Here is a 72,089-nt window from a genome sequence, read left to right on the forward strand (position 1 = left end):
CGTTTGTTCTTCACGTTTGGCTGAGAAATCGACCGGGAAATGCGGTCACTACAACGCTGAACTTTTTTCCAAATTAGCTCCATAATATCGACAGAAACATGGCAAACTTTGTTTAGAATCAAGGTGTTTTTCACATATCTATTCGATAATATATCCGTCGTGACAATTGGTTTTTCATTTAGAAGCGATTGGAATAATGGCTATCTCAGTACTTTACGCAAGATTTTCTGCGGGAGCCATCATGTGACCACTTGCTCAATGTGGTCCCTTATGGCTATTCTTCAACATAAATGTGTAAAAAGACGTCACAATGCTGTAGACACCTTGGGGAATACGTAGAAAACGTAAGCTCATTCGTAGCCCATTCACAGCCATATAAGGAGACATTGGCATGCAGCGCTTTCAAATATGGGGCACTTCCTGATTGGATTTTTATCTGGGTTTCGCCTGTAACATCAGTTCTGTTGCACTCACAGACAATATATTTGCAGTTTTGGAAACGTGTGTTTTCTATCCAAAGCTGTCAATTATATGCATAGTTGAGCATCTTGTCGTGACAAAATATCTTGTTTAAAACGGTAACGTTTTTTATCCAAAAATGAAATACCGCCCCCAGAGTTTTAAGGTTTTAAGAACAAATTCTTATTTACAATGACGACCTAACCCGGATGAGCCAATTGTGCGCTGCCCTATGGGAGTCCCAATCACAGCCGGTTGTGACACAGACTGGAAACAAACCAGGGTCTGTAGTGATGCTTCTAGCACTGAGATGCTGTGCCTTAGACTCCTGCGCCACTCAGGAGCATGTCTTTTTTGTTGGTCCTGTCAATGTTGAGTGATCACACATACCTCAGCACACATAGGCTACTTTGCCTGCTTGCAAATGTGTGTTAAAATTAGGGATGTTTCATAGTATTTCTGATTATTTAACTCACCACCACCAAATAATTTAATTTTTCACAGATATCCACGGAACCACGACTGCAATATAGGCCTATACTCAGATAAAAAGGTGCTATTTCTAAACTAACAGGATTCCTCCGCTGTTCCCATAGGAGAACCCTTTTTGGTTCCAGGTAGAACCCCTTCTGTGTCTAGATAGAACCCTTCTGGGCTCCATTCCACGTGAACCAAAAATACTTCTACCTGGAACTAAAAAGTTTTCTCCTTTGGTGACAGCCAAAGAACCCTGTTGGAACCCCTTTCTCAGAGTGTACTCAACAAGTTTAGTCTGTTAAGTTTACACCATTTGATTCTGTACTCAAACATCTGCCTGGTATTCCTGTACATATACCCCTGTGCCCATCTCAGTGTAACATGATCCATCCAAGGCCTCAGCTGAATGCATAAAATGTGATAAATGTTAGCGAGATGCTATAGTATGTGTGTGTTTGTATGGATGGAGTTCTAGGTAAAGACTTGAGAAGATGGCAAAGGAGATAGTGATGAGAGTGAGAGCATACAGTATGAAATTAAAAACCACTTGTGGAGGGAGATCTGTGAGGGTGGTGGGTTGAGCACCTGCAGTGAAGCTGATTGGTTGCTCTGGCTCATAACACTGTGACTAAAAGAAAGAGATTTCGAAATTAGTTTGACATTGCCATAGTACAACAGCTGAAAAGCCATCATTAACATACTCCCAGAGATAGCAATATATTCAGAATTCACTGAATGAAGTAGCCTACCCATCCCCATTTACAATTGTATTCATCACTGACATAAATTATACTATAGCATATTCAATTACATTATTATTGTAGGCTATAGACTACTCCTGTATCTACCTTGTACAATAACGTAATCATTGAATTAAATAGCGTACCCATCCACATTTACAATTTAATTGATCAATTAGATAAATAATACCAGCACATACAGTTACATTGTTGTAGAATAGACTATTACTGTATCCACACCATATTAGGATACCGTTTTGTCAGGCATGATTTTACAGTTGAAGTCGGAAGTTTACATACACTTAGGTTGGAGTCATTAAAACTCGTTTTCAACCACTCCACAAATTTCTTGTAAACAAACTATAGTTTTGGCAAGTCGGAAAGGACATCTACTGTGTGCATGACACAAGTAATTTTTCCAACAATTGTTTACAGACAGATTATTTCACTTATAATTCACTGTTCCAGTGGGTCAAAAGTTTACATACACTAAGATGACTGTGCCTTTAAACAGCTTGGAAAATTCCAGAAAATTAAGTCATGGCTTTAGAAGCTTCTGATGGGCTAATTGACATAATTTGAGTCAGTTGGCGGTGTACCTGTGGATGTATTTCAAGGCCTACCTTCAAACTCAGTGCCTCTTTCCTTGACATCATGAGGAAATCAAAAGAAATTAGCCAAGACCTCAGAAAAAAAACTGTGAGCAATCCTTGGGAGCAATTCCCAAAAGCCTGAAGGTACTTCGTTCATCTGTACTAACAATATTACGCAAGTATAAACACCATGGGACTGTGAAGATGCTGGAGGAAACAGGTATAAAAGTATCTATATCCACAGTAAAACAAGTCCTATATCGACATAACCTGAAAGGCCGCTCAGCAAGGGAGAAGCCACTGCTCCAAAACTACCATAAAAAAGCCAGACTACGGTTTGCAACTGCACATGGAGACAAAGATCATACTTTTTAAAGAAATGTCCTCTGGTCTGATGAAACAAATATATAACTGTTTGGCCTTAATGACCATTGTTATGTTTGGAGGAAAAAGAGGAAGGCTTGCAAGCCGAAGAACACATCCCAACCATGAAGCATGGGGGTGGCAGCATCATGTTGTGGGGGTACTTTGCTGCTGGAGGGACTGGTGCACTTCACAAAATAGATGGCACCATGAGAAAGGAAAATTATGTGAGTTAAAGCTTGGTCGCAAATGGGTCTTCCAAATGGACAATGACCCCAAGTATACCTCCAAAGTTGTGGCAAAATGGCTTATGGACAACAAAGTCAAGGTATTGGAGTGGCCATCACAAAGCCCTGACCTCAATCCTATAGAGCATTTGTGGGCAGAACTGAAAAAGCATGTGCGAGCAAGGAGGCCTACAAACCTGACTCAGTTACACCAGCTCTGTCAGGAGGAATGGGCCAAAATTCCCCCACCTTATTTTGGGAAGCTTGTGGAAGGCTACCCGAATCCTTCGACCCAAGTTAAACAATTTAAAGTCAATGCTACCAAATACTAATTGAGTCTATGTAAACTTCTGACCCATTGGGAATGTGATGGCTGAAATAAATCATTCTCTCTACTATTATTCTGACATTTCACATTCTTAAAATAAAGTGGTGATCCTAACTGACCTAAAACAGGGAAATTTTACCTGGATTAAATGTCAGGAATTGTGAAACACTTTAGCCAAATACATTTAAACTCAGTTTACGTAAACTTCCGACTTCAACTGTAGGTCTTCCATCGAAGTTGCATGTTCTACCTCGTTTCCCTTCTTCAGTGAAAAGTAGTTGTTTCATTTATAATTGAATTAATCCATTAAATAAATACTAGGAACTCCCAATTGTTTTTTTAAATTAACCAAATTTGCCTTAACACAGTAGGACTAAATATTTCCTAACGATATCACAACTTAAATATAGCCTAATTACTACTCAATTGGATCAAGTACATCTTGGCAATTATTTTGTCTATAATGAAACTATCTGGGGTAGACACTCAAAAATCCCTTCTGCCGCTTGTTTAAAAAAATAATAATATGAATGTCTGTGTCGCTGCCGAGCTCTCAAATACCGGTGCCAGTCTCTCACTCTACGAATGGTCACTGCAATCCGGATTCCTTGGGACTTCCTTACCCTAAACTAACACTAAACTTAACCAATTTACATGTATACTTGATAGAGGTATGGACATCCCAAAGACCCTGAATAGCAACTATGAACTCCCCTGAAAGCCGTGAACACAACTCTTATTGGTTGTCTGATGTGGAAGTTGTAACAACACAGTTTGTGATTGGCTGAAAACATTTAGATCTGTATACAGCGAGATAAGATAACATAACATGAGGTGTTGAGGAAAGACAGACTATCTATAGATTAGGCATAATCTTTTCTAGGCCATTAGCCATAACAGGAAATACACAAGCCATAGGCTACACTATAGTTCAAGGTGGCTATGTTGGAATGTCTGCTTGCACAGAAACATTGTACGTTTCTAACATTTATGGTTGAGATTTAATTAATATAAATATAAACTATGCACATTATCACTTTCATTAAACGCGATGCGTTTTTTTTCTGTAAATCAGAAAACGAAACGCAGACTTAGTAAGGCTTTGGTATCATGTCATGTCAGGTGGAACGGTTGCCTAGGCTTATATATGTCCCTTATCACCCCCCATAACTGCCAGTGTTCAGTATCTCCAGCCAAACAACTTCACAGGGAGTGAGCTAAGCTTTTCCTGGGCCTTGATAATGACTCTGTTCCATTGCACATTGGACGAAGGCGTCTTCTCTGTATAGAGTAGTTTTGCAAATAGCCCTAGCTTGCGCTTGGTCTGAACATTAAAAAGCGTCACTTGCGGTATGGTTTTGGAAGCATAATGATCTCGTCGATTTATATATTTTTTAGCACTCCTTTGCGGGGTTAGTGCTCCCACACGGCCATTTAACCATGTTACAGCGCGTGTTTACGGAAAACAGTCGACTACCTGCGCTAATTAGCTATCTGAATCTCACCTGTGTGTAAATAGAAGATGGACGCCACAAACGTGTGTCACTGAAAAATACTATCAGCTGCAACTGTGTTTAAAAAATACGGTTAAAACAGTGTACAGTAAGTATGTATTTTGAATTCAAGAAATAGTTGTTGATGTGATATGAAAGTAGAGGAATTTGTTTCTAGAACTGTACCGCAATTAAGAATCAATCGAATTATCGTTTAGATGGCGTATTGGACTGTTTTGGCTTACAGAATATGTAAGGTCCTTGGACTATAAAGGAGGCTCATTTAGTCCATTATTTGTCCTTGATGGCGTGCCATCAAACTATCAGCTTTGTTTCATTGATAAACTAAAAACATAGTTGTGTCAGATCTAAATAGACGCCTGGAATAGGTGTATCGAATGTATCCGAGACTATGGCGAACGTGAAACGATAACTGCGGATAAAGTGTCTGGAAAATAGACAACCGCAACAAAATAATCAAAAGTTCTCTCAACTACCATGTTTACTTGTTGAATGTTATTGTGTGCACGAAGGCTACAAACTATATTCAGGGTAGTGCTGCGGATACAGGTAGGTAACAGCTGTAGGTTTTGTTTGGGCATGTTTTTAGCGATTGAGCTTGACAGACACGCATTAAACCATTGTTGATCTTTATATTAACTTGACAAAGAGCACGTTGTCTGTATTGCCATTATCATACAAAACAAATACGTAATTGCAATGTTGTGCATTGCCTTTGTAATGGAATTCTGTACGTGTTGTAGCATACTGCTGTGGAAATTCGTTCCGAGTTTCTCAACTGTATTTAACCTCCATGCAAGTGTTACATGGGGGTTACATTTGTAGCTATTGTCATAATAGTTTTAGAATGTTTAACATAATTCCTATGAACTCTACTAAATGTATGTCATTATAGTGTGTGCTACAACGGTTTGCCTGCAGTAGACTTCTGTGCATACATAGACACATTTGGACAAAGGATTAAGAAAGTAAAATGCTGAATGTGCCCTCCTTGCAATAACAAAGAGTAACTACTGCAATTCAATGTTGAACATGACTGTTCTATGCTACTGGACTCATTTGTCTTTATGTACCCTTCATTCCCCAGGGTCTGTCTGTACTCTGATCCGCCCTGAGGGCAATGAGGCCGTGACTGCCCTTCTCTAGCAGCCATGACAGAGCTGGAGATTGATCAGTCCCACCTGCCACGGGTCCAGGAAGGTATGTAGAGGACCAGACTCACTGGCCAGACCGTCATGTGTGTGTGTGTGTGTGTGTTTGGAAACATAGGTGTAACACATCATTTCATTTGAAAGGCCAGGCCACAGATGCCCTGACAGTCCACCACCCTCACTAAGACTTAAAAGAATGTGCGACTTCAAATTGCTGTGAAGATAAAAAAAAGCCAGACCCTCATTACATAGACCCTTGAGGGATTTGGTTAAGGAAGGAAGGCTGGCATTAGTTAGCTACCCAGCATCCTTGTTATGTGTTTCAGCAGAGGGTTACGTGTTGTTGCCATGTCCCTTTCCACCAGCGCGTTGCTTTGTTTTCATCTGGGATAAGAGGTGCTCATGCGATGTCGTAGCATGGCAGGCAGGACTGTACACTGTCAAAGCCCAGACTGGTCTGTAGCATGTGGCAGCAGATAAGAGCCTGTAGTCTGATGGCCATTCCAGATACACTCCCTCTCTGATTGCAGCTGAGGGTAGAAGTTGGTCCCACTGGAAAGGTACTCTGTGTGTGTGTGTGTGTGTGTGTGTGTGTGTGTGTGTGTGTGTGTTAAGGAAACTTGGCCTCTAACTTGGTACTTTTTTGTTGCCACTTGTTGCAGTACTTTGACACAAAGTTACTGATTTCTAACCATGGGTTCTAATTTTCTTACATTATGAAATTAGTAGGTTGTGGATTAGCTTTCTTTAGTATTTCTGCATACATGCTAACTCATGAGCAGGACAGCAATTGATTTCCAGATAATTTCCCTTTCTGCTCTTGTTTCCATAGACAATGAGCAGTGTGTAAGAGCATTTTCATGCTTCATTAAGCAGCCAGCAGTGGACTAACAAAGCCAGCTGTAGACTATGTTGGACCCCTATACTATTCACTAAAACAATAGCAGCATTCAAAGATGTCTGATCATGCTAAACTTTCCCTTAGAAATGTATTTTTACTGAAATGTTTTGTCAGTGTTCTCATTGTTTTGCACTGAACAAAAATAAATGCAACATGTAAACTGTTGATCCCATTTTTCATGAGCTGAAATAAATAATCCCACAAATTTTACATACTCACAAAAAGCTTGTTTCTCTCAGTTTGTGCACAAATTTGTTATCATCCCTGTTAGTGAGCCTTTCTCCTTTGCCAAGATAATCCATCCACTTGACTGGTGTGGCATGTCAAGAAGCTGATTAAACTGCATAATCAATACACCTTGTGCTGGGGACAATAAAAGGCCACTCTAAAATGTGCAGTTTTGTCACACAACACAATGCCACAGATATCTCAAGTTGAGGCAGTGTGCAATGGGCATGCTGACTGCAGGAATGTCCACCAGAGCTGTTGCCAGATCATTTGAATGTTAATTTATCTACCACAAGCTGCCACCAACGTCGATTTAGAGAATTTGGCAGTACCATGTGTAACCAAGCCAGCCCAGGACCTCCACATCCGGCTTCTTCACCAACGGGATTGTCTAAACCAGCCACCCGAACAGTTAATGAAACTGGGTTTGCACAACCAAAGATTTTCTTCACAAACTGTTTGAAACCGTCTCAGGGAAGCACATCTGTGTGCTTGTCATCCTCACCAGGGTCTTGACCTGACTGCAGTTCGGCGTCATAACCAACTTCAGTGGGCAAATGCTCACCTTCGATGGCCACTGGCACCCTGGAGAAGTGTGCTCTTCCCGATCAAGAGCCTGATCAACTCTATGTGAAGGAGATGTCGCACTTTGTGAGGCAAATGGGTGATCACGCCAGATACTGACTGGTTTTCTGATCCACGCCCCTAAGGTATCTGTGACAAACAGATGCATGTCTGTATTCCTAGTCATGTGAAATCCATAGCCTAATGAAGGCATGCGCGTTCGTCCATGTGCTCATGTTGATTTTTGTCCATCCACACCAGACGCGATCAGGACACGCAGGTTGAAATATCAAAATGAACTCTGAACCAATTATATTAGTTTAGGAATAGGTCAAATCACATTAAACATTCATGGCCATTTTAGCTAGCTAGCTTTCTGTTGCTAGCTCATTTGCCCTGGGATATAAACATTGGGTTGTTTTACTTGAAATGCACAAGGTCCTTTTTTTTTCTGGCTCTTTGTAGAATTTTGAGTCACACACAATCGTGTGTTCTCTGACAATTAATGCACAGATAAAAGGGGAAACATAGTGGTTTCTAGTAAACTCTCCTTCAGTCTTCTTATTCTTATGTGGGCTTTTATATGGCAGTTGGCAACCAACTTTAAGGTGCATTACCACCACCTATTGGACTGGAGTGTGGACCTCAGTTCATCTTTCAATCACCCACATGGGTATATGCTCCTAAATAAAACAATGGGGGGAAGAAGGGACATGCGTCAAGTGTAAAAATAATAATTATATATACACAAGGTGTATTTTAGCGCCTGGCTATGCATACGCATGTTAGCAGTTTGGATGAAAGGATTGTATGTGCACATTTATTTTGCAGGGCACGTAATGCGAGCGGTGTGGTCAGCATGTTATATGAACTGTAACTCAGTAAAATCTTTGAAATTGCATGTTCTGTTTTTAAATGTTTCTTCAATGTAGTTAACTTAACTCTTGAGTAAACCTAGCATCCTGTGGGTTGTATTTATGCATCAGTTTCCTGAAGTGTGGTGTTCTCAGTGTCCCACTTCTCCTTCCTCATCCTAGAATCTCAGCCAAGTCAACTTGCTTTGTTTTCACTCCCCTCTTATCTGTTCCTGTTTTATTTTATTTTCTATTCCTCTGGCTGGGTTCCTGATATATCCTGCCTCACAGGGGGAATGTAGCTCTCTAAGGAATGCCCAATCCCCATCCCAGTTACTCTTTCTCCCAGTGACTCTCTCCCAGTCCACACAGCCCACCCCTCTCTGTGACTGCTCTATCAGTGTCTGAGCACACAGGAGCTGATGGTCCCAACTCTTGTTAAAACAGTCCAACACAGAAAGAGAGGGATTGAGCGGAGTGCGATTTTAAGGTTTACAGAACAGGGTATAGCAGTAAAAACAGACTAGTGGGAAGGAGGGAAAGGAAGCAGTGAGGGGGTGCGTGGGTGATGGGGATTTGGCTTAAAATAGAACCCCTCGTCACTTTCTCCCACTCTCCCTCCTCCACTTCTTTTGTCTGCCAACCACTTTACATCATCCACTGGCCAAGTGGCTGGGTAGATAAAAGCAAAATGGCTGTGTTCCTTTTGGAAAACCAGTTGCTTCCTCTCACTGGAGGTTGGTTGGATAGATTTGCATTCTACTCACATTGTTTAAGTACCAGTCATTTTCCTAATGCATGATTGACATCCTCAGTGGGGGAAGATTAATGATAGGGGAAGGTGTTTTTACCCACAGGTCGCAAAGTTCATTGCTGCCTGCTTCTGGCTCTGCACTTTAACTTGAACCTTTTACAGTCCCTTTCCCTGGAGAGGTGACTGTCTGGAACCCTCATTAACCTCTTTCTGTATCGCTTTCAACCTTTCGGTCTATCAGAAACCCTGGCTGTACTCCCCCTGACTCCCTCACCATGACAATCTGATACCCTTCTAACCCCTACCCACCAATTCGTCCTTCATTCATTCGCCACTATCAATTCCTCTTGATATTTTACTCCCTATCCTCTTACGAAACAAGTCGGTGCCTTTGTAAAGAAGCTTAAAGTCCCCTCCCCTCTAAACTCACGTAAAGATCTCCTGGGTCGTTCCATGTCATTTCAGCAAGCCATGACCCCTATCATCTGAGATTGTTCTGAAATAATTTCTTTAGTTAGGCCCAGATAAGATAAGCATTCCTGCAACATTTATTTGATTGAAAGACTATTTGAACCTTGAAATTATCCACTGGCCAAGTGGCGAGTCTTATGGCGCTGCAGCTTGGATTGTTTCCTCATCTTACGCAATATATTCACAGTAAATTTTTCACCAAATTCATCTGTACAGAATCTTTTTTAGTAATTGAAGTTGTTAGGTTTATGTCCCATCCTACATCCTGATATTACCTGTTTCTGTCCACTAGAACCTGGTCATAAAAGAAAAAATCACATGGGGATAGTTCACCCAAATTACAAAATGACATATTGGTTTCCTTACCCTGTAAGCCAGGTGTTCCCAAACTTCTTCTTTTTTGTCCCTCGACCCCATGTTTATATAATAAAAATCGAGACCCTACCACGTAAAAACAGAAAAGAGACCAAGTTCACTAAGAATACGTTACATAGGAGGAAGAAACAATACTCCGAGCCGCAGATCCATACTGCTTGTCAGACATAGAGAACTGATACTATATACTCATTGTTGAGATGTGGCGGGTCCAAATCGGATGTTAGGTACTATATTTATATGAATCCTATAAATTGAAATGGCCAATTTGGGTGCAATTAAATATCATAATTACTCAGTCCAAATTATATTTCAACAAAATAATGTTGGGAATGCTAATATTTCTAACAAACAATTCAGAACAATCTTGAGGTGGTGGGTGTCAACCCTCTTTCTTGTGCTTTTTGAGGTGGCCACATAATTGTTCTGACTCTATCCTCCCCACCCTGAACATTTTTTCTTTTTGTTGTGGCCACTGAGTACTTCCTCCCAGCCCTGTCATGTAATACCTGTCTCTCCATTCTTCCCATCCACACCCTTGGATGTGTAACTTGAGCTTAGTTTTTAAATGGCTGACTGAGTTCCAGAAAACGAGTTAACCCACATGGCGGACACACCTACACAGCCTGTCAGTCACTTCCACTGCTCTAGGGCCTGAGTGAGTTGAGCAGTCTTTGTTTAACATGATATATTTTTTTTTTCAAGAAGTTTATGGCCCTACTTCATTTTTTTTCTTCTTCCTGGAGTTTGTCCCATCCATTTAGTTTCTCTTGGGTATGTTGAGGCATGGAGAAAGACTTAAACTCTTAAGCTGTTCTGGTTCAAAGCCCTATAGTCACATAATCTGTGCATTCTGTGAAGACTGGACACAAGGGCAGCTGGCTGATCCATTTTGTTGCATAATCTCTTTAGCCACACGGCAGGTAACTGTGATTGAATGGCGTGTCTGGATGAGGGTTAATGCTGGGGTTAAACCGTGAATGCTGGTTAGTCTCAGACTGACATTCATCCACAGTGATAGTGGAATTAAATGTATCTGGGTTTAGTGGTCAGGAAGTGTGGTTACCTTTTCACTTGCGGTATTGTTGAACAAGTTTGCATGTTGTTGACCTCTAAATTACCAAATTGACCAAAAAGAAACACCCTTCCTTCCCTGTTTTACAGAACAAGGCAAAGGGGAGACATCCTCAATTTCACTGGCTCTGTGAACTCCGGTTGCTTGTGTGAACCCTAGATGGAACATGGCATTGTTAGAGCAAGGTGTAGTGTAGCTACGGAGGCTTAAGTTTTATTTTTTTATTTCACCTTTATTTAACCAGGTAGGCTAGTTGAGAACACCTTTATTTAACCAGGTAGGCTAGTTGAGAACACCTTTATTTAACCAGGTAGGCTAGTTGAGAACAAGTTCTCATTTACAACTGCGACCTGGCCAAGATAAAGCATAGCAGTGTGAGCAGACAACAAAGAGTTACACATGGAGTAAACAATTAACAAGTCATTAACACAGTAGAAACCAAAGGGGGAGTCTATATACAATGTGTGCAAAAGGCATGAGGAGGTAGGCAAATAATTACAATTTTGCAGAATAACACTGGAGTGATGAATGATCAGATGGTCATGTACAGATAGAGATATTGGTGTGCAAAAGAGCAGAAAAGTAAATAAATAAAAACAGTATGGGGAAGAGGTAGGTGAGAAAGGGTGGGCTATATACCAATAGACTATGTACAGCTGCAGCGATCGGTTAGCTGCTCAGATAGCTGATGTTTGAAGTTGGTGAGGGAGATAAGTCTCCAACTTCAGCGATTTTTGCAATTCGTTCCAGTCACAGGCAGCAGAGTACTGGAACGAAAGGCGGCCAAATGAGGTGTTGGCTTTAGGGATGATTAGTGAGATACACCTGCTGGAGCGCGTGCTACGGATGGGTGTTGCCATCGTGACCAGTGAGCTGAGATAAGGCGGAGCTTTACCTAGCATGGACTTGTAGATGACCTGGAGCCAGTGGGTCTGGCGACGAATATGTAGCGAGGGCCAGCCGACTAGAGCATACAAGTCGCAGTGGTGGGTGGTATAAGGTGCTTTAGTGACGAAACGGATGGCACTGTGATAGACTGCATCCAGTTTGCTGAGTAGAGTGTTGGAAGCCATTTTGTAGATGACATCGCCGAAGTCGAGGATCGGTAGGATAGTCAGTTTTACTAGGGTAAGCTTGGCGGCGTGAGTGAAGGAGGCTTTGTTGCGGAATAGAAAGCCGACTCTTGATTTGATTTTCGATTGGAGATGTTTGATATGAGTCTGGAAGGAGAGTTTGCAGTCTAGCCAGACACCTAGGTACTTATAGACGTCCACATATTCTAGGTCGGAACCATCCAGGGTGGTGATGCTAGTCGGGCATGCGGGTGCAGGCAGCGACCGGTTGAAAAGCATGCATTTGGTTTTACTAGCGTTTAAGAGCAGTTGGAGGCCACGGAAGGAGTGTTGTATGGCATTGAAGCTTGTTTGGAGGTTAGATAGCACAGTGTCCAAAGACGGGCCGAAGGTATATAGAATGGTGTCGTCTGCGTAGAGGTGGATCAGGGAATCGCCCGCAGCAAGAGCAACATCATTGATATACACAGAGAAAAGAGTCGGCCCGAGAATTTAACCCTGTGGCACCCCCATAGAGACTGCCAGAGGACCAGACAGCATGCCCTCCGATTTGACGCACTGAACTCTGTCTGCAAAGTAATTGGTGAACCAGGCAAGGCAGTCATCCGAAAAACCGAGGCTCCTGAGTCTGCCGATAAGAATATGGTGACTGACAGAGTCGAAAGCCTTGGCAAGGTCGATGAAGACGGCTGCACAGTACTGTCTTTTATCGATGGCGGTTATGATATCGTTGAGTACCTTGAGTGTGGCTGAGGTGCACCCATGACCGGCTCGGAAACCAGATTGCACAGCGGAGAAGGTGCGGTGGGATTCGAGATGGTCAGTGACCTGTTTGTTGACTTGGCTTTCGAAGACCTTAGATAGGCAGGGCAGGATGGATATAGGTCTGTAACAGTTTGGGTCCAGGGTGTCTCCCCCTTTGAGGAGGGGGATGACTGCGGCAGCTTTCCAGTCCTTGGGGATCTCAGACGATATGAAAGAGAGGTTGAACAGGCTGGTAATAGGGGTTGCGACAATGGTGGCGGATAGTTTCAGAAATAGAGGGTCCAGATTGTCAAGCCCAGCTGATTTGTACGGGTCCAGGTTTTGCAGCTCTTTCAGAACATCTGCTATCTGGATTTGGGTGAAGGAGAACCTGGAGAGGCTTGGGCGAGGAGCTGCGGGGGGGGCGGAGCTGTTGGCCGAGGTTGAAGTAGCCAGGCGGAAGGCATGGCCAGCCGTTGAGAAATGCTTGTTGAAGTTTTCGATAATCATGGATTTATCAGTGGTGACCGTGTTACCTAGCCTCAGTGCAGTGGGCAGCTGGGAGGAGGTGCTCTTGTTCTCCATGGACTTCACAGTGTCCCAGAACTTTTTGGAGTTGGAGCTACAGGATGCAAACTTCTGCCTGAAGAAGCTGGCCTTAGCTTTCCTGACTGACTGCGTGTATTGGTTCCGGACTTCCCTGAACAGTTGCATATCACGGGGACTATTCGATGCTATTGCAGTCCGCCACAGGATGTTTTTGTGCTGGTCGAGGGCAGTCAGGTCTGGGGTGAACCAAGGGCTGTATCTGTTCTTAGTTCTGCATTTTTTGAACGGAGCATGCTTATCTAAAATGGTGAGGAAGTTACTTTTAAAGAATGACCAGGCATCCTCAACTGACGGGATGAGGTCAATGTCCTTCCAGGATACCCGGGCCAGGTCGATTAGAAAGTCTACTGGAACAATTTAGAACAGCGAGATGGAGTGGAAAGGAAGAGGAGGATAGAGACGGACAGTGAGAGGGAGAGCGACAGAGTGGTCATTCACTGTTAACATAGGCTCTGCTCTGCCAGTCCATGCTGAGAATCTTGTTTACACAGACATGGTCCAGTCTTATTTATAGGTTAAGCAGTGGAATTATGTGTGTTTAATTGTAATTGACATCTCCTGGCTTAGTGGCTTTCCCTGCAAGAGAAGACTGCTGCACAAACCATCCTCCTAGTGATATCACTTCTTGTTTACATGGGAGTTTCACTAAATCTTAAGCAAATCTGCTCAGAACATACATACATACATACATACATACATACATACATACATACATACATACATACATACATGCATACAGTTGAAGTCGGAAGTTTACATACACTTAGGTTGGCGTTATTAAATTGTTTTTCAAACACTCCACAAATTTCTTGTTAACGAACTATAGTTTTGGCAAGTCGGTTAGGACATCTAACATGACACAAGTAAGGAAATGACAAGTAATTTTTCCAACAATCCTTTACAGACAGATTATTTCACTTATAATTCACTGTTTACAAGTTTACATTAAGTTGACTGCCTTTAAACAGCTTGGAAAATTACAGTAAATGATGTCAAGGCTTTAGAAGCTTCTGATAGGCTAATTGACATAATTTGAGTCAATTGTAATGTACCTGTGAATGTATTTCAAGGCCTACCTTCAAACTCAGTGCCTCTTTGCTTGACATCATGGGATTTCAAAAGAAATCAGTCAAGACCTCGGAAAAAACATTGTAGACCTCCACAAGTCTGGCTCATCCTTGGAAGCAATTTCCAAACGCCTTAATAAGGTACCACGCCCGAGAATTGAACCCTGTGGCACCCCCATAGACTGCCAGAGGACCGAACAACAGGCCCTCTGATTTGACACGCAACCAAGGCTGTTGAGTCTGCCAATAAGAATACGGTGATTGACAGAGTCGAAAACCTTGGCCAGGTCTATGACTACAGCTGCACAGTATTGTCTTATCGATGGTGGTTATGATATCGTTTAGGACCCTTGACCAGCTCGGAAACCAGATTGCATAGTGGAGAAGGCCTTAGAAAGGCAGGGTAGGTCTTCGACTGAGGAGTGGCTTCCGTCTGGCCACTCTACCGTAAAGGCCTGATTGGTGGAGTGCTGCAGAGCTGGTTGTCCTTCTGGAAGGTTCTCCCATCTCCTCAGAAGTCATTCTGACAGAGCTCCAGAGTTCTATCAGGTTCTTGGTCACCTCCCTGACCAAGGCCCTTCTGCCCCGATTGCTCAGTTTGTCCGGGGCGGCCAGCTCTAGGAAGAGTCTTGGTGGTTCCAAACTTCTTGCATTTAAGAATGAGGCTACTGTGTTCTTGGGGATCTTCAATGCTGCTGACATTTTTTTGCTACTCTTACCCATATCTGTGCCTTGACACAATCCTGTCTCGGAGCTCTACAGACAATTCCTTCGACCTCGTGGCTTGGTTTTTGTGTGTGTGTATACAGTGGGGCAAAAAAAGTATTTAGTCAGCCACTAATTGTTCAAGTTCTCCCACTTAAAAAGATGAGGCCTGTAATTTTCATCATAGGTACACTTCAACTATGACAGAAACACATTGTAGGATTTTTAATGATTTTATTTGCAAATTTGGATGGAAAATGTGTATTTGGTCACCTACAAACAAGCAAGATTTCTTGCTCTCACAGACCTGTAACTTCTTCTTTAAGAGGCTCATCTGTCCTCCACACGTTACTTGTATTAATGGCACCTGTTTGAACATGTTATCAGTATAAAAGACAACTGTCCACAACCTCGAACAGTCACACTCCAAAGTCCACTATGGCCAAGACCAAAGAGTTGTCAAAGGACACCAGAAACAAAATTGTAGACCTGCACCAGGCTGGGAAGACTGAATGTTCAATAGGTAAGCAGCTTGGTTTGAAGAAATCAACTGTGGGAGCAAGACATACAAGACCACTGATAATCTCCCTCGATCTGGGGCTCCACGCAAGATCACACCCTGCGGGGTCAAAATGATCACAAGAACGGTGAGCAAAAATCCCATAACCACACGGGGGGACCTAGTGAATGACCTGCAGAGAACTGGGACCAAAGTAACAAAGCCTACCATCAGTAACACACTACGCCGCCAGGGACTCAAATCCTGCAGTGCCAGACGTGTGTCCCTGCTTAAGCCAGTACATGTCCAGGCCCGTCTGAAGTTTGCTAGAGAGCATTTGGATGATCCTGAAGAAGATTGGGAGAATGTCATATGGTCAGATGAAACCAAAATATAACTTTTTGGTGGTAACTCAACTCGTTGTGTTTGGAGGACAAAGAATGCTGAGTTTAATCAAAAGAACACCATACCTACTGTAAAGCATGGGGGTGGAAACATCATGCTTTGGGGCTGTTTTTCTGCAAAGGGACCAGGGCGACTGTTCCGTGTAAAGGAAATAATGAATGGGGCCATGTATCGTGAGAGTCTGAGTTGAACTGAGGAATAGGAGATTTTGACTGGGTGGAGCCTTTTGTTTATCAAGCATGTGGTGTATATTTAGTTTTATTCACCATGTCAGCCCCTGATTTTATTTTAATTTAATTTTTTAAAATCCACACTGCATGCAGAGAAGTTTAGACCCTCTCAGGCTGCTGTAAACCACTTAGATGAAACAACACACCCACTGGTCTCTTAACCTAGCTATTAAAACAAGTTCAGAGGACGGGAGCAATACAGTGGTCATTATTCTACCTGAAGTTTCAAGTGTTTTGCTCCACTTAAACCTTTAACAACCAGCCTCCTCATTGGCCAGTTAATATCCTGTTACTAACCATGAAGTGCGCCTCTACACATCAGGCATCACTTTCTCTCTGTGACCTACTCTCGTAATATCTCTCTCTGTCCCTCTATTTGACTTTCTGGTGGCTTAAGAACGGGGGGAGTGGTTAATGGTAGTGATGCACCGATATTACATTTTTGGCCGATACCGATTTACGGATATTTAACATTTTTTTGCAGCCTTTTAAGCATTCTAGTACAGTTAAATAGTTAACACACACTGGTCTAATGCACTGCATTTCAGTGCAAGAACAGTCCCTGGTTCGAATCCAGGCTGTATCACATCCAACCATGATTGGGAGTCCCATAGGACGGCGCACAATTGGCCCAGCGTCGTCCGGGTTTTTGGCGGGGTAGGCCATCATTGTAAATAAGAATTTGTTCTTAACTGACTTGCCTTGTTAAGTAAAAGGTTACACACACCACACTGACCAAAAAGTTATTTTGTTTGGTATTCACACATGTCCCCATTACCAGTAAAACATAATCAAAACCTATTTCTTTCACTTACTTGCTGTGCTGTTTCGTTGTTAATTCGTGCAGTCGTTTCATTCTCAACCAGAATTTCTATGGAACGCCGTTTGGGTCTTTGCGTGTCAAATAACACTTTGACCAATCAGGACCTGAAAATGACTGCACGTCACACAATTTAACGCGTTCATACATTTTTTTACATAGTGTAATCAATGTGTAATAACTTTCACTCGTATTTCATATGTCACAACGATTCATCAATACCTATGCTATGATGCTGGGAAAGTGGTCTCGCGCAGCTGCTGTGCTGGTCATAAAAAAAAAACGCTAGCTCATGGATGCAAACAATGTTCTTCCCTAAAAACATAGCAAAACGACATCTGTTTCAGTAGCGATATAGTTAGCTTGCTACCCGTGATTGGGAGTCCCACGGTTCATCTATGTGAAGCTAGCCACAATAGTGGACTTTGCGGTTAGCCTTCAAAAGAAAAGTATGGCATAATTCTACTATTTGTATTCGTTTGCATCACTGCCAATGACATACTTTTATGTTGAAGGCAGACCGCAAATTCCACTTGTGCCTAATCCTTATTGTGGCTAGCGTCATGCAACCCTGTCAGGTCGAGCCTCACTAGCCAGATGAAGCTAGATGGCTGCTTATAGCGTTAGCTTTGGGCAACAGGGTTAAATAGCTGGGTAGCTATTTATTTTCATGAACTGAAGTTCAATTTCAATAGGCGAACCACAAGTGGCAACCTAGATTATACTTACTCACAAGGATTCCTAAATCATTGCTAAGAATAATGAAAATGACTGCAGTTTCTACTGGTCATTTTTTTCAGGCTTGTTGTATTGGTGCTAGCTAGGTACCAAACTAAAGCTAGCTACCCCAGAAGATACGGTCAAATAAATTATGCTTTATTACCAACGCGGTATTAAAACACATCGTTCATGGCCGCTGTTTGCTTGTTTGCAGACTTTTTTTGTACAGCTTTGACAGTGCTACTGTATCTTTTTTGACACTCGGCGTTCCATAATATGACAGTATGTCGTGAAGCTAATAGCAGTGATGCTGTTGCTGTGTAAATCCGGTAGGGCATCGTCAGAAAAATAATGCACTTGGTTGTGTTAACCGGTGCTCGACCAGTCGCCGAAAGCCAACATCACCCACGACAGAGAACGGTTGATTGTCAAGGGCAATGAATTATATTATCTTGGCTTTAATGGATTTCACCTTTGAGTTCTCTCTGAAATTTCCTTACTCTTTCAAATTGCTCGACTTGACTGGTCGATCCACACAGCAGACATTGTGGGCTAGTTTAGGAATGCTGTGTTTACACGTAAGCGTAACATTTTACATGGCTTCATTACGTCATGTACCTTCATTATATAGGTATGCACGTCAGCTTGGACATTGGTTTTGCAAACATCGATATTCCGATATGTTCACCAATATATCGTGCGTCCCTTGTTAATGGTGTAGTAAACTGATCTGCGGTATCACCATGTTCGGCAGTTGGCCAGGCCTGTGATATCTCGGTCACTGTGGCTGTGTAACACAGTCAGACCATAATGCAGCAGGGTGATTTGATTTGGGGGTCAGGAGTCTTTAAACGCTGCTGTGGAATGTCTTGGGGCCCCTGTCGGCACCTGCAGGGCAAGGGAGTAGGTACTAAAGATATTTTCTACACCAACTGCTCTGTCCCCTGCAGGAAAGGGTCTCACGATCTGTTTAGAGACCTTTTTTTTTAATGCTTCTCCCACATAAAGACAAATATACCACGGAGTTCAAACATTACACTTTTTATTAATTAGAACATGTGACAAAAACAAAAAAGTAAATTCAATGAATTTCAATCTACACTAAATTCTCCCCTGTGTATTGCTGTTCGTGTAAGAGTGTGTAAAAAGGTTGCAATGCATAGGAGGCTGGTGGGAAGAGCAATAGGAGGATGAGCTCATTGGAATGAATGGAACAGTCAAATATGTGGTTTCCATATGTTTGACGTGTTTAATGCTGTTCCATCAATTCCATTCCAGTCTTTTACAATGAGCCCATCCTATAGCTCCTCACATCAGCCTCTGTTGCAATATAGTCTGTGGCTGTAGAGAGGAGTGACAGTAGAGGCACTGAAAGACCTTGGTGGGGCCCAGGCCTGGGCCAGCACCCGGTTAATAACAACGTCTGGTTTGGTGCACTGTTACACTGCAGCTGATGACAATTCCAGGCTGGGTGTTCCTCTGAGACTCACTGGGCTGCCCTCCAGCTCCAGCCACTTTGGTCATCACACTACAATAATAGATCTACCTGTCCCAAACATGCAGAGATGGCTTGTGTTGTGTGAATAGCTGCCTGTTTAGATGTAGGCTATTTAATGACCTGTATACCTTTCCATTGGCCCCTAGTGTGATTGGGACATCATGCAATGGATAACTTTTGTTGTGCTCCGAGGGGCACCAAGTGCTGTGCCAAAAACATCAACTGCCCACTACATTGTGTCTCTCTCTATTGATTGTCATAAAAGACAAGCGGTCATTTCTTTCCCAAGATATGGCCAGATTTTATGACATTGAAATATGAGTTTAAAATGTGTTGCTAAGGTGCATTTATGTCTATAATAAAGCCCTTTTTTGTAAAAAACAATAACTAAATAAACTAGTTCTGATTGGCTGGGTCTGGCTCCCCAGTAGACCCACCCATGGCTGCACACCTGCCCAGTCATGTGAAATCCATAGATTAGGGCCTAATTCGTTATTTTCAATTGACTGATTTCCTTATTAACTGTAACTTAGTAAAATCTTTGAAATTGTTGCATGTTGTGTTTTTTAACAGTATAGATTGCTAAAATGCCTTTTGAATAACGGTCATGTCCTCTCCTTCAGTGTGCCATGTTTTTGCTGTCCTGGAGGATGGAGCATTGGCACAAAACCTACAGGAACAGGAAAGTAAGTCCAACATCCCACACACCCCTCACAGTAGTCTGTCAGTTACTGTAGTAGGTGGTCCATGGCTGTGTTTGTGTAACCCTGTGTTCCCCCCTGTCCCAGTTGAGCAGTACTACACCACCAACATCCAGAAGAACCAGCTGGTGCAGAATGACATCCGCATCGCCAAGAGGCTGCAGGATGAGGAGGAGGAACAGAGAGCTCAGCACAGAGCCCTGAGCCAGGCGTCTAGACAACTGTAAGGGCACTGTGTTCATTTAAATAAACACTTTGCTCGCACGTAGGCACACACACATTTTTCACCTCACTTTCCATGTACCCTCTGTGTGTTTCTTTTATTGTACACTCTGTCACTATGTAAAAAAAACTATCTAGACTGTCTCCATAAACAATTCCTACATAATCTAAACGATGGGTGTACTTGTGGACCCCCTGGCAATATTGTACTTACTGTATATGATACACAGGGTGGTTTGGTCTCTGACAGTAATCATGCCACTCTCCCCTGTCCCTTCTGTGTACCCAGTGAGGAACAGGATTCGAAGTATGCCCGGATGATCCAGGAGGAGATCCAGAGATGTGCTGATGAGGCTCACAGGAGGGAGCAGGAGGATGAGGTAAGCTGCAGATGTCTTCTAATTTGATTTGAGGAGAAACTTGAGGTTCATAGTGGTTCTTTACAATACTGATAGTGTACTCACTACTCAAGTGGATTTCCACTAGCTTTCTGTAGATAATGGAATGTCATCATTTGAGTTTCGCCAGGGACCAAATGGCTCAAAATACAGTATAATGTGGCTCTGTATTGAATGAGGTCACAGTGGGGCTGAATGCTGCACTCTCTGGGCCAGGGTTTACACACTCAGATTTATCTACTCAACACTGGGAGACATCAATCTGAGCAGGCTCAAAGGCCACCAGAGACAACCTGTGATCTATTATTAATCTGAATGACAAGTTAAGCAATTTCCCTGATAATTGACTGTAGGTTATGCTCCATCCCTCCTGCTCTGTCTCACTGAAGGTTAGTGTGAGGAGAAACATGCTAGGTAGATGCAGAGGCTTTATCTCTACCACTTTGTACAATATCATGTCTAAAATGAGTGCATGTAAGTTTCCACTTTCATGTATCATCTAGTTGGTCAACTGTAGAAAAGTAGCATGAATTTTCAATCTACTGTGTTAGAAAGGAGGTATTTGACAAAGTGATCAGGGAGTTTCATGAAAAGGAGCTTCCTTTTATAGATGTAGCTTCTTTCCAGTAAGTTGTAGATAAACTGACCTCTGACCCAGACATAAGGAGAACACCCATCCATTACCTCTGCTTCTGCCATAGTAGTAAGGCCAGACCAGTCCCTACTATGCACACAGGAGCCAGGCCAGGCCTCACAATATACACAAGCTGGAGTAGACACAGAGAAGGAGTTGTGCATGTTTGAGCAAACATTCAGTGTGCCAGTATAGGACTGTTTAAAGCTAGACTCTTTAGTTGCTACATCAATATTTGGACTTCTAAATTAATTATATATATATATATATATATATATATGATTCTTGAAGAATAGGACTTATCCAGTGCTTTCAAGAAGTAGTCATACCCCTTGACTTTTTTTTTAACCTTTATTTAACTAGGCAAGTCGGTTAAGAACAAATTCTTATTTTCAATGACGGCCTAGGAACAGTGGGTTAACTGCGAGTTCAGGGGAAGAACGACAGATTTGTACCTTGTCAGCTCGTGGATTTGACTTATTCCACAAGTTGGCGTTACAGCCTGAATTCAAAATGGGTTAAATCGTTTTTTTTCTCACCAATCTACATACAATACCCCATAATGACAAAGTGAAAACACGTTTTAAGAAATGTTTGCAAATTTATTAAAAATGAAATACGCCAATCCTAATTTACATACGTAAGTATTCAAGCCCCTGAGTCATTAATTTGTAGAAGCACATTTGGCGACGACTATAGCTTTCAGTCATCTGGGGTATGTCTATCAGCTTTGCAAATCTGGTTTTGGGATTTTTCTTCCTTGTACATTTTCTCAAGCTCTGCTGTTCACCGCCTCTCCCCATCTAATTTAACAATCTTCCAAGTCTTTCCACAGATTTTCAATGAGATTCAAGTCTGGGCTTTGGCCATCAAGGGCTTTCACATTCTGGTTTCGATCCATTCCAGCGTTGCTTTGGCTGTATGCTTGGGGTCATTGTCCTGTTGGAATGTAAATCTTTGCCCCCAGACTAAGGTCATTTGCCATCTGAAGCAGGTTCTCATTAAGGATTTGCCTGTATTTGGCTCAATTCATTGTTCCCTTTATCCTGACCAGTCAGTCTCTCAGTCCCTGCTGCTGAAAAGCATCCCCAGAGCATGATGCTGTCACCATCATGCTTGACGGTAGAGATGGTGTTATACCGGTGATGAGCTGTGCCTGGTTTTCTCCAGAGATAGCACTTTGCATTCAGGCCAAATAGTTTAATTTGTCTCATCAGACCACAGAATCTTTTGGCCAACGATGTGAGTCTTTCACGTGCCTTTTTGCAAACCGCAGGCATGCTGTCATGTGCCTTGTTCTTAGGAGTGACTTCCGTTTGGCCGCACTCCCATAAAGCCCAGATTGGTGCAGAGTCTGGGTAGTTTCATATTTTTTTTCCTATTTCTCAGTAATGTAGACAACTGTGCTCTTGGAAACTTTCAACACTCTAGAAATGGATGTATACCCTTCCTCAGATATCCAGTGCATTTGGAAAGTATTCAGACCATTATCTTTTTCCACATTTTGTTACTTAACTGTTTATTCTAAAATGGATTCAATGTTTTTTTTCCCCTCGTCAATCTACAAACAATAACCCATAATGACAAAGCAAAAACAGGTCTTAGAAATTTTAGCAAATGTATTTAAGAAAACAAACAAGGGAAATGTCACATTTGCATAAGTATTCAGAATCTTTACTCAGTACTTTGTTGAAGCACCTTTGGTAGTGATTACAGCTTCGAGTCTTCTTGGGTATGACACGACAAGCTGGGCACCCTTGTATTTGGGGAGTTTCTCCCATTGTTCTCTACAGATCCCCTCAAGCTCTGTCAGGTTGCACAGCTATTTTCAGGTCTCCAGAGATGTTCGATCAGGTTCAAGTCCGGGCTCTGACTGGGCCATTCAAGGACGTTGATACTTGTCCCGAAGCCACTCCTGTGTTGTCTTGTTGGAAGATGAACTCGCCCCAGTCTGAGGCCCAGAGTGCTCTGGAGCAGGATTTCATCAAGGATTTCTCTGTACTTTGCTCCGTTCATCTTTCCCTTGATCCTGACTAGTCTCCCAGTCCCTGCTGCTGAAAATCATCCCCATAGCATGATGCTGCCACCACCATGCTTCACCATAGGGATGGTGCCAGGTTTCCTCCAGATGTGATGCTTGGCATTCAGGCCAAAGAGTTCATTCTTGGTTTCATCAGACTGAGAATCTTGTTTCTCATGATCTGAGTCTTTAGGTGCCTTTTGGCTTGCCCCACCACCACAGAAAGCACTGGGCTAGGCTGAAACACATTTTGGAGCTGCCTCACTCAAGAAAACAAAAGAGACCTTGTTTGTATGTGGCTTTTTTAACTCAATTATTTATATATATATATATATATATATATATATATATATATATTTTTTTTTTTTTTTTGGAGATATATATAGATAGATAGATAGATAGATAGATATAGCTCAAAAAAAATAAAGGGAACACTTAAACAACACAATGTAACTCCAAGTCAATCACACTTCTGTGAAATCAAACTGTCCACTTAGGAAGCAACACTGATTGACAATACATTTCACATGCTGTTGTGCAAATGGAATAGACAAACGGTGGAAATTATAGGCAATTAGCAAGACACCCCCAATAAAGGAGTGGTTCTGCAGGTGGTGACCACAGACCACTTCTCAGTTCCTATGCTTCCTGGCTGATGTTTTGGTCACTTGAATGCTGGCGGTGCTATCACTCTAGTGGTAGCATGAGACGGAGTCTACAACCCACACAAGTGGCTCAGGTAGTGCAGCTCATCCAGGATGGCACATCAATGCGAGCTGTGGCAAGAAGGTTTGCGGTGTCTGTCAGCGTAGTGTCCAGAGCAAGGAGGCGCTACCAGGAGACAGGCCAGTACATCAGGAGACGTGGAGGAGGCCGTAGGAGGGCAACAACCCAGCAGCAGGACCGCCGCCTTTGTGCATGGAGGAGAAGGAGGAGCATTTGCCAGTGCCCTGCAAAATGACCTCCAGCAGGCCACAAATGTGCATGTGTCTGCTCAAACGGTCAGAAACAGACTCCATGAGGGTGGTATGAGGGCCCGACGGGTGGGGGTTGTGCTTACAGCCCAACACCGTGCAGGACATTTAGCATTTGCCAGAGAACACCAAGATTGGCAAATTCGCTACTGGCGCCCTGTGCTCTTCACAGATGAAAGCAGGTTCACACTGGGCACATGTGACAGAGCCTGGAGACGCCGTGGAGAACGTTCTGCTGCCTGCAACATCCTCCAGCATGACCGGTTTGGCGGTGGGTCAGTCATGATGTGGGGTGGCATTTCTTTGGGGGCCGCACAGCCCTCCATGTGCCTGCCAGAGGTAGCCTGACTGCCATTAGGTACCGAGATGAGATCCTCAGACCCCTTGTGAGACCATATGCTGGTGCGGTTGGCCCTGGGTTCCTCCTAATGCAAGACAATGCTAGACCTCATGTGGCTGGAGTGTGTCAGCAGTTCCTACAAGAGGAAGGCATTGATGCTATGGACTGGCCTGCCCGTTCCCCAGACCTGAATCCAATTGAGCACATCTGGGACATCATGTCTCGCTCCATCCACCAACGCCACGTTGCACCACAGACTGTCCAGGAGTTGGCGGATGCTTTAGTCCAGGTCTGGGAGGAGATCCCTCAGGAGACCATCCGCCACCTCATCAGGAGCATGCCCAGGCGTTGTAGGGAGGTCATACAGGCACGTGGAGGCCACACACACTACTGAGCCTCATTTTGACTTGTTTTAAGGACATTACATCAAGTTGGATCAGCCTGTAGTGTGGTTTCCCACTTTAATTTTGAGTGTGACTCCAAATCCAGACCTCCATGGGTTGATAAATTTGATTTCCATTGATAAGATTTGTGATTTTGTTGTCAGCACATTCAACTATGTAAAGAAAGAAATATTTATATTTTTTACCTTTAACTAGGCAAGTCAGTTAAGAACAAAGTCTTGTTTTCAATGATGGCCTAGGAACAGTGGGTTAACTGCCTGCCTGTTCAGGGGCAGAACGACAGATTTGTACCTTGTCAGCTGGGGGGTTTGAACTAACCTTCCGGTTACTAGTCCAACGCTCTAACCACTAGGCTACCCTGCCGCCCCAAATTTAATAAGAATATTTTATTCATTCAGATCTAGGTTGTGTTATTTTAGTGTTCCCTTTATTTTTTGAGCAGTGCATGCATGCAGTTGAAGTCGGATGTTTACATACACCTTAGTCAAATACATTTAAACTCAGTTTTTCACAATTCCTGACATTTTTATCCTAGTAAGAATTCCCTGCCTTAGGTCTGTCATGATCACCACTTTATTTTAAGAATGTGACATGTCAGAAAAATAATAGAGAATTAGTTATTTCAGCTTTTATTTCTTTCATCACATTCCAAGTGGGTCAGAAGTTTACATACACTCAATTAGTATTTGGTAGCATTGGCTTTAAATTGTTTCACTTGGGTCAAAGGTTTCTGGTAGCCTTTCACAAGCTTCCCACAATAATTTGGGTGAATATTGGCCCATTCCTCCTGACAGAGCTGGTGTAACTGAGTCAGGTTTTTAGGCCTCCTTGCTCGCACACGCTTTTTCAGTTCTGCCCACACATTTTCTATAGGATTGAGGTCAGGGCTTTGTGATGGCCAATACCTTGACTTTGTTGTCCTTTAGCCATTTTGCCACAACTTTGGAAGTATGCTTGTGGTCATTGTCCATTTGGAAGACCTATTTGCGACCACGCTTTATCTTCCTGACTGTCTTGAAATGTTGCTTCAATTTTTACACATAATTGTCCTGCCTCATGATGCCATCTATTTTGTGAAGTGCACCAGTCCCTCCTGCAGCAAAGCACCCCCACAGCATGATGCTGCCACCCCCGTGCTTCATGGTTGGGATGGTGTTCTTTGGCTTGCAAGCGTCCCATTTTTCCTCCAAACGTAATGATGGTCATTATGGCCAAACAGTTCTATTTTTGTTTCATCAGACCAGAGGACATTTCTCCAAAAAGTACGATCTTTCCCCATGTGCAGTTGCAAACCGTAGTCTGGCTTTTTTATGGTGGTTTTGGAGCAGTTGCTTCTTCCTTGCTGAGCGACCTTTCGGGTTATGTCGATATAGGACTCGTTTTACTGTGGATATAGATACTTTTGTACCGGTTTCCTCCAGCATCTTCACAAGGTCCTTTGCTGCTGTTCTGGGATTGATTTGCACTTTTCCCACCAAAGTATGTTCATCTCTAGGAGACAGAACATGTCTCCTTCCTGAGCGGTGTGACGGCTGTGTGGTCCCATGGTGTTTATACTTTTTTTTTCTTGAGGTCTTGGCTGATTTCTTTTGATTTTCCCAATATGTCAAGCAAAGAGGCTTTTCCAAGCTGTTTAAAGGCACAGTCAACTTAGTGGATGTAAACTTCTGACCCGCTAGAATTGTGATACAGTGAAATAATCTGTCTGTAAAGAATTGTTGGAAAGATTACTTGTCATACACACAGATGTCCTAACCTGACTTGCCAAAACTATAGTTTGTTCACAAGAAATTTGTGGAGTGGTTGAAAAACGAGTTTTAATGATTCCAACCTAAGTGTATGTAAACTTTCGACTTCAACTGTATATTACATTTTTTGCAAACTGATATTTGACTCGTATTAATGCCAAAATAACATGCAAGCTCCCCAAAATGGTATATGTATATACAGTGCCTTGCGAAAGTATTCGGCCCCCTTGAACTTTGCGACTTTTTGCCACATTTCAGGCTTCAAACATAAAGATATAAAACTGTATTTTTTTGTGAAGAATCAACAACAAGTGGGACACAATCATGAAGTGGAACGACATTTATTGGATATTTCAAACTTTTTTAACAAATCAAAAACTGAAAAATTGGGCGTGCAAAAATTATTCTGCCCTCTGAAATGTGGCAAAAGGTCGCAAAGTTCAAGGGGGCCGAATACTTTCGCAAGGCACTGTATGTATAAATGTGTGTATGTGTGTGTATATGTGTGTATATGTGTATATATATATATATATGTATGTATGTGTGTGTGTATATGTGTATATATATATATGTATGTATGTGTGTGTGTGTGTGTGTGTGTATATATGTATGTATGTATGTATGTATGTATGTATGTGTATATGTGTATGTATATGTGTGAATGACGGGTCACCCCTGCTTGACGTAGATTTACAGTGGCTTGCAAAAGTATTCCACCCCCAGATAGTCCAATCTCCGCTGTGGAGCTTTGCAGCTCCTTCAGGGTTATCTTTGGTCTCTTTGGTTCCTCTCTGATTAATGCCTGCCTTGTCTGGTCTATACATTTTGGTGGGAGGCCCTCTTGGCAGGTTTGTTGTGTGGCCATCTTTTGTTTAAAAAAATTATAAGGGATTTAATGGTGCTCTGTGGGATGTTCAAAGATTCTGATATTTTTTATAACCCAACCCTGCTCTGTGTTTCACAAATTTGTCCCTGACTTGTTTGGAGAGCTCCTTGATCTTCATAGCTTGCTTGGTTGTGCCCCATGCTTAGTGGTGTTGCAGACACTGGGGCCTTTCAGAACAGGTGTGTGTGTTTTTTATTTTATTTTATTTCAGAAGAGGACTGGCCACCCCACATAGCGTGGTTCCTCTCTAGGTTTCTTCCTAGGTATTGGCCTTTCTAGGGAGTTTTTCATAGCCACCGTGCTTCTACACCTGCATTGCTTGCTGTTTGGGGTTTTAGGCTGGGTTTCTATACAGCACTTTGAGATATCAGCTGATGTACGAAGGGCTATATAAATAAATTTGATTTGAAATTTGATTTTATATATACTGAGATTATGTGACACTTAGATTGCACCCAGGTGGACTTTATTTAACTAATTATGTGACTTGTGAAGGTAATTGGTTGCACCAGATCGTATTTAGGGGCTTCATAGCAAAGGGGGTGAATACATAGAAGTAACTTTTTTTCACTTAACCAATTTGGACTTGTCATGAAATTCAAATAAAAATCTATTTAAATTACAGGTTGTAATGCAATAAAATAGGAAAAACTCCAAGGGGGGTGAATACTTTGCAAGGCACTAAGTCAAAACTGTAACTCTGCAACTCAGGAACATTCACGGTCTTCTTGGAAAGCAACTCCAGTGTAGATTTGGCCTTGTTTAAGTTATGATCCAGCTGAAAGGTGTCTGGTGGAAAGCAGACTGAACCATGTTTTCCTCAATTTTTGCCTGTGCTTAGCTCAATTCCATTTTCTTTTTAATGCTGAAAACTCCCTAGTCCTTGCTGATGACAAATATACCCATAACATGATACTGAGTAATGTGTTGTATTGGATTTGCCCCATACAAAACACATTCGGGACTAAGAGTGAATTTCTTTGCCACATTTGTTTGCAGTATTACTTTAGTGCCTTATTGTTAACAGGATGCATGTTTCAGAATGCTTTCATTCTGTACAAGCTTCCTTTTTTTCACTCTTGTAAATTAGGTTAGTATTGGGGAGTAAGTACAATGTTTATCCATCCTCAGTTCTCTCCTATCACAGCCATTAAACTCTAACTGTTTCAAAGTCACCATTGGCCTCATGGTGAAATCCCTGAGTGGTTTCCTTCCTCTCCAGCAACAGAGTTAGGAAGGAAGCCTGTATCTTTACAGTGACTAGGTGTATTGATTCACCGTCCAAAGTGTAATTAACTTCACCATGCTCAAAGTGATATTCAATGTCTGTTTTATTTTTTTCCCCATCTACCTATGTGGCCTTCTTTGTAGAAAATGATGTCAGAGATGAGGTAGTTATTAAAAAAATCATGTTAAATACTATTATTGCATGAAGGGCGAGTCCATGCAATTTATGTGATTTAAGAATATTTTTAGTCCTGAACTCATGTATGGATTCAATAACAAAAGGACACTTATTTCAGCGTTTAATGTTTTATACATTTGTCAATCATACGCAAACAATTGAATTGGCCACAGGTGGACTCGAATGAAGTTGTAGTCTGCCAACATTTAGAAAAACATGTTTTCACTTTGTCATTATGGGGTGTTGTATGTAGATGGGTGAGATCTTTTATTTGAATCCATTTAAAATTCAGGCTGGAACAAAGTGTGGAATACGTCAAGGGATCTGAATACTTTCTGAAGGCACTGTATATGCGTCATGAGCTTAGTCCAACTGTCATACCCCCATCAGAACCCAAAATATATGCCTTTTTTACTCCTATGTTTGTAAACAATGTAAATGAAAACACACTAGCCTTAAAATATGGTTAAAATATCATTTTGACATCATTGATGGTCAGTCCATCCATAGCTCCATCCAGTCCATCCATAGCTCCATCCAGTCCATCCATAGCTCCATCCAGTCCATCCATAGCTCCATCCAGTCCATCCATAGCTCCATCCATAGCTCCATCCAGTCCATCCATAGCTCCATCCAGTCCATCCATAGCTCCATCCATAGCTCCATCCAGTCCATCCATAGCTCCATCCAGTCCATCCATAGCTCCATCCATAGCTCCATCCAGTCCATCCATAGCTCTGTCTTTGAATTTCAATGTTTTACATTTCATTTTTTATTTGTAAAAAAAAGTGAAAACATAATTGCACTTTGACATTATGGGATGTGTGTAAGCCGGTGACACACAATCTCAATTGAATCCATTTTAAATTCAGGCTGTACACAACAACATGTCAATTCTTTCTGAAGGTAGTGTACAATTAGAAGAGCAAGAAAGGGGTCTTATGGAGCCAGAGACCAGACCAGGTTATCCAGACTCACAAAGACCGCTTTCTCCGTCCTTTACTCTTTAGGTTTCCTTATTGAAGCTAGCTGCCTCAGAATCTCTCATAAAGGATCCTTGTTCAGAGTGAGTGAAGTCAGAGCAGACTGTTGGTGTGTACAGCATTCTGGGGGTATGGTGGAGATCATTTAGTAGCTTGGCCCGTTGCTGAAAGTGGTGGTCTCACACTGAATAAAAATCTAAACATGTAAAGTGTTGGTCCTGTATTTCATGAGCTGAAATAAAAGATCCCAGAAATATTCCATATGCACAAAAGGCGCATTTCTCTCATATTTTGTGAACACATTTGTTCACATCCCTGTTAGTGAGCATTTTTCCTTTTGTCAAGATAATCCATCCACCTGACAGGTGTGGCTGATTTAAACAGCATGATCATTACACAGTTGCACCTTGTCCTGGGGACAATAAAAGGCCAATCTAAAATGTGCAGTTCTGTCACACAACACAATGCCACTGATGTCTCAAGCTTTGAGGGAGTGTGTAATTGGTATGCTGACTGCAGGAATGGCACACATACACAATCCATGTCTCAATTCTTAAAAATTCTTTAACCTGTCTTCTCCCCTTCATCTACACTGTTTGAAGTGGATTGTTGTGTTAAAGCCTGAATTTAAAATGGAATAAATTGAGATTTTGTGTCACTGGCCTACACACAATACCACAATGTTAAAATTAAAAGCTGAAATATAAGAAACTCTTAGATTCATAGACAGAGCTATGGATGCAAGGACTGATCATCCATGATATTACAATTATATTTTAACTATGTTTTGAGGATATAGTGTTTATTTCCATTGTTTTCTGCATGCTTATTTTGGGTTCTGATGGAGTACGACAGTTGGACTAAACTCATGACGCTCAGTGCCTTTTTTAGAAAGTATTCATACATTACTTTTTTGTTTGTTACAGCCTGAATTCAAAATAAAAACATTTCTACACACAATACCACATAATGACAAAATGAAAACAAGTTTTTATAAATGTTGGCAAATTTGATTGCAAATAAAAAGCCTAATAAGTGCTCACACCCCTTTTACTATGACACTCCAAATTGAGCTCAGGTTCATCCAATTTAGTTTGATCATCCTTGAGTTATTTTGTTAAATCCACTTCAATCAGTGTAGATGAAGGGGAGAAGACAGGCTAAAAATGATTTGAAGGATTTGAGACATGGGTTGTGTGTGTGTGTGTGTGTGCCATTCAGAGTGTGAATGGGCAAGACAACAGATTGAAGTGCCTTTGAGTGGGGTATGGTAGTAGGTGAGTGGGGTATGGTAGTAGGTGAGTGGGGTATGGTAGTAGGTGAGTGGGGTATGGTAGTAGGTGAGTGGGGTATGGTAGTAGGTGAGTGGGGTATGGCAGTAGGTGAGTGGGGTATGGCAGTAGGTGAGTGGGGTATGGCAGATTGTGTGAAGAACTGCAACGCTGATGGTTTTTCTTTTTACGCTTAACCGTTTCCCATGTATCAAGAATGTTCCACCACCCAAAGGACATCCAGCCAACTTGACACAACTGTGGAAAGCATTGGATTCAACTTGGGCCAGCATCCCTGTGGAACGCTTTCAATACCTTGTAGAGTCCATGCCCTGACAAATTGAGGATGTTCTGAGGGCCAAAGTGTATGGGGGGGGGCGTGCAACTTAATATTAGGTGTCCTTGATGTTTTGTGTATAGGTAGGTGCTTCCGAATGTCTTTTTTTTTGGCACGAATTGAAGCGAATGTGAGCAAGAGACATTGTGCAAATGAACAAAGTTTTGATGCATGCTTGGCTGAAGGAAGAACTGTACTGGCTCTGGAGCAGCTTGTGTACAAGCTGTGTCTGTGGAGTCGAGTCGCTAGGGCAACATCCTGCCTGCTCTGCTCTGAGAAGATTGGGGAGGAGCAGACGGGTCGAGGACAACCGAGAGTAGAAAGAAACGCAAGGAAATCAAGATGGCAGTAGCATCTGTATAGATCTCATCCAAAGGTCTTTGACTTCTCGAACATGGCAGAACACTAATGCAATATGATTCCCTGTCACCTTATTTAGTCAAGCACTTGTTTAGATAAACTTCTTGTTAACTGGATAGTTAATACAACATTCTATGCTTTTCACACAGGAAATAAAGATAAAACGCATAAGAAATATCTTGCTACGTTTTCTAAAGACAGATCTGAAATGATTGCCCTCTCGAGTGGCACAGCGGTCTAAGGCACTGCATTGCAGTGTTGTGGTGTCACGACAACCTAAGATTCGATCCCAGGCTGTGTTGTTACCAGCCGTGACCAGGAGTTCCATAAGGCGGCGCACAATTGGCCCAGCATCGTCTGGGTTAGGGGAGGGTTTCTGCTCGGCATCAATCTTCACTTGGATGAGAATTCATGAAGGACATTCTATCAGCAGACAGCGCTCTGACTGATGTGTAGCTACTTTTCTCTGGTACTTTTCTCATAGTAGCCAGCCTACTTTTCTCTGGTACTTTTCTCATAGTAGCCAGCCTACTTTTCTCTGGTACTTTTCTCATAGTAGCCAGCCTAATTTTCTCTGGTAAAATGGAAGATTAACTTTTTAAGCAAAATATTAGAATGTAGCCAGCTACATTTCCTATGATAAACATTACAAAATATGAAGACTATGCATCATTTTTACTAAAACAATTACTTTGCTTTTTCATTGTAAGCTCATTTACTTGTGTGGCTGCCTGCGAAATAGCATTGCACTTCTGATGAACATTAAGCTGTTTTCTGCTGAATGTGTTGCCCTAATGTATTTTCTGTGAAGGAAAACGATAGTTGCACGTCCCTGATCACTCTATTGAAGCAAAAAAACACCCTTGACTTTCAATATAAAACGCGACCCCTGTCAATACACAGCTGGACTCACCTGCTCCCACTTTCTCCTGTTGTGCTACTTACAAACACACATGACTGGCTCAACTGTGCTGGGATACAACGGTAAGCTTCATAATGTAAAATAATGTGACAGGTGAAATGAAGAACACAATCGGATTTATCTCCTAACTTTTTGCACAAGTTGACTGCAGGTATTAACTTAAGAAGTAGCTAAAAATGTATTGAAAAACTTAATAGTTTCAATGTTGATGATATTGAAAAACCATCCCGTGGCTGTTTCCAAATACCACCCAAGCTTGATAGTCATATTCTACTTCCAAGGTCATTGTGAATCCCTAAAAGACAGTCCAAGCAAATTCACATTTATGTAACGTTGGCTGATGTAGTGTGTTGATTAAATATTAGCATCCCTGCTGACCGTGTGTTTAATTGTGCAGCAGAACAGAAGGCACCAGGCAGTGCAGTCCGTCTGAATGCCAGTTCCCCATTGCACTCCCTGAGCTAACCTGCCATTTCAAGCTGCTAACTATCTGCTGAGGCTGGCAAGGCTAAGCTGGCTAAGCACGGGGATTTAGCCAACCAAGAGGCTCTTAACACTTGTCATTGGAGGGTTTTTTTTTGTCCCGAAAGGGCCCACCCATCTAAACATGCACTATTTGATCTAGTTGTTGTCTTAGGTCTCTCTCTTTAAGTAGTGTTGTGGTGTCTCTTGTCTCTCGGGATGTGTGTTGTCCTATATTTTATTTTGAACCCCCGCTGGAGGCCTTTGGTAGGACGTCATTGTAAATAGGAATATGTTCTTAACTGACTTGCCTAGTTAAATAAAGGTTAATAAATAAAACACATCTACAGGTGGCATCAAGGGGGTACTGATATGGTTGGTTGTCACCCAGGGCCTCAATTCTGTCTCAGAGGAGGCAGAACACAAGTCTTTTTTGAGGTCAAAGTTACAAGGGAGGCAGCCCTTGTGCAGGGTGGCAGTGGCATGCCCAGTTGACAAGGTGTTAATGAAAGTAAAGCAGCCCACTCTCTCAGCAATTTTTCCAGACCAGAGCCCAGCCGCTGAGCCAGGCAGAGGGAGATGAAAGGTTGGCCTTCTGTTTCTCTGGTCTGCCTGCCTGGCCTCTTATTTTCCATTGAGTCAGCCCCCAGGCCTTCCTGAAATTACCAGCCTGGCCTGGTCATCTGGAGCTAGTCTGTTCCTAGATCTGTTTGTGCTGTTTTTCCACAATGACCATAGGAGTTAGTAAGACCGCACAAACCGATCTGGGACCAGGCTAACACGGCGCAGGTTTTGTGATGCGCAGCCACTGTGGTCATGCTAGATCTCCCTCCATAATGGAGACAAGTCACCTACTGTAGCTCTGCATTCAGCAACACTTCCACTGTCTTTCTATTGCAGGCCACCCAGACTCTGTCTATACAATTAGAGACTAGTTGTCAGTCTTTATCATGTTGCAAGTTTCCACACGTCATTAAATAGCAAAGATACATTTGTATTGTGTTCTGAAGAGTCTTTGATGTCTTGTTTGTCCTTACTGCTTGTTTGAGTTCACCCACTAAACCACCTGACAGTGATTGAGCAATTGGTACATTTGGTACAATTGATACATTTTCCCTGACACCCAAAAGTAGTCATTACATTTTGATAGGAAAATGTTCAAATTCTCAAAACATAACTGGTCATCTCTTCTAAACACAAATGTTTAGTTTGTAAATTATGTCTGCGTGTTGGCGTGTGCTCCTGGCTATCTGTAAATAAAATGAGACAATTGTGCCATCTTGTTTGCTAAAAGGAATTTGAAATTATTTAGACTTTTACTGTTGGTACTTAAGTATATTAAGGTATCTTTATACTTTTACTCAAGTATGACAATTGAGTATTTTTCCACCACTGGATCCTTATTTGAATTGTGATTTAAGAACCATGAGCCAATTTCTAGGTCTAATGCCATGTCACTCATACACCTTAACATGTAGCAATAATATATCTGTGGCTTGATTTGATGCTTTGCATCACACCAGTCATTCATGACCAATAAGTAAGAACCCTGACCCTATTTCTCTGAAGATTATCTGTTGTTGATATGGTTGATTTGACAAATGTTATTTTAGGGTAACAGGGCTTGGGTCCTTACTGTTTATTTTGTCATGTTGGGCCATGTTATACTGACACCTTGTGGTACTAATATGTAATGTACAGAATTATCTCTTTCAAAGGTTCTCTGAATGTTGTGGGGTGGAGGCTGAATAGAAAACCACAGTGATTGATGCCAGCGTCTGCCCACACATTGGCACAAGCCTAGTTAACCTCAGCCATATGCTTGGCAAGCATTTGGAGGTTGACATATTAGGCATTTTCTGACTGACTCAGTACTGCAACTGAGCACAAACTGAGTGTGTGAAGGATACAATTAACACATTTCTTCTCCTGTTCTGGGCTCTGAGTCAACCCTAAATCACTAGTACTGTTATATGATACTGAAGACAACCATTTTCTATAATTATTTTATTCCCATCTGCTGACTGAGTGTATTGTTACAGCTCTGGTTCCATGGATGAAACAATAATAGACCTAACCTTGTTTCCACAGGAAATGGCTAAACACATCCAGGAAGAGGAGGAGCTGAGGGTCAGACAGAGGAGCAGTGGGCAGGAAAGCCTCCGTGATGGTACAGTCACACTTAGTATCTGTTGCTTCATTATAGAAGAAAATAAACTGTCACTATTGTTTTGTTTGGGCATCAAACAAGATTTCCAATTATTCCTAGGCATGACAATACTTTATAATCTAACAGTGTGCTTTATGGGTAAAAGACCCCTCTGTTGACGGTCATTTGCTTTAGGGTTGTTTTTTATCATCTCCTATCTGGTTTCTTCTCTTTTATTCTTGAAATAATGTCTAATGGTGACAAAGGTTGGTTGAATGATTGCTTTGGTTTAAATCATACTTTGGGTGGTACCTGCTATTCTGACCTGTCCTCTTGATTTTATTATGTTACTTCTCAATGCTTTTTCACTATGGTTGGTGTACATACTGTTTCTTTATGATCATAACAAGGACAAAATATGGCACAGAAGGACTTGAAATCCTAATCAACTCTGGACTCTTAAACTCTGATGAACCCTGATGGTCAAGCCCTCCACACCTGGGTCATTGTAGCCTGTTTGTAGCTGTGGGCAAACGGGGATATCTAGCCAGTTGCACAACTGAATGCATTCAACCAAAATGTGTCTTCCGCATTTAACCCAACCCCTCTGGATCAGAGAGGTGCGGAGGGCTGCTTTAATCAACGCCCACGTCATCAGCGCCCGGGGAACAGGTGTTGTGAGTTAACTGTCTTGCTCAAGGGCTGAATGGCAAGTTTTTCTACCTTGCCGGCTCAGGGATTCTAACTAGCAACCTTTCGGTTACTGGCCCAATGCTCTTAACCACTAGGCTACCTGCGTAGTAGGTGTAGAGCTGAAGTTACTTGGGGAGACTGTGCTCTAATCTAACCCTGCTTTGCTCTGCATGCTTGACTGCCTGTCCTCCTCCTCCTCAGCCGGACATTCCAATCTGCATCCACTTGACTCCACAGGTTTCCTGGCAGCCTTATCACTCTGGCAATCACTTGGCTCTAGCTATCTTGTTAATAACATGGACCGTGGCACTGTGTGCGTTGTTTTGTCTGTCAAGCTTGTATTTAAATGTTCACTTATAGATAAATAATCTAGGATAATTTAATTACATGCCTCCTTGCCAAATATTAAAAATCATTATTACGAAATGGCATGTCTAGCATGGTCCCTTGTATATTGATATAAACCCTGTGTTAGCCTGGCACCATTCACTGCGCCTGTCTAATATAAACCATTAACACCCACACTCACCTGCTTTTGTGTTTGCATGTTTGGCTTGATTATAGACGGTACCAACGTCCGTGGCTCACCCTCGTCATGCCCACGCCTGCCTGCTCTCAGCACCAGCCCTAACCAGGGAGAAGGGCTGCACCATCAGCCTGCTACCAGCAGGTGGCAATGTTCCATCTCTAACACACAGCCACAGTCACACTCTACTGCTGAGCCTCTGTATGAGACCCACAAGTCAGCAGGACAGAATAACAGAACACAATCATCACATAATGGACACTTTAATCTGCCTAGACTCATCAGAAACTACCTCCAATGCCCTCCACCAGACTATTTGAGTGATGAAGGCTCAGAGGACGCAGACACTGTTTTCCCTGAACACCTCCCTCCATCCCAGCCCTGTAGACTGGAGAAATGGCTCAATACTGCCCCTAGTCGTTGCCAGGCTCCTGTGTACCATCTACCGGAGAGGAGTTACAGGAGTCTCGGCAGTCCCATCAGCTCCAGAGAAGAGCGCAGCAGGATGTGGGAGAGGGGAAGTGGAACAAGGGAGGAAAGGCATAGGGGGAGTTGTCAGGACAGGGATAGGGGGGTTAAGGAAAAGAGGGCTAGGATTTGGGATAAGAATCCCAGGGCAAAGCATGACCGGGGTTATGACAGGGACCCCAGGTCAGAGGAGGGGAGAAGGTGGCGCTACATCAGTAGTACTAATGACTCTGCCAGAGGGCTGCAGGATAGAGACCGAGACGGGGTTAGGAGGAGGTGGACCTACAGAAAAACCAGCGACAACAAACAAGTCCACTTCCAGGACAATGCCAGCAAGCATTGTTATAGTTACCATGACGACGGCAGGCTCGCAGTGAATGTATGGGACCTGATTGCCCATGACTTAAGAGAGAGGGGTGTGGCTGTGAGGCAGAGCTTCCACGGGGGGTCAAGGTCACGGGGGGTCAGAGGTGAGGTCAGAGACTGCCAAGTGCATGATGGGGAAAATGCCGTTGCCCACAGTGACTCTCAACATCAACAGAGAGCTTTTCTAAGAGCTGTCCCCACCAGGCGTAGTTACCATGGAGATGTTGGGGAAAGAAAGAGAGCCTCACAAAGCGAAGGCTACAGTAACCAAGGCCATGGAGCAGAGGGAGAAAGAATCCTTGAAAACATGACCATAGTGGAGGATAGTGGGACTGAGGTCAATGTTGAACACAGCAGAGGGGGGAGGAGGAGTAGTGGAGACCCTAGGAACAGGGTCAGCTCAGGTGGGGACCAGGAGAGGGATGGCAGGGATGATGGGCACCACCATAGTGAGCGCAGGGTGAGGAGTGCAAGTGATTGCCAGCATGGGTATAAGCAGGAGGAGCAGAACAGCTCAGAGGAGGAGGAAGAGAGGAGGGAGGAGAGACCCCTGCGGAGAGCCCACCATTTCAGCCAAAGCTTCTGCAGCAGAGGGGCCTCCATCAGGGCCAGTTCTAGGCACACCTCCAAAGCAGGTAACATCCTGAGCTGCAGGTACCTCAGCACTCTGAACACAGTCCTGCAGGGGAGGTGACTACTGTACTCTTTACCCAAAGCTTCCCAACAACCTCTGTGTACATCTACTCCTCTTCACGTCCTCCCTCCTTCAATCAAATCTGGAAAAATCTCATCTTGGTTTCCTTGTGTTTTAAAGGGGGGGCCTCCAAATCTTTTTATTTTTCTCAGAAATTAGATTTTTCTTTTGTAGTGTTCATTCTGATGTTCTGGGAAATACTTTCATCTGGATTTCCCTCATTTATAGACTAGCTGTTCTTCAAACCCCTCTCCATCCTTCATCTGGATTTCCCTCATTTATAGACTAGCTGTTCTTCAAACCCCTCTCCATCCTTCATCTTTGTCCTGTCTTGAAATGATCCAAGAGATGATTGTTGTTCTTCTTGATGAACCTATTTTATTCTTAAATAAAGATTTTGTCACATACACAGGTGAAGGTGAAGTGAGACGTTGTTCTGTAGGGTCAGCCATAGTAGTGTGATGCCCCTGGAGCAAAATAGGGTTAAGGCCTTGCTCACTTTTCATCTTGACAGCACGGGTATTTGAACCAGCAACCTTTCAGTTCATGGCCCAATGCTATCTGCTAGGCTACCTGCTACCCCAGACCTGTCTTCCAGCACATGTGCTGTATGATTTGCAGTATGTTTATTTTCTCTTAAGTATGAAGAAAAATATAAACGCAGCATGTAAAGTGTTGGTCCCATGTTTCATAAGCTGAAATAAAAGATCCCAGAAATTGTACATACGCACAATTAGCATATTTCTCTAAAACATCTCTGTTAGTGAGCATTTCTCCTTTGCCAAGATAATCCATCCACCTGACAGGTGTGGCATGAAACAGCACGATCATTGCACAGGTGCACCTTGTCCTGGGAACAATAAAAGGCCAGTCTAAAATGTGCAGTTTTGTCACACAACAAAATGCCACATATGTCTCAAGTTTTAAGGGAGAGTGCAATTGGCAGGCGGACTGCAGGAATGTCCAGCAGGGCTGTTGCCAGAGAATTGAATGTTAATTTCTCTACCATAAGCCGCCTCCAACGTCGCATTACAGAATTTTGGAGTATGTCCAACCGGCCTCAACCACAGACCACATGTAACCACGCCAGCCCAGGACCTCCACATCCGACTTCTTCACCTGTGGACAGTCTGAGACCAGACACCCGGACAGCTGATGAACCTGTAGGCTTGCACAACCAAATAGTTTGTGCAGAAATTCTCAGGGAAGCTCATCCGCGTACTCGTTGTCCACACCAGGTTTTTGACTTGACTGCAGATTGGCGTCAGAACCGACTTCTGTGGGCAAATGGTATAGGCAGGCATAAGCTAGGGACAATGAACACAATTGTATTTAATCAATTTGAATGCGCAGATATACCGTGATGAGATCCTGAGGCCCATTGTCGTGCCATTCATCCGCTGCCATCACCTCATGTTTCAGCATGATAATGCATGGCCCCATGTCGCAAGGATCTGTACACCATTCCTGGAAGCTAAAAATGTCCCAGTTCTTTCACCTGCATACTCACCATTTGAGAATTTACGACAGCGTGTTCCAGTTCCGCCAATATCCTGCGACTTCGCACAGCCATGGAAGAATAGGACAGCATTCCACAGGCCACAATCAACAGCCTGATCACTTCTGTGAAGGAGATGTCGCAATGAGTCACACCAGATACTGACTGGTTTTCTGATCTACTTCATTTTTTAAATTAAGGCATCTGTGACCAACCGCTGCATATCTGTATTCCCAGTCATGTGAAATCCATAGATTTGGGCCTAATGAATTGATTTCAATTGACTGAGTTCCTTATATGAACTGTAACTCAGTCAAATCTTTGAAATTGTTGCATGTTGCGTTTCAATTTTTGTTCAGTGTACTTCACTAGATTTCATTTCATAGACCTTTTAATCATACCTCATCACAGCCTTTATCTCTTAACCTTCCTGACCCAGGTCTTTCCTTCTACAGAAGCCGCGCTGCAGCCAGAGGAGGGGGTGTGTCTGGACCTGGGGGAACTGCAACAGGTGTTGCTGGATGAGGAGCTGGCCAGGAGGCTGCAAAAGGAGGAGGAGAAACTGTTGACTAGGGTAAGGGAGGATCATCCTACTGGCTGTACTGTGTCGGCTCACATCCAACTATGTTACTAAATGTCGCTGTCTGATAGTCTGTCTTGAAAATTTGAGGTTTTCAGGAAATGTATTTTATTTTTTTACACATTAACGAACATACAATTATGAAACTTCAGAAGCTATTTTGAATATGTTCTTGGTCCTAGAGTCATGACATGTTCAGAGTAGATTCAGGGGAGTTACTGCAGCAACGCCATGCTGAGTTATCCTCTTGTCATTGCAGAGCCCTCCAGCCCGTTCTTCCCTCTCTCAACATGACTCCTACCCAGAGGGAGACTTCAGAGTTGCGCAAGTGGCTCAGGATGAGGTAAGATAAAGGTGTAAAAGGAAATATCATGATTTTGGTATTATCTCCCAACAGAACTGACTGCAAGCGAGGCTATGATTTAGGTGAGAGGTCTTCAACCTTTCCTTGCCCAGGCACCCGCTCCCAGGAAAACCGAAGACCCAGGGACCCCATTAACAAAACTAATAATGGCGAGGAGAAGTAAATCAACATTTTAAAATGAATAGATCTGCTAGACATTTTTTTTCATTATTTTGACTTCCCCACATTATAATTGTAGGAAGTGTGAACTCTAACATACTATTTGCTAGAAAGGTAACTCCAAACACATTTTTGCTTAGAGCAGCTATTTATCTGGATAAACAAAGGTTAGCAAAAGTTTATGTCCAAGTCAATAAAACTTGCCAGTGGCACTGGTAGCCTGTTCGCGGGTGCTTTTTCAAAGCCCATGTTAGATACTCCAGCGAGTGTAATTGACTCTTATTTTACTCAATACTAGGAGTTAAGAAATAAAGTTGACATTAGAAATAAAATATTCTATTTTCTACTGTAGGCATGTAATTCAAAAGTCATTTATTTTTTGCTTCTATATTTTTCGCAGACCCCCTGCGAAAAGGGCTCCCGAGTGGTGCGGTGGTCTAAGGCACTGCATCTTAGTGCTAGAGGCATCACTACAGACCCTGGTTCGATTCCAGGCTGTATCACAACCGGCCGTGATTGGGAGTCCCAAAGGGCGGGCACAATTGGCCCAGCGTTGTTAGGGTTTGGCCAGGGTAGGCTGTCATTGTAAATAAGAATTTGTTCTTATCTGACTTGCCTAGTTAAATCAAATAAATCGTTTTTCTAAAAAAAGTACCTTTGAGGGCTGTGCACCCCCAGTTGAATACCCCTGATTTAAGGAGAGGTATATTACCTTCTTTAACTAGGGGATGTGCTTCCAAAGTTAATTTGACCTTTTTATCAACCGGTCTCAAAATTCATCAGATAAATCATAGGCTCAGGTCATGGGTCCCTCAAAGCCTTGGGTTCAGCTAGAGTCCACCTGTCCAGTGTGTAACAACATGCCTATTGTGTATTGACCCTTCATGGTCACTGTGTCCTCTGTCAGGAAATCGCCCGCTTCATGCAGAAACAGGAAATACAGTCGAATCGCCAGTCACGTGACCTTAATGGCCCGGGATCACGACATGAACAGCATGACCTGGCTGACCCCCACAACAGGAGAACTGTCAGAGAGAGACCGGTAGCTGCTGCTGGTTTTATGAGCCATTGTCTACATATAATGTTAACTATTGACACTATACATTGACTTAACAGTCTTATTTCAAAACAATATTATAAAAATAATAATAATGTGTTCTGTGTGTCAGATTCAGCGGGAGAGACTGGACTCCGAGGGCCTCCCATCTCCTACTGAGGAGTGTTCTCCAGACTATCAGGCCCCTAGCCCCACCTCAACACTGTGAGTCAGGCTTGGGCGGTATCCACATTTCCATAACTTCAAACCAACCATCCTGCATTATGCGGTATTACCAAGTACATGTAAAATCCCATTGCGGATGCTAGCTAAATGTAAATGAGCGTATGCAAACATTTTATATGGTCTCTCAAACTATTTGCAGGACAGACATCCCAGCTCAAAGTTATACAAGAAACTCAAACATGCTACTCACATTTTTCCTCACACACAAAACAACTGCAAGGTTCTTGATACAGGAGGGGATTCTTTGCAGTTACCAAGATGAGCTGGATTTTTGTAGGAAGCTAGCCACTTGGATAACTCGTTAGTAAGTTATCAAATAAAATACACAGTATTTAGCACATTTTAGACAGTTATAACACATCTAACTGGAAAATATTTAGCAAAGTGTTACTAGATCACCTGCGTTTCTAAACAAATGTGACCGGCTCAGCTATTTTAAGGGAACTAGGCATACCTACTGGTAAGTACTTACTGGTAAGCTTCATGATGAAAAATAATGGAACAGGTCAAATGAAGAACGCAATCTGTTTTCTCCTAAACTAGTGCACAAGTTGACTGCAGGTATTTAAAGTCAAAATAAATACTTAAATATAATAAAAACTTTATTGAAAATCATACCATGAGTATTTCAAAATACCCCAGTATACCACCCAACCCTACTGTGCCACTCTAATGTAATGTATAATACTGGGAAACCCCTGTCTGGAAATGCCCTCCTTAGCACCTGACTGATCTTATCATTTGCTGCTAAAATATGGGTATTTTGAAAAAGTTTTTGCTAGAGATTTGCTACCTGTGGAATGGACTGCAATCATGTTTTGTAATCTATGTTTTGTAATAGATTAGGCTATGAAAAGTTATATATTTCAACCTGCTACTTATATCCTTACAGATCACAACAGCCAATCAGAAACATTGCAGAGGAACTGGACCCAACTTTCAAGACCAAGAGACCAGGCAAGGAGAGCATCAGAGTGGGACAGACCATTTCTGGTAGGAATAACAATGTAACACCTGACCATAACATGTAGCTTCATATAGAGGTGATGTACAGTTATAGGAACTTCTCTTGTCTTCTTAATAGGCCCATCCTCCTGTCAGTCTCATCCAATCCCCCACTTACATGACTTCATGGAGGAGCCTACGTTCATCCCGCCCACGAAGAGGCAAAGCGCCAAATCAGGACGCGCCAAATCCAAAGAGAAGAAGGAGAACTGTAAGCAGCAGTGATGTCACAGTTAGAGATACTGGGCCTGGGTGTACAGGGAACAACCCCTCACCCCGCCCCATATCCATTTACACCCCCCCCCCCCCCCCCCCACTACTTAACCTGGTCCGAGAGGACTATCTCCAGATACTTGTATTATTATTTAGTTGTCCCAACTAGCACTTTAACCAGTTAAATACAATTGGAGATTTTGTTTTTGTTTAAATTACTGGTGTAGATAAGACAACAATTTGGGTTCATATAACCTAATATAATTAACAAAGTGAAGAATTATAGTTGACCTGCCAATTATTCTCTCTGTCTTCTGTGTTGATGAGAGAAGGTTAATATCAATCACTATGTTTGATTGATACTTTTATTTGTTTTATTATTTAGTATTATTAAAGGGATACTTCAGGATTTTGGCAGTGAGGCCCTTTATCTACTTCCCCAGAGTCAGATGAACTCTGATACCATGTTTGTGTTTGTCCCGTATGAAAGAAGTTAGAGGTAAATATGTGAGCCAATGCTAACTAACGGCAGCGCAATTACTAGGCGTCTATGGGTATCTACTAGCATGTTACCCATAGACTTCCAGTCATTGTGCTAACGCTAGTTAGCATTGGCTCACAAATTTACCTCTAACGTTCATACTGGACACTGAGACACAAACATGGTATCCGAGTTCATCTGGCTCTGGCGAAGTAAATAGAGAGCCTCACTGCCAAAATCCTGAAGTATCCCTTTAATGGGGAGATCTAAGTAACATTTCAATTCAAACAGCTGTAACCATATCTGACAGGGATTGCATCCAATCCCTCTTGTCAATATCTGAAAAATACCTGAGGAGCTCTCTATCAATACTATATCATTACTATCATGTCATTCACACCCTGCTAAAGTGACAAGTTTCCCAATTACTGGGAAATAGACTTGTCACTTTATGCTAATACTGTGTTTCCCCAGTAAGCCAAGTCTATGGTAGGATATTGAGTCATATGTTTAATCCCTGGGATCCCCATGCTGTACATACTGTACTGTAGCTATCCTACAGCTAATGCTACATCTTTAGTGTATGACGAGGACACTGCAAACCCAGTCAACAAAGCATACTGCTAAACCTTCTACTAGCAACCTTAACTGGACATTGATTGGTTATGTAAGTTCAACTACTAAAATACATCCTCAATGTTGTTTTCCCACCAACTCTCTGCTTCCCATCCTTTTGCAGCACTCATTCGAGTGCATTCAACAGACAATCATCGCTCTGTACTGTACATTTCCCTTCCTTTTATTTAAACAGTATTTGTTTTGCACACATCATACAGTAACTGCACATTAGACAGGCACTGCTGGGCTTGTAGTTTGCTACAACTTATCTTTATTGCATGATTTTTGTTTATGCACACAATTGTTGTTTACTTATATTTTGTGACCTATTATTGCCAGTTATTTTTTATGGAACAGTTGATTCAAACGATCACATTTATTTTGTATTGATAAATAGTTTTAGTTTTGTGTTTATAGTGTCTTATGAACACAATCTGCTTCATTGCTTAAATGTAATCTTGTACAATACTTTTATTTTAACATTATGGTCCAAATATTTTTTGCCTGTTTGAGCATGAACATTATTCATTCTGTTCTTCTATTTAAGTAGAAATGTTCATATTACTATTGAGACACATATATTATATACACACACTGGCATTAGTGCTCTCGTAGGTTTCTGAGAAGTTTTTCTGAATAAAATGAACAGCCATGAAACCTCAGCAGTAATATTGTCTTTTTCCTCTCTCTTAGGGAAACTTGCAGTGCCTTCAAAGTATTCAGACCCCTTGACTTTTCCCTCATCTTGTTACATTACAGCCTTATTCTAAAATGTATTCAATTATTTTTTCCCCCTTAGCAATCTACACACAATACCCCATAATGACAAATACATTTGAAAATATGTATGAAAACATTTAAAAAACATACCTTATTTATAGAAATATTCAGCCCCTTTTTCTATTGATTATCTTTGAGATGTTTCTACAAGTTGATTGGAGTCCACCTGTGGTAAATTCAATTGATTGGACATGATTTGGAAAGGAACACGCCTGTCTATATAAGGTCCCACAGTTGACAGTGCATGTCAGAGCAAAAACCAAGCCATGAGGTCAAAGGAATTGTCCGTAGAGCTCCGAGACAGGATTATGTCGAGGTGCAGAATCTGGGGAAGGGTACCAAAACATTTCTGCAGCATTGAAGGTCCCCAAAAACACAGTGTTCTCCATCTTTCTTAAATGGAAGATGTTTGGAACCACCAAGACTCTTCCTAGAGCTGGCCGCCCAGCCAAACTGAGCAATCGGAGAAGGGCCTTGGTCAGGGAGGTGACCAAGAACCTGATGGTCATTCCTACAGAGTTCATCTGTGGAGATGGGAGAACCTTCCAGAGGGACAACCATCACTGCAACACTCTACCAATCATCCCTTTATGGTAGAGTGGCCAGACGGAAGCCTCTCCTCAGTAAAAGGCACATGACAGCCCACTTGGAGTTTGCCAAAATGCACCTAAAGGACTCCGACCATGAGAAACAAAATTCTCTGGTCCGATGAAACCAACTCTTTTGCCTGAATGCCAAGCATCACGTCTGGAGGAAACCTGGACCATACCTATGGTGAAGCATGGTGGTGGCAGCATCATGCTGTGGGGATGTTTTTCAGAGGCAGGGACTGGTCTGGATTGAGGGAAAGATGAACAGAGCAAAGAACAGAGATCCTTGATGAAAACCTGCTACAGAGCGCTCAGGTCCTCAAACTGGGCAAAGGTTCACCTTCCATCAGGACAACAACCCTAAGCACACAGCCAAGACAACCCAGGAGTGGCTTTGAGGCAAGTCTCTGAATGTTCTTGAGTTGTCCAGCCAGAGTCCGGACTTGAACCCGATCAAACATCTCTGGAGACCTGACAATAGCTGTACAGCAATGCTCCCCATCCAACCTGACAGAGCTTGAGAGGATCTGCAGAGAAGAATGGGAGAAACTTCCCAAGCTTGTAGCGTCATACCCAAGACTCAACGCTGTAATCAATACTGTAATCAATACTCAGTACATATGTGACATTTCAGTTTATTTTTTAATAAATTAGCAACAATTTTCTTTGTCTTTATGGGGAATTGAGAGGGACATTTTTTTAATCAGTTTTAGAATAAGGCTGTAACATAACAAATGTGGAAAAAGTCAAGGGGTCTGAATACTTTCGGAAGGCACTGTATGCCGACCAGAAATGTGCTGTCGTAAATGTAGCTGATTATGACAGTTGGTTGGAATACAATAAGACAACCCAGTGGTATTTACTAGTTCTTTAATATCAAAACAACAATATTACAGTACTTATTCAATCAGTACCATTTTATCATGGCCTATAACATATTGTATACAAGGCATAGAAAGTCCTTGGAGCCTGCCAGTCCAAGTACATATTCGCATGAATGCCACTCAATAATCCATCAGTAACTGGCTCTTTAAAAACCCTGTCCTCAGATGACTGACAGTCTGTGGTGGTGATGACTTATTAATACCTCTACTGTTATAAGCCCACTCCATGGGCGTGGGTTAACATTTTACACCATATAGACAATTATGGCCCCTATTGTGAATGTGAGATGTTCCATCTCAGTGGCCTATGCCTGTCACACTAGCTAAATACAGACACAGTTCAGACACCCTTACGTAGTTACTGTAACTCCACTATGATACGCTACTCCTCTGTACACTCATGACAAGTCGAGGTTACATGAGTACAGATCTGACCAATGTTTCTACACGATCCTCTGGCTGAGGTGCTCTTTTTAACAGTCACGGGTCTTCCCTGCACTGTGTAATTCAGCATTCCAACGAGATCCCGTGAGCTTTAGTCAGACCAGTTTCATTGTGTTCATTGTGTACATTCCCAGCAGTGATGGTACTACATGACTAATATGACACATCAGAATCCCTCGGCTTTCCCAGCTCTGCTTAGTGGAGAGCCCACAGGGAGGTATCGCGTGTCAGACACTTTATCACAGATCTGTTATCCCATTGTACAGCACGTAGGATACCTTGTGAAAGCTATTATTTACAATCAGGGCAAAACATGCACGTATAAGCAAGCCAAAGGAACAGCCACAAACAATGATTGTGATTGCAAAACTACAGCGGTGAAAGGGTTTAATCAAACTAGGTTAAAGGTAGCCCTTTGGAATCACTTGCAATGCCTATTGCCTACATTATAAATTGCGTGTCAAGCACAATTTACATTTGTATTAGTTCATTTATGGTTCCAATGACATTAGATAAGCTTCTGTGTAAAGGGCTGGGGAAAGCCCCACATGAGAGGATTCCCTGACCTTTAGCATCCCCTACTACATTTGAGGAAAGTCCAGACCCCTCACTTTCTGGCAGTGTATCATAGAGAAGAATATGACATTGTTTTCCCACACATGTCCTTCACTCTTATCCCATTCAATACAAGCAGTACTTTCACACAAAACGCTGCTCCAAGTCCCGTACTGTATCACATTGGCACATTCCTAACAAAGTGCTGAGAAAAAGACCTTTTGTCCTTGCTGTAATTAATCTGTATCACAGTAATGTTAAATAGGGGTATTTACTTCTGCTCAGTAACTGTGGGCAGCGGAGATTAGCCTGACAGGAAATACGTGAATATGATATGAGGCATGTGGGCAGTCACATCTAGCTGCCTGTGGTTTACACTGTTGCTGCAACCCCACATTGCGCTGTATTATACAAAAACGGCATGACTCTGCTCACACCCTCGCACATACAAATGTCAAGTGTAGCATGTCATCACGTTTAGGTAATCTAAACTGTATTAACAGGAAACTATGCTAATAAAACCAGGAAATGTACAAGTATGTACATAGTTGAACTAATCCAGCAGCAGACACTTGATACAGTAACTGCTGGGGAGTCTAACTAATGAATAGGTCAAATAATGACTGTTTTTCCCCCTGAACTTCCCCACCACTACTGACATTTGAATATCAGTTTACTGGCTGACGTAAATGGTATACTTTCACAGAAAGTCATTTTTACATAAAGATCTCAATATTCACATCTTTGAATGTGCATGTAAGATACAAACAAATACTGGGGTATTAAAGAGATCACAAATGCTCAAAAGTATCTGAACCTCTCAATTCCTTAGTGACAGCGTGTGGCATGAACAATCAGAGTCTAACAGTACTGGAACGATGTGTTGGCCAATCACTGGAAAGGCATCAGAGAGCCAGTGTGTGAGGTAGTGGCCTGTAGATCAGACCTAGTATAACCCCGCCACTCCCAATCACACAGGCAGGAGCTTGGTCTCAGAGTCCTGGGAGTGCAGTGTTTCAGAACTGCTGCCCTGTTCCTGCTGAGGGTGGTGGAAACTGACCTCTATCAGGCTCCTCGGCTCATCTGAGATGGAGAGGGGGGGGATATAGGGGAGCGAGGGAGGATCAGGGAGAGAAGATTGAGTTTATATTTGAATCTGAGGTTAAGATAAAGCTGTTTCTACATTTTAGGACAACAGTTTGAAAGCTTACAGAATATTGATCCAGTATGGATGAGTTGTCCCCTGATAATGAGGAGGAACATGATTACCTGTAGGAGGAGTTGGCACAATAAGGTTTGGCTCATTGTGGGTTGTCTTCTCTGGTTTCTTTTTGTTGTTGTTGTTGATGATGATGACCAGAAACAAGATAATAAGGATGATAAAGACTCCACACAAGGCCGTTATAGCCCAACCCAGCCCTGTGCCATCTGGGAGTAAGAGGTTGGCATCTTTCAAACAAGGTGATATTACAACATCAATTTTGCCATAGTGTTAGATTCACAGGTCTTACCTTCAGAGCCCCGTTTCGTAGGTAAGGTAATCACTTGGGGGATGGAATTGTTGGTAATGCGGCACTTGCTGTCACTAACTGCATCTCCCAAGGCCACAATGTGTTCATGGGGATGGGGACAGCTGGGACAGAGATGGAGAAATAAAGATTCAAGATTGGCTTTCTCCACTACCAGATTACATTGAGTAGCCATGGTGCAGGATTTTTGTTCCGGGTTGCTGTGATTTGCTGCATACGGTAATAATTTGTTGGCAGATTAATGCCATGGCATTAGTACTACCAGTACACCAATATTGAACTCAAGAGTTTAGGGGGAAATTAAATCTAACCTTGTTCTCCAAGGCTTACACTTCTCATGGATTTGGTCACTGAAGGTCCCAACTGGACAATTCCGGCAGGAGCCTATGAAGACAAACAGGCAGAGGTTTGAGACTTGGTGAATAAGTGTCCTGAGATTGTGAGTCTTATTAGGCATGCCAGATAACTTGTATGACTTTAGTGTTTGCAGGTACAGATGTGTCTTACGTGCAGTGGGAAGAGGTTCCTGGCCCTTTCCACACTCCTGGACACAGAAGGAGCAGTGGCCATCACCACATCTGAGTCCTGCCTTACAGTCACACTCTGTGTCCTTGCTTCTTGTACAGGCCTTCTTAAGGGTCAGGGCCCCACCTACACACAAAAGCATGCGAAAGTGGAGTAAAATGAATAATTGTTAAAAGTCTAATTTATCAAACAATAGACATTTCAGTTCAGGGGTAAATAAATCATGTTAAAAGCTCAAATATCCTGGTGACATACCTACGCACTGAGTACACCTGCGACAGGAGAATGATGTTGTGTCAGTTGTGTAGGTCTCATTCCTACAGGGAACACACAGCTTTTTCGGGTCTGGACCACAGGGAGTCACCAGACGGTTCCCTACACAAATACACACACAGACAACATTGAACGTACTATATTGAAATCAAATCTGCATCCATAATAACTCAGAGTCAGGTGATTAACATCAAATTTGCTTCATCAGTAGCAATTGCAGTGGACATGAATATATAAGGTAAATGCTTTTGATAGGAATCTATTTCCCTTCCCACATAGAGCTGAGTTTATCATTGATCCGATCCCGGGTGATCATTATCCATTTCCTTTAATGTGGTCCTATTAGAAACCACTGAAAATCAACTGGGTCACTGTGGTATAACCACTAAAGAGGAAATCATATTTCATTCACAACCTGGGATACACTAGATTATTCATCCCCATGAAAGACATGGGCTCTATTCAATCTGCCTCCCAGAAGTTAATTTGTACAGCTTTGTTGACATTTAAAAGGCAATGTTCCAGCTTTAGCAGAGACATCATTCACGGTTAACGCTGCATATGTCATGTCAATCAGAAATTAACTTTACATTTCTACCGCGGAATCTGTAACGCTTCAATTTTACAGATTGAATAGACCTCATAATTTAACCAGATAAACCCTCTAGAATTGAATTCTCAAAATCCAAGCCATATTACATTAATTTACCTAGTACTGTTAAAGTTAAACCATATACAGTTGCCTAGTTTAGAAACTTACCTGGATGGCAGCTTTCACAGCAGATATCCGGAGAACCAGCAGAGGTTCTCCATTGCGCACAGCCTATCGCTATCTCACCAGTGCTACTCAGACAGCCCGGTATGAGCAGAGAGAAACACAGTACCCTGAGTACCAGATGCATCGTCTTTCACAGCCCTCCAGACCAAATATATAGCTACGGGACACAGCCGGGCTATGGATTCCAGATGACAGCAGTGCAGGTGAAAATAATAATAATCCAAATAGAATTGACATTAACAATGGTATTTAATCTACTTGAAAGCACCTTCTTGTACCAGTAAACCCAGATATGACTAGCTGTCCTTGCCTTAATGTACCCTACCATTGTCTTGAGGGCGTGGCTAAATATGTATTGACGGTATTAAAACCAATGATTTTTATGTGTTGAACCCAGCGTGCCAAAAAAACAACAAATCAAAAAAAGCCTGCCTTCATCGTGGCACTCCCCCCACGATTGTAAAAAAAAGCTGTAGAATGCATTTGGATTTATTAAATTAGTTATTGACACATTTACTGTATTACAGACACCTTAATGCATACTTTTAAATTATATTATGTGAGCTAAACATACAAATATTTATTTTAAAAATATATTAAAACATTTTCGATAAAGTATACTTTTTTGAGATTACTAATGTTACTACATCTACAACAACAAAATACTTAATTAAGCAATAAGGCCTGAGGGGGTGATATATAGCCAATTTACCACTGCTAAGGGCTGTTCTTATGCACAACGCAGAGTGCCAGGCTACAGCCCTTAGCCGTGGTGTATTGGTCATATATCACAAACCCCCGAGCTGCCTTATTGCTATTATAAACTGGTTACCAACATAATTAGAGAAATACAAATACATGTTTTGTCATACCCGTGGTATACGGTCTGATATACCACGACTGTCAGCCAATTTCTACTGCCAAATGAACACACTTCTAGTGGCAAATGTGTGAAATTACAGCCATGGTATAAAAGGGATAATCAACTCGGGCTCTATTCGTTCTCTGGAAAATAATGCAACTCTGTGGAAGGTCACTTTACAGGATTATCCCTTACTTAAATTAATTTTAATCATGATGGTGCAATCATACCTATCAAATTGTTTTTCCAAGTTATGTTTCCAACATTAAAGAGGCAGTGCAGTCAAAAATGTGATATTCTTGTGTTTAATATACACTGCTCAAAAAAATAAAGGGAACACTTAAACAACACAATGTAACTCCAAGTCAATCACACTTCTGTGAAATCAAACTGTCCACTTAGGAAGAAACACTGATTGACAATACATTTCACATGCTGTTGTGCAAATGGAATAGACAACAGGTGGAAATTATAGGCAATTAGCAAGACACCCCCAATAAAGGAGTGGTTCTGCAGGTGGGGACCACAGACCACTTCTCAGTTCCTATGCTTCCTGGCTGATGTTTTGGTCACTTTTGAATGCTGGCGGTGCTTCACTCTAGTGGTAGCATGAGACGGAGTCTACAACCCACACAAGTGGCTCAAGTAGTGCAGCTCATCCAGGATGGCACATCAATGCGAGCTGAGGCAAGAAGGTTTGCTGTGTCTGTCAGCGTAGTGTCCAGAGCATGGAGGCGCTACCAGGAGACAGGCCAGTACATCAGGAGATGTGGAGGAGGCCGTAGGAGGGCAACAACCCAGCAGCAGGACCGCTACCTCCGCCTTTGTGCAAGGAGGAGCAGGAGGAGCACTGCCAGAGCCCTGCAAAATGACCTCCAGCAGGCCACAAATGTGCATGTGTCTGCTCAAACGGTCAGAAACAGACTCCATGAGGGTGGTATGAGGGCCCGACATCCACAGGTGGGGGTTGTGCTTACAGCCCAACACCGTGCAGGACGTTTGGCATTTGCCAGAGAACACCAAGATTGGCAAATTCACCACTGGCGCCCTGTGCTCTTCACAGATGAAAGCAGGTTCACACTGAACACATGTGACAGACGTGACAGAGTCTGGAGACGCCGTGGAGAACGTTCTGCTGCCTGCAACATCCTCCAGCATGACCGGTTTGGCGGTGGGTCAGTCATGGTGTGGGGTGGCATTTCTTTGGGGGGCCGCACAGCCCTCCATGTGCTCGCCAGAGGTAGCCTGACTGCCATTAGGTACCGAGATGAGATCCTCAGACCCCTTGTGAGACCATATGCTGGTGCGGTTGGCCCTGGGTTCCTCCTAATGCAAGACAATGCTAGACCACATGTGGCTGGAGTGTGTCAGCAGTTCCTGCAAGAGGAAGGCATTGATGCTATGGACTGGCCTGCCCGTTCCCCAGACCTGAATCCAATTGAGCACATCTGGTACATCATGTCTCGCTCCATCCACCAACGCCACGTTGCACCAATTGACTGTCAAGGAGTTGGCGGATGCTTTAGTCCAGGTCTGGGAGGAGATCCCTCAGGAGACCATCCGCCACCTCATCAGGAGCATGCCCAGGCGTTGTAGGGAGGTCTTACAGGCACGTGGAGGCCACACACACTACTGAGCCTCATTTTGACTTGTTTTAAGGACATTACATCAAAGTTGGATCAGCCTGTAGTGTGGTTTTCCACTTTAATTTTGAGTGTGACTCCAAATCCAGACCTCCATGGGTTGATAAATTTGATTTCCATTGATAATTTTTGTGTGATTTTGTTGTCAGCACATTCAACTATGTAAAGAAAAAAGTATTTAATAAGAATATTTAATTAATTCAGATCTAGGATGTGTTATTTTAGTGTTCCCTTTATTTTTTTGAGCAGTGTATATTTCCACTCTGAGGTAGGAATAATAATGTGAAATTGTGAAAATGATAATGCCCCTTTAGTGTAAGAGCTGTTTGAATAGACATGACATTTCAGCTTGTTTTGCATGGGTGGGGTTTGGATTGCCTGGCAATATCACCAGGCGGTAAAAGTTAATTGACCAATAACAAAGAGAGTTTGCCCTCCTCTCTGCCAATAACAGCTAGTTTTCAGGTTACATATCCCTCCCATTAGGCTCCTCCAATTAGGCCCTTCACTCAGACCACTCCCAGATAACTAGCTAAATTCTTGCTTGAGAAATAGCTTTTTGCTAAGAAGCCATTTTTGACCATTTTAATTGAAAACAGTCACAGTAAGGTACTAAATTGTTACCCAGAAAGGATTTGATATTGAGTTAAAAACGTCTGCAGGAGAATTTACCCGCCCAAGTCCAATTCTCCATGGAGACACAGCACTTTGAATTTACATCATGATATATTGTACTTGGTTCAATCAATCAATCACGTTTATTTTATAAAGCCCTTTTTATCAGCAGTTGTCACAAATGGCTTATACAGAAACCCAGCCTAAAACCCCAAACAGCAAGCAATGCAGAAGCACAGTGGCTAAGAAAAGCTCCCTAGAAAGGCAGGAACCTAGCAAGAATACAAGAGAGAAACCAGATTCCGAGGGGTGGCCAGTCATCTTCTGGCTATGCTGTGTTCACATTGGCAGTTTCAAATGACTCAAATCCTATTTAGTTGCATATCTGATTCGAATCTGTTCTTTATCCTGCAGTCCGAACAGCCATAAAGCACATGGAATTGGATATTTCAAGCCATATTTAAAATCTGATTCCTGGCCATGTAACTTGTGTCTGACTGGTCAAATCTGATTTATTTACCCTCAAGTGGTGTTTAGACTGTTATTTTGCATATCTTGTTGCTTGCTGGCTACTCTGTTGACAGTTTGACAAGAACATGTGGTAGATAACTAGCTTGGTAATTGTTTACAAACAAATAAGTGAATGTTCTAGAAAGCTAAACAGCTACCTAGCTAGCTAGTTGACTGCTGTGGCTAGTCATAAAGGACTTGACTTGAGACTTTAAAAGTGTTCTTACCCTATGATTTTGAACATTCAAAGCAACTGGGAAATGTTATCACCTTAGCTTTCTACATAACTTCTGAAGCACAAGCACCACCACCAATCAGCCTACACTAATACACACACACACACACACACACACACACACACACACACACACACGTCATTACTATGACAACTAGCATAGCCTTGTCAGCTGATTACTGCTGTCTGAACACACACAAATCCGATTTGGTCACTTGTAACTTGCTGTTTGGACAGTCCATAGTGCAAAACGGATTTGAAAACTAAAGTGATTTGAGCATTAAGGCCTGACATATCCTCATGGGGTTCTCTGTGTTACAATAGTAGTATTGTACTGAAAGAAGAACAAAAGAAGAGACAAAACATGTTATGATCTCACACAATGGAAGAATGTGAATGTCCTCTTAGGACAGGGAGGAAGACATTTCTCGGCTGAGAACAAGGCCATACTGAGGGAGAGAAAGTAGCATCAAGGGAGGAAAGATAATATTGTGCAGAGCAACACATGGTTTGGGAGAAGTCGTTACAAAACCTTTCAACTTTCTTTGTCATTCCCTTGTGCTCATCCGCTGTTGTTTTGACTGAGTCAACCTGACTGGAGAGACTGCTACTATTCATATTTCACAACAGAGGAAATAGGAGCCTCACCACAAAAAGAGAAGCAACATTGCTGAACTGATGAAGCTTGGAAATGGAAAGTGAAACAAAAAGCAAGTTTTGTCATGAAAGTACCAATGACTCCTTCCAAAACTTTGCCATGCATGGGAAACACAATAGATCACCACATTAGATAACATTTGGCTGCATAAAATTCCAAGCAAACAGATCAAGCCCTCTTTAAATAGTTTAATTGAAATAGGGAGAGCTGTGACACACTTGTCTGGAAAGGAGGTTGTTTGTTACTGCAACATTTGCTCAGAAATTGTGCAACTGGTTTGATTAGTTCTCGCAATTTTTTTTGAGACCTCTCGTTGTCTGGATATGATAATCCAACCGTTGTAATGGAGAGGGGCTGCGCTCGGGGGCTGTGTGTGTCTGAACGTGTGGGTGTTTGAGTGAGAATGTCACAGAGGAGAACCAACCAGAAAAAGCACAGCCCCTTCATTATCGACACATCTCGCCGACAACATCAAAGAGCCATTCTAATCTCTGAAGCCAGGAGGACTTTGAGAGTTAGGTGTTAGCCAGATGGGAAGTCCATCCAGGGGAACATACACTACATGGCCAAAAGCATGTGGACACGTTCTCGTCAAACATCTCAATCCAAAATACCTGCCATTAATATGGAGTTGGTCCCCCGCTTTGCTGCAATAACAGCCTCCTCTCTTCTGGGAAGGCTTTCCATTAGATGTTGGAACATTGTTGGGTTCAGCCACAAAAGCATTGATGAGGTCAGGCACTGATGTTGGCAATTAGGCCTGGCTCGCAGTCAGCGTTCCAATTCATCCCAAAGGCGTCCGCCAAACCCAGATTCGTCCGTCGGACTGCCAGATCGTGAAGTGTGATTCATCACTCCAGAGAATGCGTTTCCACTGCTCCTGAGTCGAGCTTTACACCACTGTAGCTCAGCTTCCAGGAGTTGCTAAGGATGGAGGTTTAGAGTTTAGTTGCTGTTCCCAATAAGTTATTCCTTAAGAGACGTCCAGGGAAAAAAAGGTGATGCATTGTCCATCCTGTGGTTAGAGACTCCAGCATCGCTTGGGTTAGATGTGGGAGGGGGGAGTTAAGACGTGGGACTCAGCCCTACCTCAATGTTCAGGGTAGTGCTAAGATTAGGGGCAAGTTTAGGATGTACCTAAGTACTTTTCGTTGAGTCCATTGGGGTATTCGTATCTTAATCCAAGCATTTTCACTGCTCTTGCTTTGTTGATCCGACCAATAACGATGTTCCAGGCCCATGATTTCCAACACTATTCATCCGTGGTATTTAACCTGGGGTTAAGGTTGTGGTTGAGGCTAGGGTTTTTTAGTTAAGTCAATTTATTTTTTGTATGATTTAAACAAAATGCTGTTTAGATCCCATCCCTCGGGAGTAGGTACTGTTGAAGAATGGGATCTAAAATGAATTAGGCCTATGTTGTTAGACCCATCCCTTGTGTACGGTCTGCTTCCAGCTCACACTCTCAAACACATAGATCCCCTGAATGCAGCTCACTCTCCAGCCAACTTTCCAGCTCACACTCTCAAACACGTAGATCCCCTGAACGCAGCTCACTCTCCAGATCCCAATCACCTGAAAACTGATCACCTGTTCACACACCTGTATGTCATTATCACATACTATTTAGTTCAGTTCTCCACACCCCATCATTGTGAGGTATTGTTTGTTTTGTGACACACTTCTATTTGATGTGTTGGGTTTCCTGTAATTAATCCTCCTGTGTATGATCGTTTTGGCCTGCCTCACTAATGATGCCTATTACCTGCCTGTAATTATTAGTTGTTGTTAATTGTTTTTAATAACCTGCCCAGGGACTGCGGTTGAAAATTAGCCGGCTGAATCCGGCACTTTTAATGAAACGTTGATTAATGTGCACTGTCCCTGTAAAAATAAAATAAACACACACTCAATTTAGCCTATCGGATTTCTTGTTATCAACCTAATGCCTGATCTCCCAGACGACGTTACTAGCCTTTTCCCTGCCTGTACTGTTGCCTTGTTTGGACCCCCTGTGTATGACCTTCTGCCTGCCCCTGGACCCAGCTACCTGCTTCCTCCTGTGTATGACCTTCTGCCTGCCCCTGGACCCAGCTACCTGCTTCCTCCTGTGTATGACCTTCTGCCTGCCCCTGGACCCAGCTACCTGCTTCCTCCTGTGTATGACCTTCTGCCTGCCCCTGGACCCAGCTACCTGCTTCCTCCTGTGTATGACCTTCTGCCTGCCCCTGGACCCAGCTACCTGCTTCCTCCTGTGTATGACCTTCTGCCTGCCCCTGGACCCAGCTACCTGCTTCCTCCCGTGTATGACCTTCTGCCTGCCCCTGGACCCAGATACCTGCTTCCTAATGTGGTCCTTTGCAAATAAACACCTGCTGAGCCCTGCGCTTGAAACCAGCTCTCTGTCTCCCATCGTGTTCATTACACCTTGGGAGTATGTATTCTTGAAGTTGGGTAATCTCCACTAAATAATATTTAGAATTGGGTAACCTGGTTAAACTGTTGGGGTAAATGTTTTGCACCTTTGTGTTGCTGTCTCTGATCTTCTTTCAACCTTTCACACACCCAACTTTGTCCAACACACACAGGTGTAGGATTTAAGGTCATCAGGACATGAAACGTTTTTTTTTTTTATCTGCCTACATGTTACATCAATAGCACACCCCCACTTCTCCCACTCTGAACAATACTTGCGTACACACACACAACATGTTGAAGTGTAGGCCCCTACGACTACAGCCTGTCATAGTAACACTGTCTAGTAAAAGAGCTGCTCACAGTCAGTTTGTCAAAGTGAGGGCTGAGGTGGTTTTGAGTAAAGTTATTGACACATAACAGAACCTTTTTATATAGTGGGCTTAGATATTTGCATTGAACAGGGCCATACTGAAACTACGTCACTCCACATTTCACGCAAACCTTTCCACCAGCTGTGCAACACAGCCATAGTAGTCACCACATGTTCTGGGCGGTAGCTCAGAAGAGGCTTGCTCTAGTGTCTACAGTAAAAGTGCCACCTCTGCAGCGGGGTCACCTCCTCTGCCTCTCCTGGGCCACAGCAGAAGCGTCACTTCCTGTTAGAAGCACCGCATCCTCCCACTCGTGTGACTGACGGGTAGCATGTCAGTAGGGTCTCATGACGTCCCAGCGGGGTCTGCTCTGGCCCGGTGTGATCCTCACTCAGGCTCAGACTGTCAACCCACAGGGAAAGTACAGCAGTGTTTGTACCAGTAAGTTCCACTCGGAGGCGGGTAGATTTACCAGCAAAGCAGATACCTTCATCAAGAAAAAAGACAAGACACTACAGAATGTATTGCCTTGCCAGAAATAACACCACATTTGCAAACCATGGTGTATAGTGTACACTTATTCATTGTGCACTGGCACACATCAATTCATACATTATCCACCAGTTATATACTCCTGAGACCTAGCAATTCATGTTTGTCCTCTAATAAACATACGTATTTGGTCTGTATCTCTAAGGCCATACATGCCACTGGTCTGTTGTACATTTGAGTGAACATTCTGGCTTTTCAGTGATACCACGTGTGGGGGTGTCACCTTGATAATATTTTCTTTATAGCAGTTTGTTACATCTGGAGTACTTCTCCTGTCTTATCCGGTGTCCTGTGTGAATCTAAGTATGCTCTCTCTAATTCTCTCTTTCTCTCTCTCTCGGAGGACCTGAGCCCTAGGACCATGCCTCAGGACTACCTGGCATGATGACTCCTTGCTGTCCCCAGTCCAGCTGGCCATGCTGCTGCTCTAGTTTCAACTGTTCTGCCTGCGGCTATGGAATCCTGACCTGTTCACCGGACGTGCTACCTGTCCCAGACCTGTTATTTGAATGAAGACCATTTATGAAGAACATTTATGAACATTTGAACATCTTGGCCATGTTCTGTTATAATCTCCACCCGGCACAGCCAGAAGAGGACTGGCCACCCCTCATAGCCTGGTTCCTCTCTAGGTTTCTTCCTAGGTTTTGGCCTTTTTAGGGAGTTTTTCCTAGCCAACGTGCTTTAACACCTGCATTGCTTGCTGTTTGGGGTTTTAGGCTGGGTTTCTGTACAGCACTTTGAGATATCAGCTGATATCAGATGTACGAAGGGCTATATAAATACATTTGATTTGATTTGATTTCTTTCTGGTTCTGGCTACAATCACAATTACCATCACAATTAGCACATTTTATGGTAGGTGTGTGTAATTGTCTAATTGATTTTGAACTTTGACCTGTGTACAAATGGTCTTCTGTGCTGTAAAGACCCATGATGATCACAAGGATCTACACTGAACAAAAATATAAATGCAACATGTAAAGTGTTGGTTCCATGAGCTGAAATAAAAGATCCCAGAAATGTTTCATTTGCACAAGAAGCTTATTTCCTATAATGTTAGTGAGCATTTCTCCTTTGCCAAGACAATCCATCCACCTGACAGGTATGGCATATCAAGAATCTGATTAAACAGCATGGTCATAACACAGGTGTATCTTGTGCTGGGGACAATAAAAGGCCACTCTAAAATGTGCAGTTTTGTCACACAACGCCACAGATGTCTCAAGTTTTGAGGGAGCGTGCAAATGGCATACTGACTGCAGGAATGCCACCAACGCTGTTTTAGAGAATTTGTCAGTACATCCAACGGGCTTCACAACCGCACATCACGTGTATGGCGTTGTGTGTGCGAGCAGTTTGCCGATGTCAATGTTGTGAACAGAGTGCCCCATGGTGGCGGTGGGGTTATGGTATGGGCAGGCATAAGCTACGGACAACAAACACAATTTAATTTTATCGATGGCAATTTGAATGCGCAAAAATACCGTAACGAGATCCTGAGGCCCATTGTGAGGCCCATTTTTTTAAAGGTATCTGTGACCAACAGATGCATATCTGTATTCCCAGTCATGTGAAATCCAGATTAGGGTCTAAACAATTTATTTCAATTGACTGATTTCCTCATATGAACTTTAACTCAGTAAAATCAATGAAATTGTTGCATGATGTTGCGTTTATATTTTTTGTTCATTATAAGTATGTTTTCCATGTGATTTTCAGAGGGACAGTGATCTAAAGTTTGGTCAAAGAAATTGATGAAAATGTCTTAAATGTCATAATTTTATGATTTACAGCTTTGGTTTAGTAATCAAACATTTGGCTCTAAATTTGGACCAATTGGATCTATCAACTCAGAGGGATGAGCATATGAACGAGGACATGTTCAACTGGAAAATGCCTTTTTGGGAGGATGAAATCACATATTTATTATCTTGATGTACTATCTGTACTTACTGTATGGGTTAAATTTACCCGAGACACAAACGGTGAAGGTCGAATCGAACATAAAGGGTTAAAAAAGAGCTAGCTAATAAATGTACTCTGCTAACTAGGTTTTTACCTACTGTCCCCATTACTGTAATGTCAAATGTTTCATATTTACTATTAACCCTAATGGCCACTACAGTTTACATACAGTAAAAATGTACAAATATTGTATACAAATATTTTTGTTGCATTATTTTCTTTGTAACATGTTTTTTTCAACCCAAAATATAAACTCAGCAAAAAGAAAACGTCCTCTCACTGTCAATTGCATTTATTTTCAGAAACTTAACGTGTAAATATTTGTATGAACATAACATTCAAACTCTGAGACATAAACTGAACATGTTCCACAGACATGTGACTAACAGAAATGGAATAACGTGTCCCTGAACAAAGGAGGTGTCAAAAGTAACAGTATCTGGTGTGGCCACCAGCTGCATTAAGTACTGCAGTGCATCTCCTCCTCATGGACTGCACCAGGTTTGCCAGTTCTTGCTGTGAGATTTTACCCCACTCTTCCCCCAAGTTCCCAGACATTTCTGGGGGGAATGGCCCTAGCCCTCACCCTCTGATCCAACAGGTCCCAGACGTGCTCAATGGGATTGAGATCCGGGCTCTTCGCTGGCCATGGCAGAACACTGACATTCCTGTCTTGCAGGAAATCACGCACAGAATGAGCAGTATGGTTGGTGGCATTGTCATGCTGGAGGATCATGTCAGGATGAGCCTGCAGGAAGGGTGCCACATGAGGGAGGAGGATGTCTTCCCTGTAACGCACAGCGTTGAGATTGCCTGCAATGACATCAAGCTCAGTCCAATGATGCTGTGACACACCGCCCCAGACCATGACGGACCCTCCACTTCCAAATCGATCCCACTCCAGAGTACAGGCCTTGGTGTAACGCTCATTCCTTCGACGATAAACGTGAATCCGACCATCACCCCCCGAATCCAACCGCTCCTCGTCAGTGAAGAGCACTTTTTGCCAGTCCTGTCTGGTCCAGCGACGGTGGGTTTATGCCCATAGGCGACGATGTTTCCAGTGATGTCTGGTGAGGACCTGCCTTACAACAGGCTTACAAGCCCTCAGTCCAGCCTCTCTCAACCTATTGGGGACAGTCTGAGCACTCATGGAAGGATTGTGCATTCCTGGTGTAACTCGGGGAGTTGTTGTTGCCTTCATGTACCTGTCCCGCAGGTGGGATGTTCGGATGTACCAATCCTGTGCAGGTGTTGTTACATGTGGTCTGCCACTTCGAGGACGATCAGCTGTCTATCCTGTCTCCCTGTAGCGCTGTCTTAGGCGTCTCACAGTACAGACATTGCAATTTATTGCCTTGGCCACATCAGCTGTCTTCATGCCTCTTTGCAGCATGCCTAAGGCACGTTCACGCAGATGAGCAGGGGCACTGGGCATCTTTCTTTTGGTGTTTTTCAGTCAGTAGAAAGGCCTCTTTAGTGTCCTAAGTTTTCATAACTGTGACCTTAATTGCCTACTGTCTGTAAGCTTTAGTGTTTTAATGACTGTTACACAGGTGCATGTTCATTAATTGTTTATGGTTCATTGACAAGCATGGGAAACAGTGTTTAAACCCTTTACAATGAAGATCTGTGAATTTATTTGTATTTTTACTAATTATCTTTGAAAGACGGGATCCTGAAAAAGGGACGTTTCTTTCTTTTCTTGTTTGTTTTTTTTGTTTATAAAATAATTCCAAAATCTTTTTTTTGCTGTGTCTCAGAAGGATACTCTATACACCTGGCCTAGTCTTTTTAACACATTTCATGTTGATCTGAAAACACTCATATCACTTCTGCTATTTCTAAATGTATTCTACAAATTCAACATTTCACAAATTGTTTACTTGAATGGGTGAATACGGAATAGGACAAATATAACAATATATACCTCAGATGGCTGGATGTCTCCTACTGCTGGTTAAATAATGTAAATGCAATTATGACTATTGGCTACCGTTGAGCATATAACACTTAGCATCATGTAATACAGTTAAAAGTTGTCTAACCAACCTTTTCTTCTGGTTTCTGTACGTACAACTAAAAAGCACGGTTCACAATGTTGTTTTTTAGAAGAGAAAAACAGACAAAATCTTTGTACATATATATTTTTTTATTCTTATATATAATACATTTCTATGTACAATTTATTCCTCTTTTTGTAAAGAAACAAAACGACGGACGAAGCTTTGATTGCAAACAGTGTTTCATACTAAAGGGCCAGAGAGAGAGCGAGACAATGAAAAAGTGCTCAAATAATTAGGACAGTGCCGCGATAGAAAGGTCTTATGAACCACACCGTTTGTGTGTTGTCGGTAGACTCAAACACAGCTGTATTCATTTGTTTCAAAATAATACGTTTTCATCAGAAATCATCTGGTGATATCACAGAACAATGCCTACACTGTACAGAACTACACACCTCACTGTGTGAAGCTTTGGTTATCTCTGATTCCGTCAACACTGATGACTGGAGGGGGACATCCATCCACTTTCAGTGACCCTGTTGTCTTTAACTGGTGATGATCAGCTTAGTTCTGTTTCAGGTAGTAGACCTCAAACACATGTCTGTTGTGGAGGTCACGGGTCAATTGACTGCATTATTAATGAGACATTGGACAAAGCACAGCTAGGACAGTCCTGGCCACTGAGTCACAGAGAGGGAAACCATGTGTGATTGTAAATGTGTCATAGAGAGAGGTATGACACTGACCGTCAATGCAACATCATGATCACATAAATATCACTAAACTTCTCCAGTGTATGGATTCTCCCTTTAGACCATTGGCAAGATGCACTACCCCCACAATTGAAACTAACAACTGGCTACAGTGTCTCCCTTATGAAGTTGGACAAATACAAGGGCTGTCAAATGGGCTGATGTTAGCTTTGACTAGTTAGATTACTGATAATCTCTCTTATCCGGTATTCAGGGAGACCATGACATATTATGTAGGGGGACCAGCTGCATACGGGATAAGATAGCAGGTCAGTCGGTTAGAGCAGGAGTTTTGGTATTATGGGCTAAACAGTGGAAGTTTGTGTAAAGGGCTCTGGGTGGGTCTGGGGGATTGAGATCCAGACCCAGTCAGTTGGCCTGGATGTCAGGTTCTACAAACAGCAGGTAGTTGTACTCCACAGAGAGTAAGTACATGCTCTCAGGACTGGACTGTCTGTGTGGCAGCTCACAAGGATCACCATATTGAACACCACTCACATCGATTTTACAAACTGTACACGTCACGTCAATACAAAGGAGCTGGCAGGGGTCCAGTTCAGACACTGAGGCTCTGTGTGTTTATGTGATAGCAGGACTCTCATCTGTTCTGTTGTGCTCTAGTCTGCTGTCTTCCCCTGCTTCGACATCAGAGGGAGGGAGGGGACCAGCTTCTACATTCTTAACTCAGGGATAGTCAGTAGCAGAGAGGTAAAGAAGAAAAGGACAGGCGTCAGGCAGTTGGACGGGGGAGTTGTTTGTGCTCAGCGAGTTTTTAAAAGGCACTGTCCTGTCTGTCACATGATGTCAACAAAGAACTCACAGGGATTGCCCATAGCGTGCTGAAAGGACTGGCGGCTGGCCGTGAGCTCAGGGGGGACGGCTCCTAGCTCCCGTACTGGGGGGGCCCCGGGAGGGGTGCTGCTGCTGACGGAGGTCTTAGGGGCCAACCGGGCCAGGCAGTATGGGGGGGGCAGGCCAGGGGGGCCGTAGGAGGAGGCGTGGCTTCGCTCACTGTGGCCACATGAGCCAAGCCCAGGCTGGGTGAAAGGGGCGTGTTTGTAGGTGAAGGAGGCGTGGCTGTGGGCGTGGCTGTTCTGTGACTGACAGTGGCTTCTGTGAGACTGGGCATGGCTGAAACCCGAGCGGGCGTGGCTGTTGCTGGAGTGGGCATGGCTGCTGTGATGACTCAACTGGCTGGCGGACCTATCACCAGGGCGCCTCGCCCCTAGGATGCCCGGTGGCTCGGATTCACTGCATGTGGATCGGTGACCCTTCTCTTGTGGGGAGGAGCGTCGGCTAGGGCCCTTCCCTGTCCCAATACCCACACTGGGGTTGGATCCACTGCTTCTGCTTCCTAGGAGAGGACAGAAACACACACATGTCAGCTGGGCAGTCTCTCACCTGGTTTAACAACACCAGACACACATCAGCAGCTCCACCTCAGCAGCTACTTATTGCTGATTTTGAACAGATGGCTGAATTGGCTGCCATTGCTGTGATAATCATGGTGGTTGAACAATCATTATAATTCCCATCCACTATACAGACCTAGTTGTTAACAGTCAAAGACAAACACATGATAATTCCCCGGCTTTTTCTCCCGCAAATCTCAGACCGACTTCCCACCGGGCACAGACGTCAGTCCAACATCTAGTTTTGATTTACATTTGGTTAGTTGTCAACTAACCTGAATTCAAAGTGAAATCAACAAAACAATTCATATAATTGGATTTAGGTTAAAAGTTGGGTGAAAGAATGACATTCCCAAATCCAATCAGTTTTCCATGTTGATTCGATGTCATCACATTGAACTTTTTGTTGTTGAAATTATGTGAAAACAATGTCGATTCAACCAGTTTTAGCCCATTAGGTTGAGATGCCACTCTATCACCTATCAATGCTGACTATGGACTCCTCTCTGGATTTTATTGATACAAATGTAACGATACACCTGCATCATCACATTTTAACATTGGAGCACTGCATTGGCAATAGCCCCACAAATGGTTCTTTTATGATCTGTTCTCTGAGAAAGACATCCATTCAGTATTCCAGTGTTTAATTGTACAGAGAAAGATGAAACCGATCGTACTGATACAGGTGTACAACATTATCATCATGATCAAACATTTCCCCCACCTTTCGATAAGCAATGAGCCCAACAGTACTGGGTAAAGTGGTGAATGATTGCCCCCTAGCAGTGAGAATGATAGTGCAAGGCTTGGCCTGAACTGATCCTCCTGAATCATGCACATCTCTGACAGAGACTACAGCAGCACAGTACCAACCAAAACATGCCCACAGGTGCAGAGAGGGAGAACAGACGGTCAGGAGAGGAGAGTCAAACAGACACAGCTGCAGGAGCAGAAACAGTACCACACCTTCACACACACACACACTCAAACACTCAGAGGGAGAGGCATGGAGAAGCACAGGAAACAATAACCTTAAACGCTATGGTATGAGGAGAACAAGGTGTGTATATATACAGTGGGGCAAAAAAGGATTTAGTCAGCCACCAATTGTGCAAGTTCTCCCACTTAAAAAGATGAGAGAGGCCTGTAATTTTCATCATAGGTACACTTCAACTATGACAGACAAAATTAGACAAAAAATCCAGAAAATCACATTGTAGGATTTTTTATTTATTTATTTGCAAATTATGGTGGAAAATAAGTATTTGATCAATAACAAAAGTTTACTTTACTTTGTTATATACCCTTTGTTGGCAATGTCAGAGGTCAAACATTTTCTGTAAGTCTTCACACACTGTTGCTGGTATTTTGGCCCATTCCTCCATGCAGATCTCCTCTAGAGCAGTGATTTTTTTGGGGCAACACGGACTTTCAACTCCCTCCAAAGATTTTCTATGGGGTTGAGATCTGGAGACTGGCTAGGCCACTCCAGGACCTTGAAATGCTTCTTACGAAGCCACTCCTTCGTTGCCCGGGTGGTGTGTTTGGGATCATTGTCATGCTGTAAGAGACCCAGACACGTTTCATCTTCTTTTTTTTTATTTTTTAGCCCTTTTTCTCCCCAATTTCGTGGTATCCAATTGTTGTAGTAGCTACTATCTTGTCTCATTGCTACAACTCCCGTACGGGCTCGGGAGAGACGAAGGTTGAAAGTCATGCGTCCTCCGATACACAACCCAACCTAGCCACACTGCTTCTTAACACAGTGCGCATCCAACCCGGAAGCCAGCCGCACCAATGTGTCGGAGGAAACACCGTGCACCTGGCAACCTTGGTTAGCCGGCACTGCGCCTGGACCGCCACAGGAGTCGCTGGTGCGCGATGAGACAAGGACATCCCTACCGACCAAGCCCTCCCTAACCCGGACGACGCTAGGCCAATTGTGCGTCGCCCCATGGACCTCCCGGTCGCGGACGGTTACGACAGAGCCTGGGCGCGAACCCAGAGTCTCTGATGGCACAGCTGCCGCTGCAGTACAGCGCCCTTAACCACTGCGCCACCCGGGAGGCCCCACGTTTCATCTTCAATGCCCTTGCTGATGGAAGGAGGTTTTCACTCAAAATCTCACGATACATACATATATATATATTATTTCCTTTACACGGATCAGTCGTCCTGGTCCCTTTGCAGAAAAACAGCCCCAAAGCATGATGTTTCCACCCCCATGCTTCACAGTAGGTATGGTGTTCTTTGGATGCAACTCAGCATTCTTTGTCCTCCAAACATGACGAGTTGAGTTTTTACCAAAAAGTTATATTTTGGTTTCATCTGACCATATGACATTCTCCCAATCTTCTTCTGGATCATCCAAATGCTCTCTAGCAAACTTCAGACGGGCCTGGACATGTACTGGCTTAAGCAGGAGGACACGTCTGGCACTGCAGGATTTGAGTCCCTGGCGGCGTAGTGTGTTACTGATGGTAGGCTTTGTTACTTTGGTCCCAGCTCTCTGCAGGCCATTCACTAGGTCCCCCCGTGTGGTTATGGGATTTTTGCTCACCGTTCTTGTGCTCATTTTGACCCCACGGGGTGAGATCTTGCGTGGAGTCCCAGATCGAAGGAAATTATCAGTGGTCTTGTATGTCTTCCATTTCCTAATAATGGCTCCCACAGTAGATTTCTTCAAACCAAGCTGCTTACCTATTGCAGATTCAGTCTTCCCAGCCTGGTGCAGGTCTACAATTTTGTTTCTGGTGTCCTTTGACAGCTCTTTGGTCTTGGCCATAGTGGAGTTTGGAGTGTGACTGTTTGAGGTTGTGGACAGGTGTCTTTTATACTGATAACAAGTTCAAACAGGTGCCATTAATACAGGTAACGAGTGGAGGACAGAGGAGCCTCTTAAAGAAGAAGTTACAGGTCTGTGAGAGCCAGAAATCTTGCTTGTTTGTAGGTGACCAAATACTTATTTTCCACCATAATTTGCAAATAAATTCATTAAAAATCCAACAATTTTTTTCTTCTCATTTTGTCTGTCATAGTTGAAGTGTACCTATGATGAAAATTACAAGCCTCTCTCATCTTTTTAAGTTGGAGAACATGCACAATTGGTGGCTGACTATATACATTTTTGCCCCACTGTATATATATCTAAAGAGAGACAGAAATACAAAGAGATGTAGAGAGAGGAGAGGGCAAAGAGCAAGAGAGGAGGCAAGATAAAAAGTTGCAATGGATTGAGAGAGAGAGAGAGAGACACTGAGAGAGAGAGAGACTGAGAGAGAGAGAGGTAGAGAGAGAGAGGTAGAGAGAGAGACAGAGAGAGAGACAGAGAGAGAGAGAGAGAGAGGTAGAGAGAGAGAGAGAGAGAGAGAGAGAGAGAGAGAGAGAGAGAGGTAGAGAGAGAAAGATAGAGAGGAAGAGAGGTAGAGAGAGAGAGAGAGAGAGAGAGAGAGAGAGAGAGAGAGAGAGAGAGAGAGGTAGAGAGGTACAGGTAGCAGAGAAGTAGAGGGGTAGCAAGTGGGCTAGCTGTTAGCTTACCGGATCCCCAGAGTCCAGGGACTACCTGGTCCATCAGTCTACCGTTGCCCAGCAGAAACAGAGGGAACAACAGAGTTACAGACACCTCCCAACCCAGCCTAACCTCTCTAACCTGTCTACTGCTGTCACCTCCCAACCCAGCATAACCTGTCTACTGCTGTCACCTCCCAACCCAGCCTAACCTGCCTACTGTTATCACCTCCCAACCCAACCTAACCTGTCTACTGTTATCACCTCCCAACCCAGCATAACCTGTCTACTGCTGTCACCTCCCAACCCAGCCTAACCTGCCTACTGCTGTCACCTCCCAACCCAGCCTAACCTGTCTACTGCTGTCACCTCCCAACCCAGCATAACCTGTCTACTGTTATCACCTCCCAACCTAGCATAACCTGTCTACTGTTATCACCTCCCAACCCAGCATAACCTGCCTACTGTTATCACCTCCCAACCCAGCATAACCTGCCTACTGTTATCACCTCCCAACCCAGCATAACCTGTCTACTGTTATCACCTCCCAACCCAGCATAACCTGTCTACTGTTATCACCTCCCAACCCAGCATAACCTGTCTACTGTTATCACCTCCCAACCCAGCATAACCTGTCTAATGTTATCACCTCCCAACCCAGCATAACCTGTCTAAATGTTATCACCTCCCAACCCAGCATAACCTGTCTACTGTTATCACCTCCCAACCCAGCATAACCTGTCTACTGTTATCACCTCCCAACCCAGCATAACCTGTCTACTGTTATCACCTCCCAACCCAGCCTAACCTGTCTACTGCTGTCACCTCCCAACCCAGCCTAACCTGTCTACTGCTGTCACCTCCAAACCCAGCCTAACCTGTCTACTGTTATCACCTCCCAGCCCAGCCTAACCTGTCTACTGCTGTCACCTCCCAGCCCAGCATAACCTGTCTACTGTTATCACCTCCCAACCCAGCATAACCTGTCTACTGTTATCACCTCCCAACTCAGCATAACCTGTCTACTGCTGTCACCTCCCAGCCCAGCCTAACCTGTCTACTGTTGTCACCTCCCAACTCAGCATAACCTGTCTACTGCTGTCACCTCCCAGCCCAGCCTAACCTGTCTACTGTTATCACCTCCCAGCCAGGCATTACCTGTCTACTGCTGTCACCTCCCAACCCAGCCTAACCTGCCTACTGCAGTCACCTCCCAACCAAGCCTAACCTGTCTACTGCTGTCACCTCCAAACCCAGCCTAACCTGTCTACTGTTATCACCTCCCAACCCAGCCTAACCTGTCTACTGTTATCACCTCCCAACCCAGCCTAACCTGTCTACTGCTGTCACCTCCCAACCCAGCCTAACCTGTCTACTGCTGTCACCTCCAAACCCAGCCTAACCTGTCTACTGTTATCACCTCCCAGCCCAGCCGAACCTGTCTACTGCTGTCACCTCCCAGCCCAGCATAACCTGTCTACTGCTGTCACCTCCCAACCCAGCATAACCTGTCTACTGCTGTCACCTCCCAGCCCAGACTAACCTGTCTACTGTTATCACCTCCCAACCCAGCATAACCTGTCTACTGCTGTCACCTCCCAGCCCAGACTAACCTGTCTACTGTTATCACCTCCCAACCCAGCATAACCTGTCTACTGTTATCACCTCCCAACCCAGCATAACCTGTCTACTGTTATCACCTCCCAACCCAGCATAACCTGTCTACTGTTATCACCTCCCAACCCAGCATAACCTGTCTACTGTTATCACCTCCCAACCCAGCCTAACCTGTCTACTGCAGACACCTCCCAGCCCAGCCTAACCTGTCTACTGCTGTCACCTCCCAACCCAGCCTGTCTACTGCTGTCACCTCCCAACCCAGCCTGTCTACTGCTGTCACCTCCCAACCCAGCATGTCTACTGCTGTCACCTCCCAACCCAGCCTGTCTACTGCTGTCACCTCCCAACCCAGCCTGTCTACTGCTGTCACCTCCCAACCCAGCCTGTCTACTGCTGTCACCTCCCAACCCAGCCTGTCTACTGCTGTCACCTCCCAACCCAGCCTGTCTACTGCTGTCAGCTCCCAACCCAGCCTGTCTACTGCTGTCACCTCCCAACCCAGCCTGTCTACTGCTGTCACCTCCCAACCCAGCATGTCTACTGCTGTCACCTCCCAACCCCGCCTGTCTACTGCTGTCACCTCCCAACCCAGCCTGTCTACTGCTGTCATCTCCCAACCCAGCCTGTCTACTGCTGTCAGCTCCCAACCCAGCCTGTCTACTGCTGTCACCTCCCAACCCAGCCTGTCTACTGCTGTCACCTCCCAACCCAGCATGTCTACTGCTGTCACCTCCCAACCCCGCCTGTCTACTGCTGTCACCTCCCAACCCAGCCTGTCTACTGCTGTCATCTCCCAACCCAGCCTGTCTACTGCTGTCAGCTCCCAACCCAGCCTGTCTACTGCTGTCACCTCCCAACCCAGCCTGTCTACTGCTGTCAGCTCCCAACCCAGCCTGTCTACTGCTGTCACCTCCCAACCCAGCCTGTCTACTGCTGTCACCTCCCAACCCAGCCTGTCTACTGCTGTCACCTCCCAACCCAGCCTGTCTACTGCTGTCACCTCCCAACCCAGCCTGTCTACTGCTGTCACCTCCCAACCCAGCCTGTCTACTGCTGTCACCTCCCAACCCAGCCTGTCTACTGCTGTCACCTCCCAACCCCGCCTGTCTACTGCTGTCACCTCCCAACCCAGCCTGTCTACTGCTGTCAGCTACCAACCCAGCCTGTCTACTGCTGTCAGCTCCCAACCCAGCCTGTCTACTGCTGTCACCTCCCAACCCAGCCTGTCTACTGCTGTCACCTCCCAACCCAGCCTGTCTACTGCTGTCACCTCCCAACCCAGCCTGTCTACTGCTGTCACCTCCCAACCCAGCCTGTCTACTGCTGTCACCTCCCAACCCCGCCTGTCTACTGCTGTCACCTCCCAACCCAGCCTGTCTACTGCTGTCACCTCCCAACCCAGCCTGTCTACTGCTGTCACCTCCCAACCAAGCCTGTCTACTGGTGTCACCTCCCAACCCAGCCTGTCTACTGCTGTCACCTCCCAACCCAGCCTGTCTACTGCTGTCACCTCCCAACCCAGCCTGTCTACTGCTGTCAGCTCCCAACCCAGCCTACACTTTTCAAGCCCAGTCTAGCCCAGCCCCATCTAACCCAGAGCGGCTCCCTCTATTTCATTCTAGTCTATCCCCTATCCTGTTGTCCAACTGCAGCCTAACTTACTTTACAGCAAACTCACTGAATGATGAGTTAGAGCAATGAAATGTCCTCAGATACTCGCCAACAAATGTCCTGTTACTCTCTCTCTCTCTCTCTCACACACACACACACACACACACACACACACACACACACACACACACACACACACACACACACACACACACACACACACACACACACACACACACACACACACACACACACACACACACACACACACACACACACACACACACATTCTCATGATGAACATCCACAGATGCTCGCCTGGAAGTGCCAAATGAAAAAAACACTGCAAATGTCAATCAAGACATGCAGCAAAAGATGAAA

The 72,089-nt window shown here is 43.5% G+C and overlaps 2 protein-coding genes and 1 pseudogene across 3 annotated transcripts; 1 reads left to right on the top strand and 2 right to left on the bottom strand.

Annotated features, from left to right (window-relative positions):
* The first annotated feature begins 4,358 nt into the window (after window positions 1–4,358).
* LOC109907028 (coiled-coil domain-containing protein 50) lies at window positions 4,359–45,269 on the top strand. Of its 2 annotated transcripts, XM_020504825.2 has the most exons (13): window positions 4,359–4,789; window positions 5,789–5,901; window positions 20,068–20,130; window positions 20,233–20,368; window positions 20,657–20,747; window positions 35,603–35,681; window positions 36,918–38,348; window positions 40,361–40,479; window positions 40,745–40,828; window positions 41,916–42,050; window positions 42,178–42,269; window positions 43,183–43,283; window positions 43,375–45,269. In XM_020504825.2, exons 2-13 carry the CDS (start codon window positions 5,853–5,855, stop codon window positions 43,518–43,520), a joined length of 2,526 nt encoding a protein of 841 aa, XP_020360414.2. In that variant the 5' UTR covers window positions 4,359–4,789; window positions 5,789–5,852; the 3' UTR covers window positions 43,521–45,269. The 2 variants fall into 2 exon arrangements, with proteins under 2 accessions (XP_020360414.2, XP_031650278.1); XM_031794418.1 differs by lacking the exon at window positions 36,918–38,348.
* A 1,561-nt stretch (window positions 45,270–46,830) lies between these two features.
* LOC109908145 (tumor necrosis factor receptor superfamily member 9) lies at window positions 46,831–51,273 on the bottom strand. Its single transcript, XM_020506654.2, has 7 exons — window positions 50,948–51,273; window positions 50,170–50,289; window positions 49,897–50,040; window positions 49,701–49,773; window positions 49,372–49,493; window positions 49,130–49,288; window positions 46,831–48,943 (listed from the first exon to the last, which is right to left on the bottom strand). Exons 1-7 carry the CDS (start codon window positions 51,087–51,089, stop codon window positions 48,831–48,833), a joined length of 873 nt encoding a protein of 290 aa, XP_020362243.1. The 5' UTR covers window positions 51,090–51,273; the 3' UTR covers window positions 46,831–48,830.
* Window positions 51,274–62,928: 11,655 nt separating this feature from the next.
* The window catches only part of LOC109907029 (segment polarity protein dishevelled homolog DVL-1-like), a 59,974-nt pseudogene continuing 50,813 nt past the window's right edge, over window positions 62,929–72,089 (bottom strand).

The sequence above is a fragment of the Oncorhynchus kisutch genome, linkage group LG17, assembly GCF_002021735.2.
Source record: "Oncorhynchus kisutch isolate 150728-3 linkage group LG17, Okis_V2, whole genome shotgun sequence".
Classification (NCBI taxonomy): Eukaryota; Metazoa; Chordata; class Actinopteri; order Salmoniformes; family Salmonidae; genus Oncorhynchus; species Oncorhynchus kisutch.

Bases quoted from the DNA above. Each gene is read 5' to 3' on its own strand.
- LOC109907028 (XM_020504825.2), top strand. From the start codon at position 5,853: ATGACAGAGCTGGAGATTGATCAGTCCCACCTGCCACGGGTCCAGGAA. The intron at 20,369-20,656 runs GTAAGGGCACTG...CTGTGTACCCAG, and splicing joins AGCCAGGCGTCTAGACAACT to TGAGGAACAGGATTCGAAGT. The intron at 35,682-36,917 runs GTACAGTCACAC...GCTTGATTATAG, and splicing joins GCAGGAAAGCCTCCGTGATG to ACGGTACCAACGTCCGTGGC.
- LOC109908145 (XM_020506654.2), bottom strand. From the start codon at position 51,089: ATGCATCTGGTACTCAGGGTACTGTGTTTCTCTCTGCTCATACCGGGC. The intron at 49,289-49,371 runs GTAAGACCTGTG...TCTTACTCCCAG, and splicing joins TACGAAACGGGGCTCTGAAG to ATGGCACAGGGCTGGGTTGG. The intron at 48,944-49,129 runs GTAATCATGTTC...TCTCCATCTCAG, and splicing joins TGTGCCAACTCCTCCTACAG to ATGAGCCGAGGAGCCTGATA.